At 38.0% G+C, this 72,089-nt stretch overlaps 2 protein-coding genes and 2 pseudogenes across 2 annotated transcripts; all 4 read right to left on the bottom strand.

Annotated features, from left to right (window-relative positions):
* LOC472571 (olfactory receptor 6B1 pseudogene) lies at window positions 22,513-23,448 on the bottom strand (annotated as a pseudogene).
* LOC129144507 (monocarboxylate transporter 1-like) lies at window positions 40,719-42,028 on the bottom strand (annotated as a pseudogene).
* Window positions 42,029-45,339: 3,311 nt separating this feature from the next.
* Window positions 45,340-46,356, bottom strand: LOC472570 (olfactory receptor-like protein OLF3). Its single transcript, XM_054655258.2, has one exon. It carries the CDS (start codon window positions 46,270-46,272, stop codon window positions 45,340-45,342), a length of 933 nt encoding a protein of 310 aa, XP_054511233.2. The 5' UTR covers window positions 46,273-46,356.
* Window positions 46,357-60,334: 13,978 nt separating this feature from the next.
* On the bottom strand, window positions 60,335-63,199 carry LOC472569 (olfactory receptor-like protein OLF3). The gene has a single exon (XM_063815711.1). It carries the CDS (start codon window positions 62,816-62,818, stop codon window positions 61,883-61,885), a length of 936 nt encoding a protein of 311 aa, XP_063671781.1. The 5' UTR covers window positions 62,819-63,199; the 3' UTR covers window positions 60,335-61,882.
* Between the last annotated feature and the right edge of the window lie 8,890 nt (window positions 63,200-72,089).

Genomic DNA, 72,089 nt, shown 5'->3' with positions numbered 1-72,089 from the left:
AGATGGTACTAACACCAAACAAACACTACTTGAGAAAATTGATAGTATTTTTCCCCAGGTCACTGCACTATTTTATTTGTCCTGGACTAATTATTTATCGTGTACATAAGACAAAATACACGTTTTTTTCTGATACTATACAACAGTCTACTGTTGGTATAGCTGAACATAAACTAATAGCTACAGCATGAGATGCATTCTTATGTTTCAAGAAAATTGATAATATTTTTGAGTGGCAGAGATGAATAATCAGGATGGGTAGCCTGTTATGTACAACAGTTCTAATTAGAAAAATACATTAGAGACATATACATTCAACCGTGGTACCATCGAACCAGTCAAGGAACCAAACATATCTTATTACCTCTAAAAACGTACTTGCATTCTTTTGAGTGTGTGTTTTTTTGTAAGACCACTTAACATGAGATCTGTCCTTTTAACATATTTTAAAGTGCACAATATTGTATTGTATATAGCAGATCTCTATGTCATATTCATCTTGCATAACTGAAACTTTATGCCCATGTGTTAGGGTTCTCCAAAGAGACAGAACCAATAGGATATGTGTGAGGATAGATAGATAGATGATGATAGATAGATAGATAGATAGATAGATGATAGATAGATAGATAGATAATTTGAGAGGGAATTTGTTAGGAGAATTGGCTCACACAATTATGGAGGCTGAGGAGTATGGTAACAAGCCATCAAGCTGGAGACTTGCTGGGATGCCAGCACTGTGGCTCAGTCTAAGTCCAAAAACCTCAGAATCAGGGAAGCAGAAGATTTAATCTTTAGTTCAAGTCTGAAGGCCTGAGAACCTAGGGGTCCAGGGGGCGCTGATGTAAGTGCTGCAGTCTCAGGGTCCCAGGCCAGAGTGCATGGAGTTTTGATGTGGAAGGGCAGGGTGCGGAGAGTGTCCCAGCTCTAGGAAAGAGAGAGAGAGGACAATCCTTTTCTCCCTCTTTATTCTATCAAATTGGCCCTTAGCAGATTGCATGGTGCCTACCCACATTAAAGACAGATCTTCCCCACTCAGTCCACTGACTCGCACGCTACTGTCCTCTGGAAACATCATTAGAGACACACCCAGAAACAGTGCTTTACCAGTTCTCTAGGTATTCCATAATCCTGCCAAGTCGATACCTAAAATTAACAATTTAAGCAACAACTCCCTGTTTCCCTCTTCAGCCCACCCCTAAAAACCACCACTCTCTTCTCTGTTTCTATGACTTTTACTACTTTAGATACCTCGTAAAGGATGGTATAATTGGTGTATGCATATGTCAAAGCTCAACGAAATGTGTACATTAAATTGCACATTTTATCTTTAGTTGTACATTGTGTACATTTTCTAAATTGTACATTGCAGAAAAACTCCGATTATCTAACATTTTTAGCTTTATTGAGATATAATATGTAAATTTCACATATCAATTATATCACAATAAAGCTAAATAATTATAGAGAACCACAGAGTTTTTCAATTGGGAAGTTATTTGACTCTAAATAATTTAATGTGTATCCTCAAAAAATATTATTTGGAGTAATGTTTATGAAATTAGCCCCAAATGCCTTATTTAACAAATATTTATAGATGGCTTACTCTGTATACACAAAAATAGGATAGTTGTTTGAGGATACACAATGATAAATCATGTATGGATGCTGTTAAAGAAAAAGGAAACAAAAAGGCTTAAAACCATAAAAAAACTTAAAAATAAGAACATTCAGGGGTGCCGATATGACCTTCAGTTGCAGAAATCATCACTGATATTCATGGAAATTGGGGTATTTTAGATGAATTTCGGGTTATGGGCTCAATTTTGCTTAGTCGCATAAAAAAGCAAATAGTGGAGGATAGTAGAGGACATTGAATGTCAAACTCAGGTCTTTAGATTTCATTCAGTAGGTAACGGGGAAAACACTGAAGACTTCTTCACACATAGACTCATTATCAGACCTGTGTTCTAGAAAGATATGTCTGCTGGTAGTGAGGCTATTTGATGAGAATGATAGGAAAGAAACAGGGCTGCAGGTTGAAGGGATGTGACAGCACGTTCACGTGAGATGATGGTGGCCTGAAGGTGGATGATGGACACGGTGATGGAGGACACACAGCATCAAAAAATGTAGGGAAGATAAATTGAAGTGGAGGGCAAGGAAAATGGGAACGAACAATAAACTGGATACCTTGGAGAAAACTGGAGTCTGTTTTGTTTTTGTGAGTGATGAAGGAATCAAAAAATGATGAATTTTTAACATCTTGAGTTTGAGAAGCTGACACTCTGGCTTCTCTCCCTCAATAAACCCACCTGCTGCTTTTGTGGCATGCTACATGTTTGCTGACGCCTTAAAAAGCCTCTAGATCTGTTGAGCCCATGTTATGATTGCAGTCTGTCTAAAGCAAACAACTCATAGCTGAGTCTTTGTGGAGTCAGTTAGAAACAGCTTGTGTGACCTTCTGGATGCTTCTCTTAAGGAAATTTTCAAGACATTTAGAATCGTATCAGAAAAATACCTGTACATGGCCCCAGAAAAATGTTTTGTCTTTTTCTGTCTTGTAGGAAGCACAAATCCCCCTTGATTCAGTTCAGCTTAGTTTAACAATGTTACTTGAGCATCAACTATATCCCAGGTGCTATGCTAGACTCTAGGGACACAATGATGAATGACACAAGATTCCTGCTTCTTTGAGTTCAGAGAATAGACGATAGGACAGCTGTGTGGCTCGGGTGGGACGAGGGGTTGCTAGTGAGTAAGGTTCTTGGAGGAGGTGATGCCTAAATAAACTAGAAGAATAAAAAATACGAATAGCTGAAGAGGAAATGATACTTTAGGCCCAGTGAACAGCCTGAACAAAGACAAGGAGGCCTGAAACAGCAAGTTGTGTTTTGGAAACTACAGGAAGATTGAGAACATCAAGTGCTAGTTGGGAGTATCAGGTGATGGTGCTGAGAGGTACAGGTGATGCTGAGAGGTACAGGTGATGCTGAGAGGTACAGGCAATGCTGAGAGGTACAGGCGATGATGAGAGGTACAGGCAGTACTGACAGGTACAGGCGATGATGAGAGGTTCAGGCAATAATGAGAGGTTCAGGCGATGATGAGAGGTACAGGCAATGCTGAGAGGTACAGGCAATGATGAGAGGTACAGGCGACGTTGAGAGGTACAGGTGATGCTGAGAGGTACAACGATGCTGCGAAGCACAGGACCCTGCCTCTGACTGCAGGTGGTGGAGAGAAACACTGAGGTGTTCTGAAGAGGAGGCCAACAGCATCAGATTAGCATTTTAATCTGCAGGGTGGAGGGGACAGGGAATTATTTTATCTTAAAAACAAGTGATACAGCATTTTTAAACAGGAAAAAAAGTAGAAAATACAATGTAGTGAAGAAGAAGGAAGGTCAGGGTGAAGAGGAAGAGATACAAAAACCCAGCAAGCCATCCACTCCTAGACAAACACTTTTTAAATTTTAGTATATCTAGATTTTAGGATCAAGATCGTTATTGACCACATTGTCTCAGCACACCATGTGGATCTTTCAACGTCTCAGTCAAAGCATGAGTCAAAAGGGGAAACTTCTTAAATGTTAAATATGATTTACACTGAACTATAAGGGCTGCTTTAGCCTGAGCCCTATTGTTACCATGACAACATAACAAAAGGAAAGATTGATGAAGCTGCTCTGATCCAGAAGATCTCTGATAATTTTTAATATCAAGTAAATCATGGCCAGCCTCCTCCTACAATAGCCATGTTTTACACCAGACATCTTTTTGTTTGTTTGTTTTCTTTTGGAGACAAGGTCTCACTTTGTCACCCAGGCTGGAGTGCAGTGCAATTAAATTATATTTAATTTATATTATTAAATATAAATCATTTAATTTATAATATTAAATCTAAATATGTAATTTATATTATTGCTGAGCTAACAATAATATATCATCTCTATACGCCACTTTCCATGTCATTAGCTACCTTTTCCAATATAAGAATATGCTATATTTTACTCCATTGAACTATATTTTTTGAAATGCTGTCCCATTCCCTGATTTTTCTGTTATAAACAACATTGCAATGAGCATCCCATTTTTACTTTTACATAACTTCATTTTCTTAGTATAAGTTTCTAATTGGAATTCCTATACTGCAAGTTTTACTTTAATCACATCATTATCAGCCTTATTCATGGGACATGCTACTCTAGTTCTCACTACAAACTTTTACACTCAGTATTTGCTCTGCTCATAAACATTTGCCCAAATACAAATAAAATAATATTTTATTGAGCACTGACTATATACCAAGCATGGGTCTAAGTACTTTATCTGTATTTAATGGAGTTTTCAAAACAATGCAATGGAATCGGTGTGATTATTAGCTTTGTTTCAATTATGAGGAAACTGAGGCACAGAGAGGGTAAAGTCATCCAAGTTTACACACCAGGAACTACCTTCAAATCAGAAGTCTAGCCCAGAGACAGGTTTTTGCAGCCACTGCCCTATACTTCCCACAGCTGGCTCCTGCTCATCATTTGGGCTTTGTGTACAATGCTACCTCCTCCCGTCCTTCCCTTGATCATTGTTCCTAAAGCAGTCTATGCTTACCCTGACCTGCCCTGCCCCACTACCCCAAATCTGCTCTCTGACTTTTTCTTTCCCCAAGAGACTGGGTCCTATCATTTACATCTCCCAACTTTTTTTTTGCTGCCTGGTTTCTGGATAGATTCAGCCAACAGAATAAGCGTGGGGAGAATTAGAAGGAAATCCTGCTATCTCAGTCTCCCTTTGGAGATAAAAGAACAAAAGGAGACTGAGATAGCAGGATTTCCTTCCAATTCTCCCTATGCTTTATACTATGTCTCTAGCATAACTGAATCCCTCCAGCTCTTAGAAGAGCTGCCTGTTCTGCCAGCTCTTAGAGATGTTAATGGCTTCCTAATGTTGCTGGTCTCTGGGTGCCTCAGCATCCCTTGTTTGTTCCTGTATCCCAGTTCACATCTCTGTAAGTGGTGCCTTCACTAAAATCTCTTCATTGGAATCATCTGAGATAAACTATGTTTCCTGGCAAGAACCTGACTAATAGAATCAATATATTCTCTTTATTTTCTTCATGCTACTTTTTTATAATCTGAAGTCAACATGTGTATATTGTGTTTCTCTAGCTTCAAGTTTAAAATTCATAAATGGAATTTATGAATTCCATTACTCTGTTTCCTCAGCATGCAATAAATATTTGTCATACTTACTTATCTATGTGTTTATTTATTAAAGGGTCTACATATTAAATTGCCCTCCAGAAAAAAAAAATATATATATATATGTCTGTGTTTCTGTCAAAGAGTGGCCTTAAGTCAAAATATTTTTGTTAGATGCATCCTGAAACAAACAAACAGCCTATAAAATAGACATTGAGTTCCAGGGAGACCAATTCAAAGGTGCCTCTCAAAACACTTACTAATAGCCGCTGATTAAAGGCCATGGCTGGAGCCCAACAATCAGAGTCCTGTATTTTCTCTGATTAAAGTCAACATTTTTCTTTGAAAATTGTTGTTATTTAACAGGCAATCTAGAAATGGAACAAGCAGGCTGGAGGTTAGCACTGGTAAAAAAATTGAATTTTAATTAGAGAACCCACGTTCATCCTCAGGGATTGAATGGCAGTGAATACTAAGGCTTGTCTGGCTGAAGCTTTGGGCAAGAAAAGATCTGAGGAGCAGCAAGACCTCCCGGTAGAAGAGGCTGCATTTTCACCAAGAGGAATTGGAAGATGGGGTGGGTGGGGGAACTGGGGTTTAGCAGAGAGTTTTGATAAGGAGGATGGCTTTGGGAAGAGAAATAAAGACAGAGGGAGAAGACTCAGCACAAGAGTGAGGAAAAGCCATGGAGTCCCCTCCTCGCAAGGGGCCAAGCCCTTGAGGGACTTCCTTTATATGATACACAGCACAGAAAGCCAGCTGGAATGTAACCGCTGACCTTGTACACTGAGGATCAGTGAGTTAGCCTCTTCACCTGTGGCATCAGAACTGTTTAGTTATGTGAACCAATACAGTCTATTGTTTTAGCCACTTTGAGCTGAATTTTCTGTTACTTATATTGGAAAGGTTCCTAACTGATAATTAATCTGGTACCAGAGATGCGTGAGGCAAGGAGGCCCTAAGAGGTGAGATCGGCTACAATGAGATAGGATGGAGGGTAGTGGGCATGTCTCTTTCCCATGCTGGGACGTTAGTGATCTTCATTACGTGTTTGCAAAACAGCTGGTTAAAATGCCACCTATGCTGTCTTGTGAGTCAGACTATGAAACTAGCTTGATAGATAGATAGGATAGCTAGGAAAATAGACTTGATAGGAAAATTTTAGACTATCAGAGTACATTAAGTACTTCTTGTGGTTCAGATAGAAAGAAATGACCTTCGACTGTCAGTGTCTGAAGGCAGAGGGGGATGGCACATATGTCTCCCTTGACCAAAAGAAGCTTTTTATAGATAGGAAAATAGACTTGATAGGAGAATTTTAGACTATCAGAGTACATTAAGTACTTCTTGTGGTTCAGATAGAAAGAAATGACCTTCGACTGTCAGTGTCTGAAGGCAGAGGGGGATGGCACATAGGTCTCCCTTGTCCAAATGAAGCTTTTTTTTTTTTTGCCTTTAACCAGCAATCCAAACTGTCAAAGACCCCGGTAGTCTTGAGCTGGCATGAAGAAAAAAGCTAAACTCTCTAGTTGTAGCCCAAAGTAACTCCATTCAGGGAACTTCTGAAATACATGTTATTCCTGACACAAAGTTGTTATTTCTGTTATAGAAGGTCATTTACTCACAGACATACAGCCCCGGGGCCAAGTGCAGCTTATTAGTGAGTCCTCATGGGACCATTATTTCTTCTTATTCAGGGGTAGAAGACAAAGTGTACGTCATTAAAGAGAAACAGGGGAATGAACATTGAAGGCCCATTTCTAGGCCATGCAGAAATTCCCAAACCTAATTTTAGAATCAAGTATTTCACTGTGGTCACTAGCCCAAATTGATGGGACCAAAGAGAATAAAACCCCACTATACATTTGTGGGAGTTTTGACAGAGAAATGTGTGGTAGTATTGACAGAGAAATTCCACGCCAGATTGCTAATAGCCTCTGCTTAACTCAACTTCTAAAGTGTCTGCAGAATGCTAAAAGTGAACTGAGAAGTGGGTTTCTAAAACACCATGGTCCCTTGTAGATCAGTGAGGAAGCACCTTCATTTAAGTGCTCTGGACTGTTTAGTTATGTGATTTTGACTCTGTTAACCTGGAAACTAGCTAAGATGGAATGTGTCAACTGTATGGTTGGTTCACAATGATTTTGAAAAAACAAAACAAAACAAAAAAGGACTCTTGATTGTTAAGCTACATCTGGACTTGGAGTAACAATAAAATAATTATAAATAGTTATTCTAATAGGCATGGAAATTTTTTGGTGTGTGTGGTGATTCTTATAAGGGGCACGTCCCTGTTAAGAGAATCCTGCAATCTATGTCCCTGCAGTTCTTATAGGACATACTGGTTCCTATGGATCATGCGGCTTTTAAGTTAGGAAAATCCCTGCACCCCCCAATGTGAATCTCAACCTTTGATCTAAACTGTCACCTATGAAGAGGACAGCCTGTGGGCGGCTATGTGGACCAGTACACAGATTGCTGATGCAAAAGCTTCTGCTGAGAGAAATGCCTGACATTGTCTTACTAAATAGCAGCTGTTCTTATCTGATATCCTTCTGAGTCATTGGTGGCTAATGTGGCCTTCGGGAGTCTTTTGAGTTTGAATACTTAAATAAACCAATGAAGATGCCCTTGGTGAGCAGAGCATGCTTAGAAAACAAATTTGCCTGTTGTGTAACTCACATGTAACCGTGGAAGACAATGAACAGGAGATCCTCCCAGAAACAAAAAGAGGCAATCAAAGATTATTTTGTCTGTTTCCAAGTTTAAGACATTTTAAAAGGAAAAAAAAAAAACAACAATTGTATCTGCACATATGAACAGGACTGCTTGATATATTATTTTAGACCTGGAGCTTGATGTGATCGATGGGACTCTATGTTATCTCCATTCAGCAGTAGTGTGAGAAGTTGTGAGTGTGTGTGTGTGTGTGTTTGGTTTTATTCTGTTTTGTTTCTGTTTTTTTAGCATGAGCGTTTTAGAAATTCCCCATTCATCTTGGGAAGTAAAATAAATGAGGGTTTTACACAATCAAAATGAAGTAGTATAGTGGGTATGTACTGTTTTGAGCCATTCAGCATCAACTGCTCCCTCCTTGATATGGTTTAGCTCTGTGTCCCCACCCAAATCTCATCTTGTAGCTCCCATAATTCCCATGTGTTGTGGGAGGGACCCTGTGGGAGATGATTGAATCATGGGGTTGGGTCTTTCTCATGTTGTTCTCATGATAGTGAATGGGTTTCATGAGATCTGCTGGTTTTGAAAACGAGAGTTTTTCTGCACAAGCTCTCTCTTTGCCTGCTGCCATCCATGTAAGATGTGACTTGCTCCTCCTTGCCTTCTGCCACGATTGTGAGGCCTCCCCAGCCATGTGGAACTGTGAGTCCAATAAGCCTCTTTCTTTTGTAAATTTCCCATCAGCAGCGTGAAAATGGACTAACACACTCCTGTTGGTAACAGAATCACAATTTTAATTCAGGTATGTACTCTCCTTTGTGTAGCCCATGAGCTTTGGAGGTCGATTCCATTCTGGTCCCAGGTGTAATCCCTGACTCACTTAAGCCCATTAGCATTTTTCAGTCTCTTGGGCATAGAGATGGTTTCAGGGGAAGGCATGGACATATGACTAAATTCTAACCCATAACACCTGAGGAGAAATTTTGTAAGGGTTTCTAGGAAAGAAATGTCTGTTTGTTTGAAATAAGTGCCAGGAGAGGCATTCTCTTCCTACTAGAAGAAGTCTGGGGTCCCAGAAGATGCTGACAGACATATTATGACCACAAAGAAAGTCAGTTCCAAGTGGAAGCAAACTATGTGGAAGGCAGAAAGACAGATAAAAGGAAATGGGATGTTGGAGATGCAACTGACCTGAGGATCAAGGCTCGCCTAAAATGTGTCCATCCTTTGTTAGGTTACTCAAGACAATACATTCTCTTTATTGTTTAATCCAGCTTGGGTCAAACCTCCACTGCTTGCATCTAAAACATTTCTTAATAATCTGTTTCCTGTTTATACACTAGACTCTTCATCTCATATATGTCATATTATTTTTTCCCTGACTATGTACTTTAATGATAAAAGCCATAAATCCTTCGACTCTTGGGAGAATGCAAAACAGTTTCCTTGAATTTCCTGTAGATTCTGCCATATGCCATTTTCAGAAATACACTCTTTCCCTGGGTCTTTACACGCTGTGGCTTCCTCGTGTCCATAGGTATGTGCTGTTGTCATTGTTCTAGCTCATCTTTAACTAAGGTGAAATTTGCCAAGATTCAATACAGAGGTTCAAAGCATCTTCCTATCTTTTTCCAGATCTTTTCTTTCATGAAATCAAATCAAAATAGGTTTTAACATGACCAGTTTCCTTCCTTACAATTGTTTCATTCAGCTCAGACTATGGCATTAGGCAGTGCCAGGCTTGGGCTTCGGTCTGGTGATCATTCCCAAATTAGAGGGATATGGTTAGAGAAACCCACTATATACAAGGTAGTAGATTGTTAACATAGGGATCTATTTAAGAAAAAAAAACAGTTAATTAAGTTATAGTGGACAAAATAGGAAAGCAGTCCCCAATTTCCCACTCTTGGTTCCTAGGAAGGATGCAGTCTGCTCATACTCTCAGGGTACAGGTGATTAGAGAGAATAAATAACAGCTCTCTTGGCTATGTTTTTGTTTGTTTGTTTGTTTGTTTGTTTGTTTTTTGAGACGGAGTATCACTCTGTCGCCCAGGCTGGAGTGCAATGGCGTGATTTCGGCTCACTGCAACCTCTGCCGCCCGGATTCAAGTGATTCTCCTGCCTCAGCCTCCTGAGTAGCTGGGACTATAGGCACCCACCACCACACCTGGCTAATTTTTTTGTGTTTTTAGTAGTGACGGGGTTTCACCACATTGGTCAGGCTGGTCCCAAACTCCTGACCTCAGGTGATCCGCCCGCCTTGGCCTCCCAAAGTGCTGGGATTGCAGGCGTGAGCCACCGCACCCGGTCTCTTGGCTGTGTTTTAACCATTCTTGGCCCTGACTTTAGATGTCTATTCAAGTGTTGGATCTCAAAACATTATCTGGGCAAGCAGGATAGTTCTCACAGCTTCCTTCCTGTGACCAGGGCTCAGCTTACTTATAATATACCTATAATAACCCCATTTGCCATGCTGTCACTGTCACCAGAGGTAGGAAGTTACTTTTCATTGGCCCAACTGCTTCTGATTTTCTTAGAGTGTAAAACATTATTGGAAATGCACATATCTCTACATATTTGTGGCAGCAAGGACACATGGAAAGTTCTATGTCTTTTCTTAGAGCAGCATCACAGCCATTGACCGTGTTGCTCATCTTGTTTGTTGTACTGATTGTGCTGAGGATTCTCATCAGCAATCTTTTCCTAGTTTGCGAGACAAGCACAAACTAAATGTTAAGAGCTCCTTTATATAGCTAATTATCAATATACCTGTAAATTTTTGTCTTTCTATGTGTGAGAGGCTTTTTCAGGAGTGTTAATTGGGTATTATTTGCAATCTAAATTTCCAGAGTTGTAATTTTAGATAGATTAGACTAGATATACTGTGTTTGAATATTCACAATCCTTGGATGTTACAACTTCTTCCAAGTGGTTTCCAAACTCAAGCATAAAGGTATTTATTTATATCCCCCAATTTTTCTTCCGAATGGGTACAGAGGTAACTATCCTGTAACTTCCTAAATAAACATAAAAATAAGATTATAATAATAACTCTTAGTCCCAGTTGTTTGTATTCATGTGTGAATATAAAGTATCTACATTATAATTACTTTTAAAATATTTTATTATATTATTATATTTTAATGTGATATGAATTTCTCATTATGAAAGTAAACTTTTCTTTCTTTTTTTAAATTATACTTTAAGTTCTGGGATACATGTGCAGAACATGCAGGTTTGTTACATAGGTATACATGTGCCATGGTGGTTTGCTGCACCCATCAACCCATCATCTAGGTTTTAGGCCCCACATGCATTAGATATTTGTCCTAATGCTCTCCCTCCCCTCGCACCCCCACCCCCTGGCAGGCACAGGTATGTGATGTTCCCCTCCCTGTGTCCATGTGTTCTCAATGTTCAACTTCCACTTATAAGCGAGAGTATGTGGTGTTTGGTTTTCTGTTCCTGTGTTAGTTTGCTGAGAATGATGGTTCCTAGCTTCATCCACGTCCCTGCAAAGGACAAGAACTCATTCTTTTTTATGGCTGCATAGTATTCCATGGTATATATGTGCTACATTTTCTTTATCAAGCCTATCATTGGTGGGCATTTGGGTTGGTTCCAAGGCTTTGCTATTGTAAATAGTGCTGTAATAAACATATGTGTGCATGTGTCTTTATAGTAGAATGATTTATAATCCTTTCGATATATACCCAGTAATAGGATTGCTGGGTCAATGGTATTTCTAGTTCTAGATCCTTGAGGAATTGCCACACTTTCACAAGGGTTGAACTAATTTACACTCCCACCAACAGTGTAAAAGTGTTCCTATGTCTCCACATCCTCGCCAGCATTTGTTGTTTCCTGACTTTTTAGTGATCACCATTCTAACTGGCGTGAGATGGTATCTCATTGTGGTTTTGATTTGCATTTCTCTAATGACCAGTGTTGATAAGCTTTTTTTCATATGTCTGTTGGCTCCATAAATGTCTTCTTTTGAGAAGTGTCTGTTCATATCCTTTGCCCACTTTTTGATGGGGTTGTTTTTTTTTTCTTGTAAATTTGTTTATGTTCCTTGTAGATTCTGGATATTAGCCCTTTGTCAGATGGATAGATTGCAAAAGTTTTCTTCCATTCTGTAGGTTGCCTGTTCACTCTGCTGATAGTTTCTTTTGCTGTGCAGAAGCTCTTTAGTTTAATTGAATCCCATTCGTCTGCCTTGGCTTTTGTTGCAATTGCTTTCAGTGTTTTAGTCATGAAGTCTTTGCCCATGCCTATGTCCTGAATGGTATTGCCTAGGTTTTATGCTCGGGTTTTTATGGTTTTAGGTCTTACACATAAGCCTTTAATCCATCTTGAGATAATTTTGGTATAAGGTGTAAGAAAGGCATCCAGTTTCACTTTTCTGCATATGGCTAGCCAGTTTTCCCAGCACCATTTATGAAATAGAGAGTCCTTTCCCCATTGCTTGCTTTTTTCAGGTTTGTTGAAGATCAGATGGTTGTAGATGTGTAGGTGTTATTTATTAGGTCTCTGTTCTGTTCCATTTGTCTGTGTATCTGTTTTGGTACCAGTACCATGCTGTTTTGGTTACTGTAGACTTGCAGTATAGTTTGAAGTCAGGTAGTGTGATGCCTCCAGCTTTGTTTTTTTGCTTAGGATTGTCTTGGCTATACAGGCTCTTTTTTGGTTCCATATGAAATTTAAAGCAGTTTTTTCTAATTCTGTGAAAAAGATCAATGGTAGCTTGATGAGAATAGCTTTGAATCTATAAATTACTTTGGGCAGTATGGCCATTTTCACAATATTGATTCTTCCTATCCATGAGCATGGAATTTTTTTCCATTTGGAAAAAAACTTTTCATTTGATTTTTTTAACTTTTATTTTAAGTTCAAGAATACAAATGCAGGTTTGTTACATAGGTAAACTTGTGTTATGGAGGTTTGTTGTGGAGATTATTTCATCACCCACGTATTAAGCCTGGTACCCATTAGTTGTTTTTCCTGATCCTCTTCCTTCTCCCACCCTCCACCCTCTGATAGGCCCCAGTGTGTGTTATTCCCCTCTATGCATTCATGTGTTCTCATCATTTAACTCCCACTTGTAAATGAGAACATGTGGTAGTTGGTTTTCTGTTCTTGTGTTACCTTGCTAAGGATAATGGCCTCCAGCTCCATCTATGTTCCCACAAAGGACATGATCTCATTCTTTCTATGGCTAAATAGTGTTCCATGGTGTATATATACAACATTTTCTTTATCCAGCCTATCATTGATGGGCATTTAGATTGATTGCCTGTCTTTGCTATTGCGAATAGTGCTGCAGTGAACATATGCATGCATGTCTCTTTATAATAGAATGTTTCCACTTAATTTAGAAGTTTAATCATTTAAAACTACCTTCTCAACTGCTCATACAGGGCTGATGGGAGTGTAAATTGGTACAGCCACTTTGAAAAACTATTTCACAATATGTTATCAGGCTGGGCATATTCATATCCTGTGATTTAGCAATTCCAGTCTTAGTTACATGCCCAACAGAAATACATCTATAGGTTCAGCAAAGATATGTACTAGAATATCCATGCAATGCTATTCCTGATGGTCCCAAACTGGACACTATACAGAAAGAGTGAGAAGGATAAATAAATTACAGTATTTTCTCTTTTTTAAAATTTTATTTTAAGTTTTGGGATACATGTGCAGAGCATGCAGGTTTGTTACATAGGTAGATGTGTTACATGGTGGTTTGCTGCACCTATCAACCCATCACCTAGGTATTAAGCCCCACATGCCTTAGCTATTTATCCTGATGCTCTCCCTTCCCCTCCTCATCCCCGACAGGCCCTGGTGTGTGATGTTCCCCTCCCTGTGCCCATGTATTCTCCTTGTTCAACTCCCACTTATGAGTGAGAACATGCAGTGTTTGGTTTTCTGTTCCTGTGTTAGTTTGGTAAGGATGATGGCTTCCAGCTTCATCCACGTCCCTGCAAAGGATATGATCTCACTTATTTTTATGGCTGCATAGTATTCCGTAATGCATATTTACCACATTTTCTTTATCCAGTCTATCATTGATGGACATTTGGGTTGATTCCATGTCTTTGCTATTGCGAATAGTGCTGCAATGAACGTAAGTGTGCATGCATGTATCTTTATAAAGAAATGATTTATATTCCTTTAGGTATATACCCAGTGATGGGATTGCTGGGTCAAATAGTATTTTTGGTTCTAGATCCTTGAGGAATCACCACAATATCTTCCACAATGGTTGCACTAATTTACATTCCCACCAACAATGTAAAAGCATTCCTATTTGTCCACAGCCTCACGAGCATCTGCTGTTTCTTGACTTTTCAATAATCACCATTCTGACTAATTATAGTATTTTCACACAGTGAAATACTATACTATGATAAGAATGTGTTATCTACAACTACATGGAACAACAGGAAAGATCTCAGAAACATAAAATTGAGTGAAAGAAGCTATACACAGAGGACTGCATATTGTCTAATTCATTTTTTTAACTAAAATATCTGGCAAAATCCACCTCTGCTGTTTGAAGTAGGACAAAAGTTACTCTTAGAATTATGACTGGAAATGCACATGGGGGTGTAGTTTCTGGTGATTCTTTTTCTTCTGATGCAGGTGCTGGTTTCATGGGCTGTGTTCAATTTGTGAAAATGCTTTGAGCTGTAGACTTAGGATATTAGTACTTTTACTTAAATGAAAACTTCTAAAAAAATTTAAATGATCCTATCTTTTGTGCTTCCTCAGGTTTACTGTCTCTTTCCATCAGTGTTATAGAGGTACTGTTTTTCATATTTGTAGTTGCCTCTTATAAAAATTCATAGTGACATGTATAAAATGAGTTGCATCTGTTAACAGCTATAAAAAAGCAGTGGAAAAATAATTTGGAAAAGGTTGTTTTTAAAATTTATTTTTGTTTCAGGGAAAAAGCTGTGACAGACTACAAATAGGCCACAATTCTTTTCAGGTCTTTTCATCAAAAAGTGGAGTCTATTGCTCTACCTCTTGAATATGGGCTTGCTTGGGCCAATAGAATGTGAATGCTGAGTATAGATCTTAAGAGGTTTGTCAAGCTTCTCCTCTCTTAGAGCACTTTGATCTCCATGTGACAAGGTCAGGACAGCCTGCTGGAGGATAAGAGACCAGGTGGAGGGAAGACCTCACAGGCATATTCCCAGTGACCTGCTAGTTGACTGCAGGCAGATGAGCAAGCCCAGACATAATCAGTAGACCTGCCCAGCAAATCTACAGACTTCAAACTACAGACTTAAACTTAATAATTTTAAGCTGCTAAGTTTTGGGGTGGTTTGTCTGCAGCAAAATCTAACTAATGAGAGCTCTTTGCAAAGTGTGCTCTGAATATTTTATCAAGCTGGTCCACATGGACATGAATATACATGCTGCATTGTCTCCATCTTCAAAATACATCTAAAATCAGACCATTTCACCCCATTTCCACAACTACTGTTCATCATGTCCACCGCTGTGTGTCACCATGATACCATAATGGACTCATAAATATTCTTTCTTCTCCTGCCCTTGCCTTATGCAAGCCTGTTCTTCACCAAAAGCTAGGGTGATCCTTTTAAAGCAAAAAGATCATATCACCCCACTGCTCTAAACCTACCAATGGTTTCCCATCTCATTCAGAGTAAAACCCAATATTTTCTCACAGTGGCTACAGGTTCAACAGTGTCTGGCCTATTCTTGTCTCTCTTATCTTATCTCCTACCCTACTGTATTAGTCTGTTTTTACACTGCTATAAAGAACTACCTGACACTGGGTAATTTATTTTAAAAAGGCTTAATTGACTCAGTTCCACATGCCTGGGAAGGCCTCAGGAAACTTACCATCATGGCAAAAAGGTGAAGAAGAAGCAAGGCACGTCTTACATGGCAGCAGGAGAAAGAGAAAGTGAGGAAGGAACTGCCAAACACTTTTAAAACCATCAGATCTTGTGAAAACTCTCTCACTATTATAAGAACAGCATGGAGGAAGCTGCTTCCATGATCCAATCACTTCTCACCAGGTCCCTCCCTCAACAAAATGGGGATTACAATCAAGATGAGATTTTGGTGCAGACACAGAGTGAAACCATGTTATTACACCCCTGGAGTCTCCCAAATTTCATGTCCTTTTCACATTTCAAAACACAAGTATGCCTTCCCAACAGTACCCCAAAGTCTTAACTCACTCCAGCATTAACTCAAAAGTCCAAGTCCAAAGTCTCATCTGAGACAAGGCAAGTCCCTTCTGCCAATGAGTCTGTAAAATCAACAACAAGTTAGTTATGTCCAAGATACAATGGGAGTACAGGCATTTGGCAAATGCCCCCATTCCCAATGGGAAAAATTGGCCAAAGCAAAGGGCTATAGGCCCCATGCAAGTCTGAAACCTGGCAGGCCACCCATTAAATCTTAAGGCTCCAAAATGATCTCCTTTGACTCCGTGTCTCATGTCCAGGGCATGCTTATGCAACAGGTGGTCTCCCAAGGCCTTGGGCAGCTCTACCCCAGTGGCTCTGCAGGGTACAACCCTTGTGGCTGCTTTCATGTGTTGCAGGAAGTCGGGGACCCTGAACGGAGGGACCAGCTGGAGCTGTGGCAGAGGAACATAAATTGTGAAGATTTCATGGGCATTTATCAGTTCCCAAATAACACTCCTATAATTTCTTATGCCTGTCTTACTTTAATCTCTTAATCCTATTATCTTTGTAGCTGAGGATGTACATCACCTCAGAACCACTATTGTACAAATTGATTGTAAAACATGTGTGTTTGAACAATAAGAAGTCAGTGCACCTTGGAAAAGAAGAGAATAACAGCAGTTTTCAGGGAGCAAGGGAAGACAATCATAAGGTCTGTCTGCTTGCGGGGTCAGGCAAACTAGGGCCATATTTTTCTTCTTGCAAAGAGCCAATAAACAGACGTGCAAGTAGGGAAGATATCGCTAAATTCTTTTCCTAGCAAGGAATATTAATAATTAATACCCTGGGGAAGGAATGCATTCCTGGGGGGAGGTCTACAAATGGCCCCTCTGCGAGTGTCTGTCTTATGTGGTTGAGATAAGGACTGAAATATGCCCTGATGTCCTGCAGTACCCTCAGGCTTATTAGGGTGGGGAAAAAACTCTGCCCTGGTAAATTTCTGGTCAGACCAAACTACTCTTGAAGCCTGCTTTCTGTTGTTTAAGATGTTTATCAAGACAACATGTGCACTGCTAAATATAGACCCTTATCAGGAGTTCTGCTTTTGCCCTTGTCCTGTTTCCTCAGAAGTGTGTGATCTTTGTTCTCCTTTTTGCCCTTTGAAGCATGTGATCTTTGTGACCTACTCCCTGTTCTTACACCACCTCCCCTTTTGAAATCCTTAATAAAACTTGCTGGTTTTGCAGCTCAGGTGGGCATCACAGTCCTACTGATATATGATGTCACCCCTGGAGGCCCAGCTGTAAAATTCCTCTCTTTGTACTCTTTCTCTTTATTTCTCAGATGGCTGACACTTATGGAAAATAGAAAGAACCTACGTTGAAATATTGGGGGAGGGTTCCCCCAATATTCATGGGCTGGCATTGAGTGCTGTGGCTTTTCCAGGTGCACAGTGCAAGCTGTGGAGCTACTATTCTGGGGGCTGGAGGATGATGGCCCTTTTCTTACAGCTCCACTCCACATTTTCTCTCTGCATTTGCCCTAGTAGAGGTTCTCCATGAGGGTTCCACCCTTACAGCAGACTTTTGCCTGGACATCCAGGCACTTTCATACATCCTCTTAAATCTAGACAGAGGCTCCCAAAGTTCAAATCTTGTCTTCTGCACACCCACAGGCCCAACACCATGTGGAAACCAGTAAGGCTTAGGCTTACATCCTCTGAAGCAATATCCTGAACCGTAGGTTGGCCCCATTTAGCCATGGCTGGAGTGACTGGGACACAGGGCTCCATGTCCTAAGGCTGCACAGAGTAGTTGGGCCCTGGACCCGGCCCAGGAAACCATTTATCCCTCCTAAGCCTCTGGGCCTGTGATGGGAGGGGCAACTGTGAAAATTTCTGAGATGCCCTGGAGACATTTTTCCCACTGTTTTTGTGATTAAAATTCATCTCCCTGTTACTTATGCAAATTTCTGCAGCAGGCTTATATTTCTCCCTAGAAAATGCCTGTTTCTTTCCTACCATATAGTCAGGCTGCAAATTTTCCAAACTTTTATCCTCTGCTTCTCTTTTATATGTAAGTTCAGATTTCAGATCATCACTTTATGAAAGCATATGACTATATGCTTTCAGAAAAAGCCAGGTCGCATCTTGAATGCTTTGCTGCTTAGAAATTTCTTCTGCCAGGTACCAGAAAATTATCTCTCCCAAGTTTAAAGTTCCACAGGTCTCTAGAGCAGGGGCAAAATGCTGCCAATCTCTTTGCTAAAGCATAGGAAGAGTTACCTTTGCTCTAGTTCCCAAGAAATTCCTTATCTCCACCTGAGACCACCTCAGCCTGGACTTCATTGTCTGTATCACTATCAGCATTTTGGTCAAAACCATTCAACAAGTCTCTAGAAAGTTCCAAACTTTTCCACATCTTCCTGTGTTTTTCTGAGCCCTCCAAGCTGTTCCAACCTCTGCCCATTACCCAGTTCCAAAGTTGCTTCCACATTTTTAGGTATCTTTATAGCAGTGCCCCACTCCTGGTATGAATTTTCTGTATTAGTTCATTTTCACACAACTATAAAGAACTACCCAAGACTGGGTAATTTACTTTAAAAACGTTTAATTGACTTACAGTTCCACATGGTTGGGGAGGCCTCAGGAAACTTACAATCATGGCAGGAGGCGAAGGGGAAGGAAGGCACATCTAACATGGTGGCAAGAGAGAGAGAGAGAAAGTAGGAGGGGAAGTGCCAAACACTTTTAAAACCATCGGATCTTGTGAGAACTCACTCACTATCATGAGAACGGCATGGGGGAACCACCCCCATGATGCAATCACTTCCCACCAGGTTCCCCTTTTGATATGTGGGGATTACAATCAAGATGAGATTTGGGTGGGGAAACAGAGCCAGACCATATCACCTGCTTACCCTTTTCTCACTGCTCTGGCTGCTCGGTCTCTTCAATGTCCCTCAAACATACTACTCAAGACTCCATATCCCTTGCTGTTTCTCTACCTGGAATGTTCTTTGCCAAAGTAGCCATATATCTTACTCTCACAGCTTCTCCAGGTTTTTGCTCAAACATTTCTTCCTCACTTGGTGATTCTGTGACCATCTTATTTAAAATTTCTCATCTCCAGCAGCACTTCCTATTATACTTTCATGCTTCTTCCTCCCCATCCATAGCACTTATTGCCACCCAAATTGGGATGTGTATTTATTTTCCAGGGTTTTTATAACAAATTACCACAAACTTGGTAGCTTAAAACAACAGAAATATATTGTCTTATAGTTCTGGAGGCCAGGAGTCCAAAATCAAGGTGTCATCAGGGCTCTCTTCCTTTGACAGCTCTAGGGGACAATCATTACTTATATCTTCCAGCTTCTGGTGGCCCAAGGTATTTCTTGGCTTGTGGATGCAGAACTCCAATCTCTATCTCTACCTTCACATCACCTTCTCTGTTTTCTCTTCTCTCTCATATAAGGAACTTGTCATTGGACATTGAGTCCACTCGGATAATCCAGAATGGTCTCAGTTTGAGGTCCTTAACTTTATTATATTTCAAAGACTCTTTTTTTTTTCAATTAAGTTCCCAATCACAAGTTCCAGGTTGAAAGTGTGAAAATATATTTTTGGGAGCCACCATTCAACCCATTACAATATGTATGTATGTTAGATATATATATATATACACACGCACACACACACACACACACACACACATAAAGGTATTATCTGCTATCTGTTTCTGCTCACAAAGGTAACAAGTTTTAATATTTTGCTATTGTATCCCTACAGGTACATAATAGATCCTTAATATATATTAGTTAAATGAATGAATAAATATAGTGATTTAAAATATATACTGCATGTGTAATTAATATATATTTATATTTTATTTTGTGGGATTCCTTATGAGTTTGGCTGGTGATAATCAAATCTTCAGGGCGTGTTCTCTGGATAAACTACTGAAACTGACTACCAGCCTTTTATGATGGTTACCCCAACAAGATCACCAAATGCCCTGAAACTTCCGGCTTGCTTTGTGTGTCACCTTAGAAATAGCTTGTTTCTACATGAATTTAACCAGTAATCCACTATACATTATTTTCTCTGTTGAGGCAGATTTCTACATTGATCTGTGTCCTTACTTTGCTGAGCCTGTGCACTTAGGTATTCCTTCCACAAAGGGGAAGGAGCTCAATGTTCCATCTGTTATTTGAAAAAAATTTAATAGAATTCCCCAAGAAACCCTACTTCTACATTCTCCCTTTCCAAGATATTCATGAGAAATAATAAAGAAATAAACTGCCTCTGATAGTTGCAGCCTCCCAGGTTAACTATAACTATAGTATGTGGAGTCAACTAGGTGTGGAATGGTTTTAGACAGGTCCAGAGAGCATAGCCTTCCCAAACAGTTTTCCCATGCAAACCCTAATCTAGTGGCAGCTTGCTTAGATCATGCACTGCCCAAGATATTTAACAATCAATGTCTTTTACATCATGGTAGTTGATCCTCATAACCATTGCGTAAGAAACACCAAGCAACTATTATTACTCCTGTTTTACACATAAAGACTCAGTGTTTCCAAAAGTATAGATGGTTTGGCCAAGGTCACATGGTGAATATATATCCAGGGCTAAAATTCAAGTTATTGCCAGAGTTTTTTATCTTTCATTTCCTAATCCCTACTGAACATGTCTTTTCCTTTCTTAATGCACACATTTAATATCCCTATATGACTAGGCAATTATATTTTGATTCATTTGAAGTTTTCAGAAAATAATCTCTTTTTTGTGCGTCTAGATTTTAAATAGAAATATATTCATCACAACTTACTTATTGCATCAAGGGACCAAACTACATTCCAGAAGCAAACATTAAATCCCTTCCATTTTAAGCATTGTTTTCTTTTGCACATTTATTCCCTAAAGCAAGTTGTGCTTGCATTTTATTTTTGTTTCTTTTTTCCTCTGGGACCTATAATTCACATTTTTTCATTTTTATTTTATTACCGTTCTGCAGGTATAGCAATTCATAATTCCAACTATATTCCTTTACAACTAGCTTTCATACTTGGCTTCTAAAGAAGTATGTTTTCTCTCTAGGGAGAGCCCATTCACTAGAGAAAGACCCAGGGTTTGGATTCAGGGAACTGGGACTTTGACCTCTGCTCTCCCACTGTCTGTGGTTGTATGTTATTTACTTCCTTGAACATCTGTTCTGGAAGTTTATAAAATGGAACAAATAATTCTGCCTAACGTTTCTTAATTAAGAAGAAAGAGAAAGCATTCTTGAAAGTGTGGTTTGTTCTTAGCTAAAAGATGTTATTAATGCAAGAAACTCTCCTGTTTAAAACTGTTACAATAAAAGAATTAAATTCCCACTGATGTTGGCCCACTATGTTGAATACAGCTTAAAAATATATCTCCCTTTGCCATTGGCAAAACTATGAACCAAGAGCAAGCATACCTATGTACCTTCTATGGGTGTAAAGCACATTTGATCAATGAGGTTCTAGCGTGTGTGTAGAGGGTGTTAGATATATAGGTAAGGAAAGTTGAAAATCACTATGGCATGGAATGAAAATCTCTGTCAATTCCTGAAACCTGTTACTTATCTCTGAGTTGAGTGTGGAGAAAGTGGAAAACCAAGAGAAGATAAAAGAGACGGCAGGAAGGGGGGTGCGGGGCGGGAACAAGAGGATATCAAGATCAAAAGAAAAGAGAAGTAATGAGGGCAATTATTGTTTGGCAATTCATATATTTGATGATATTTATTTATCATCTATTTTATGTTCATCCACTAAAGGATACATTGTGGCACCTAGAAGGGAAATATAAAATTCAATAAAAGGCAACTGTGTGAGTTATATCAGAAGACAAAACACAATTGTGTAAGGTACAATTCACTTACAGATAAAAGAAAGCACTCTAACTAGTTTAAGCAGAAAGGGATTTAATACAGGTTAGTAAGTGCTTGCAAAAAGTGTTGCAAAAACTCAGGAAGCAGTCTCTGCCACCAAAATTCACTCCCAGCACATCAAGAATGAGACTGTTGAGGGAGTTGCTACCTCTGTCTTAGAAAGATGGGAAATCAGGAAGCTACCACCTATTTTGTTGGCCCCAGAGCTATTAGTGTATGGCAGATCCAAAAACAGCTAACTCACCCATCACCATCTCTCTTCCTACTTAACTCAGTTATAAATTTACTCACAGTCTTAGAAACCCCATTTGGGGTCACAACCATTGAGAACTGTTTTCTCTAGCTCTCTAGAAGGTGTATGGCCTTAGAGCACTGACCATATGCACAGATGCAGATACCCAAGCGCCTGAGATTGAAGTAGACATGGTGATGTCATATTAACATGGGCAGTGTCCTAACTGAGTCATTAAAGGAGAAAGGATGGAGGAAGACATACAGGCACCCACTGAGACCTTTCTTTCTAATCAACTGTAATTGACTAGTCAGATCTGCTGGCCTGGCAATATGCCAGTTTCTTCAGAGCTTCCTTGACCTCTCGGTTTCTTAGGCAATAAATGAAAGGGTTGAGAGAAGGAGTGACAATGGCATAGAAGATGGAAATAATTTTGTTCATGTTGAAGGCATGGATAACTCGAGGTCGAGCATACATGAAAATAATGGCTGAATAGAAAATGGTGACCACCACAAGATGGGAGGCACAAGTGGAGAACGCTTTCTGCTTTCCTGTGGGCATGCGTAATATGGTGGCCAGAATGCATCCGTAGGACAGGACAGTAATAAAGAGTGGGAATAGGAAGATGACCAGTGCCAGGATAAAGTCTACCAACTCAGTTATGGACATGTCTGTGCAGGAGAGATTAAGTACTGGAGAGATGTCACAGAAGAAGTGGTTGATGACATTGGGACCACAGAAGCTGAGGCAGGAGATGAAGTAGATCTTCGCCAGGGAGATGCCAAAGCCAATGGCCCAGGAACCAAGAGCGAGGCGGAAGCAGAGCCCATGGCTCATTATGGTTGGGTAGTGGAGTGGGCGACAGATGGCCACATACCGGTCATAGGCCATGGCGGCCAGAAGCACACATTCTGTGCACATGAGAGCAATGAAGAAGTACAGTTGTATCATACAGAGTGTGAAAGAGATGCTGTTGTTCACAGACCAAAAACTAAACAGTAACTTGGGCACAGTCACAGAGATGTACCAGGTCTCCAAGAAGGACAGGTTGGCCAGGAAGAAGTACATAGGCTTGTGCAGTTGCCGATTTTGCAGCACCAATAGGATGATGATCACGTTTTCAGCCACTGTCAGAATATAGGCCACAAGGAATATCAGAAACATGGCTGCCCGCATACTCAAGCTCCCAGGGAATCCCACCAGAATGAACTTGGTGACTCGTGTCTGGTTCTCCAACTCCATATTGGAGACACAGGGCTTAGCTCTCCTGGGGAGGAAAAATCATTTGATCAGACTCCATGGCCCAGCTATATTTTTCCATACTTGTCTTCTCTATCAGTAACAGTTATCATTTATTAATACATATTACAGGTCAGACCATGAACTGGGTACGTGAGGCACACAACGTAATTTAATTTCCACATAGCCGTGTGTGTGTATGTGTGTGTGTGTGTGTGTGTGTGATTGTATCTGTTTTAAAGATGAAGAAATCATGTCTTGGAGAGGAATTAAGTAACTGACCACATTGTCACTGGTAGCAGGGCAGGAATCACATTCAAGTCTCAGTCTAAAGCCCACGTTCCTTCTAATATCTTGCACCGTCTGACACCTAACAATTGCCAATTCCAAAAGATACACCTGACCTTCCTGTCTCTCCACCTACCCAGAGCTCTGGAAGTTCTTCCTTACAACTCCTTTATCCTTCACATGCTATTATTTTCATCCACCATCCCTGGAGATAGAGAGTAGCTGTCATCACCTATGAGGTACATGAGAAAGTGAGTAGCGGAGATTTGGGCTTTTCAGTATTAAAGACCTCCTGGACCTCATTCAAGTCTAAGGTCTGCCACCGATTTGCTATGACCTTGAAATCTTACCCTCTCTGAGATTCAGTTTTCTCTTCTGTCAATGTGAATATTAATATTTATTCAGCTTATTCATTGAGGATCAAAATCCAAATGAGTTAATGTAAATGAAATTTTATATAAACTAATGGCAATAATCGTGAAAGGGGATTTCCCCCCATATTAGAGCAGTGATGAAGGTAGGAATACACTAACTGGAGGGAGGGGAGGATCTGCTGTGATCCAAGGCAAAGCCATGAGCAAAGTAAACATGGGCTCATTCAGGGAATTTGACATTCTTGAGAGTGAAAATGGAGATCACTGAGTGGAGATTTTTAAAGATAAGCAAACAAAGATAGAGATGCATTATAAAATTTGAAATATTTTCTATGAAGGTTAACAGACACAACATAATACTAAAGTAATCAGGAAAGGTCCCTCTGACCTTTGAGGAGGTGATATTAAGGCTGGGAAGGATTCTAGGACCCCAGCTCTTTGAAGGGCTGAGGTTGTAGGGAGCTGTGCTGAAGGAGGTATGATTGCCATGCTGTGATGGATGGGAAAGGAGCCAAGGAAGAAGGCAGGAAGCCAGGGCCAGAAGGTACAGGACCCCAGAGGTTATAACAATCAGGGATCTGAACAGTGGTCTAAAAGCAGTCGGAAACAAGCAAAAGATTAAAGGTGAATGGGACATGATATGATTTATGCAATGGAAAGATAACTCTGTCATTGCAAAACGGACTCCTTGGAGGCAAGAGCGTGAGCTGTGAGCTATGAAACTAGTTGGAGGCTACTCAGAATAGGTGACAGTGAACTTAAATACTGTGGTTCCAGAGAAGCAGATTTAAGATACACGTTAGAAGCAGAATCTTTAACAGTAATTGGTGACTTGGATATGGAAGGTGAGAGAAAGAAAGAAATCAGGGAGGAACCCCAAATGTAGAGCTTATTACCTAGAGGTGATGCCATTTACTAAGGTAGTTAGATGGCATCATTTACTAACTATCTTACTATCTTTACTAACTGTCTTACTATCAGTTCAGAAAATCTTCTAATAATAATTTATTGAGTGTTTAATAGGTGCTGGGAAGTTCTTTTCATGCAATATCCCATTTAATCCACAAAATAATGTTAATTAGACATTGCTATTCTAATTTCAAAGAAGACACTGTGGTTTAGATAGATTAAATAATATTTCCAAGTTAGACAGTGATAAAATCAGAATCATAAAGCCCAGGTCCAACTACAAAGGCATGTCCTTAACCACTAGAGTGAAACACACTGATGAAGAATATCACATTTTGGACTTACCAATGTATTTTACATTTAAAATTTCTGACTATTTTAGGAAGTGTTCTTTAATCCTGCTGAAATTTTATTATAAGCTGAGACTATTAGAGATGAACCCAAATGTTAAAAAGAAAGCAATATGATACAAGTACATATTCAATCAGACACACATAACAGAAATGAATGTATAGAAATGCTTGGTAAATGTATCTGAGAATAGATAATGATTGGATATGTTTTGAAATATAAATTAGGAGGAGGAAAAGGCATTTTTGGCAGATGAATCAGAGTGAACAAAGGCACGGAGATCTGAAACAGCTTGAAATTTTCAGGAACTCAACTCATAATTGCTGCGTGAGTGGGCAAATTGTGAGTGAGTGAATGAGCAGAAAAGAGATGGATGGAAAGAGAAAGAGAGAGACTCTGTTGTCACGGACCAGATCATGGAATAGTGAGGCATTTAAGAATTATCCTGAAGTATAGACAATAAGTAATCACTGTTTGTCAGCAGGATGACAACATCCTCTTATTATATTCTTGTTTTTGATGTGGGAGGATGGGTTAGGATGAGACAAGGTTACCAAACCAGAGATTCATAGACCCGTTAGAAAGCACCCTCATAGCAGACACTTAAAGATACACACGAAGAAGAGAAAAATCATTCTAGCTTATAACATTTGTCAAAGAAACAAAGATGGACATATTTAGCTATACTTGTTCACATGTTACATAAATTTTCACTTCTAGAGGAAGCTCTACAAGAAAAACAAAGAATTCCTTATTTCTCATTAACTAAATGAAGGTGCACTGGCACTAATTATTGCATACTGGTATTTCTATGTATCACCTTACTGCAAAATATGTACAGCCTTTTTACTTATAATAGTTTTTACTCCATTAAGCATACTCAAACATGTTACCCCTCATAGCAGATTTACCACTGGTCTAGAATCAAACATCTTTGTTTCTTATGTCTGCTGCTATGCACTTTTCCCCAATTTTGTCAGGGTTCTATACATACGTAGGTTCCAAGCAATTTGAATTTGATGGACATTTAACCTCCGCCCCTGCCAAGATAGCAGCAGTTTTTGTAGCCACCACCAGAAACAAGTTGCCAGGAAGATAAAGTGGTTGCAGCACAGGGATATCAGGTCATCGGGTCAATGGTAGGGATCTAAAGTTTGGGATCATAATCTGGGGCACTAATTTTTGATCCCACACAGAGAGATGTCTCCAAAGTGGCAAGAGGAGCCTGCTCCCTCAGCTCACTGCATAACTGGCTGCACTTAGATTTCAGGAGACAAGAATATTATCCGGACCGATTGCTAGGAATTGAGAGTAGATAGAACAGAGAGGCATTAAACATTTTAGAGTTTAAATGTTGCTGCGCTGTAGGAGCCTGAAACAGGGCTGCCTGCATAGTGAGAAAGTAATGCTCTGAGAGGGAGCACTTACCTTGGCACAGCAGCCTCTGATAGGATGAAATGTGAAAACAAAGCCTTCACCGATTCTAAAATAGGAAGAAGCAGAAGAAAAAGATTCAGGTATTGAATAGATGTGAGGAACCCACTTTCTAAACCTAGAAAGAGTGACCGGGTACAGATTGCCCCACTGCTTTCAAGCTGAAAGCCAGGATAAGATGACAGGAGAGCCCTAGGCACTAGGACCACATCTGCATCTGATGTGGCACGAGGCTGCTTCATCCAGCACCCTGGGACTAGGGTGCCCATCACCTTCCTGGTGAACACAGCAGTGATTTTGGGCACACTGAGCTGTGAAGACCTTTGGATTCTGAGGGCTTTATAGAGTACCAAGACTTTCCCTACATATCTGCCAAGACCCAAGAGAAAAGAACCTTGACAATGGCAGTTCAGTTCTCTTGTGGGATCCAAGAGAAATTTCCATTTGCCCATTGTGGTGATCTTAATTGTTTTATATGTTATTAGTTCCATAGGACAAAAAGTCCACTTATGACCACACACTTTGGAAAGAATCATATTTTTTGACAGATGAAGAGAAAAATGTACTGCAGTGAAATCTCTATATATAGACTTTCGAATATTCTTCCATCTTTGGCTTACTTGAAACAGGATGATCATGCAAGTGCTCCAAATGTGATATTGATGCCCAAAGGAGACTGATATTAGTACATTTTAGTACAAGTTTAAATGACAGTTTTTGTTTTAGATACTTATGTCAACTTGTTCACTAAGTAAATTTATCCTGATGGAATTATTGTCACTTTGTCAGCTGCCCATGGGTACCATTTGACCAATAGTTCACATTCTGGTACAAAGCTCTAGTGTACTAAAAATCACTTCTTCTGTAGCCGGCAGAACTCTTAAGTTGCCCTATCACAAAGAAAAGCTATCAGATTCACTGTGATTTGATGCAATGGTAGATGAATATATTAAAAGTTATAAACAGTTCAGTGTGGAGAGCCACACATGTTTATGGTAATTAAGCAAGCAGCCTTCAATACAATTTCTCTTACAGGACTGAAGTATGAAAACCAAGTAGTAGCAAATAAAAGTAAGGCATCTCTTTCAAGTCTCTGGCCTTGATTTATCTCCAAGTCTCAGAAAAACTGACTTCTCTAAAATGTATTATTTGATATTAACCACAATTTTTCAACATGGTTTTAAGCTGCTGTGATATGGTTGTCACTGAGGGGGACCACATTTCTCCTCCAAAGATAGAAAATGTCCATCTACTGTGAGAAGATTCTGTGAGTTACTGTGACAATCATTTTTGACTCCTGGAGTCAACATTTTATACAAGCAATTCTAGAATGGAGATATTTAGCAGATAAACATTGGCTGTATTCTGGGACATGTTGACACGATCTTATCCTAGAATTCAGCTGTACAGGCTTTCCTTGGAGTTTTTTTTTTCCTATACCAATTGGTTTCAGGTTGAAGTCTTCTGCAGATTCCTGTTCAATGTATATGGGAGGCAATAGGGAAACTCCAAGAACCTGTGTGTTGTGCCTGAGGTCCCTTGGCTATCTGCCTTCTTCTTTCGGAGTCCACGTATATTTGTTGTTATGTCCACTTTTTTTTGTTGTTGTTTGTTTTTATTGTAAGGAGCATTTTATTCTTTATTATTTTTCTCTGTTGGGGTTGACACTAGTTCTGTTTGGGGCACACCTCCACACTTTGGCCATTACAACTCGGTTTTAGCTGTCAATTGTTATTGAGCAGACCCTGAAGGTCATTCAGAGGTGAAATCTTAGGGCCTTCTCAGGCCTTTTCTGAGCATGCATTCTGCTCTGGATATACACCTGGCTTTCTTTGTTTTCTGGCATACACCTGAGTTATAAAAAAATCCCTTATTTTCCAATGTACCTTCTTCCCCAACCTATTTTCTTCCCAATCTTTTCTGTCTGTTGCTTGTTACCACTTTTATCCCTAGACCAAGACTGCTGCAACCAATGCTTTTGCTTTTAACTGCATTCAGCAAATGGTACCTAGGAAGCTACCCCAGCCCTGGGAAAACTTCCATTCAAGAAACACAAAGGTAAGCCCTTCCACCAGCCCTTTAGTTGGCTTCCAAACGGTTAGAAAATTGTAACCAGTTTTCTTTGAGAATAAGGTTCATATTGCTCTTTCTCACGCACATTGTTAAATCTGTGCCAGAAGTGTGGGTTGTTATCTTCACAGCTGACACCAATCTGGGAAGTGAGCGAGGATAGGTGGGTAGTTTAAATGCCCCAAACTCTGTTACTGCAATGTGGCAGCTTCTGTTTTCATTAATCTTCCATTGTTTGTTTTAAACTTTTGGCTAGAATCCATAGTTAAACAAAAGCTAATTCTGACAGTTTTTGCCATCCTATTAGTTGTTTTTTGTTTTTTGTTTTGTTTTGTTTAAGACAGAGTCTTGTTCTGTTGCCCAGGCTGGAGTGCAGTGGTGCAATCTCCACTCACTGCAAACTCCGCCTCCCAGGTTCAAGTGATTCTCCTGCCTCAGCCTCCTGAGTAGCTGGGATTACAGGCACTGCACCACCATGGTGGCTACTTTTTGTATTTTTAGTAGAGACAGAGTTTCACCATGTTGGTCAGGCTGGACTCTAACTCCTGACCTCATGATCCACCTGCCTCGGCCTCGCAAAGTCCTGGGATTACAGGCATGAGCCACCATGCCCGGCCTTGTTAGTTGTTTTTATGGAGCTATGAAGAAATGGAATTCCTTACTTCATTTTTTTAATGGTGTGTTTTTTATACTTATATGTATATGTGTGTGTGTGTATATATTTACTTTATATATTGTCTTTGCCACTTGCAACCTTGCCAAACTCCTTTATGTCTACAAGCTTTATCGTAGAGTCTTTATGTTTTATGTATATAATAACATTGCCTAAAGTTTAAAATTGTTTTATCTTGTTTCTTTCTCATTTGTATCCCTATTATTTATTTTTTCCTGACCTTATGATTTTGGCTAGGACTCTCAGTTGAAGAGAAATGATGAGTATAAACATACAGGTCATTTTTTCAATGTTAGAGGAAAATTAATCTTTCATAATGTTAGCTGTTGTTAGCTGCAAGTTATTCATTAGACACCATCCTTGGTTAAGAAGTATCTTCTATAACTAGTCTTTTAGAGTCCTTGTCATTAATGAGTATTGAATTATATTTACTGTCTTTTCTGCATCTATTAAGATGATCAATTGGTTTTTCCTTTTAGTCTGTTGATAAATGAAATACATTGATTTGAATTAGTTTTGGATGTTGAATCAACATTGCATTTCCTGCATAAACTCCCCATGGTCACAATCTATTATATTTTTGTAACTTGATGGACTTGATTGGCTAATATTTTATTAAGAATGGTTGTGTGTCCATGAAGGTTATTGGACTCTTTTGTTTTTGTTTGTTTGTTTGACCTGTTTGAGACAGGGTCTTGCTCTGTTCCCAGGCTGAAGTGCAGTGACACAATCATGGCTCACTGCAGCCTCAAACTCCCAGGCTCAAGTGATCCGCCCTGTAGGGAAAAGAAAGAGAGATCAGACTGTTACTGTGTCTATGTAGAAAGGGAAGACATAAGAAATTCCATTTTGACCTGTACCCTGAACAATTGCTTTGCCCTGAGATGCTGTTAATCTGTAACTTTGCCCTAACCTCTTTACCCTAGCCTCTTTGCCCCAACCTTGAGCTCACGAAAACATGTGTTGTACGGAATAAAGGTTTAAGGGATCTAGGGCTGTGCAGGATGTGCCTTGTTAACAAAATGTTTGCAAGCAGTATGCTTGGTAAAAGTCATCGCCATTCTCTAGTCTCGATAAACCAGGGGCACAATGCACTGCGGAAAGCCACAGGGACCTCTGCCCTGGAAAGCCAAGTATTGTCCAAAGTTTCTCCCCATGTGATAGTCTGAAATATGGCCTCGTGGGATGAGAAAGACCTGACCGTCCCCCAGCTCGACACCCATGAAGGGTCTGTGCTGAGGAGGATTAGTGAAAGAGGAAAGCCTCTTGTAGTTGAGATAGAGGAAGGCCACTGTCTCCTGCCTGCCCCTGGGAACTGAATGTCTCAGTATAAAACCCGATTGTACATTTGTTCATTTCTGATATAGGAGAAAATCCGCCCTATGGCAGGAGACGAGACATGTTGGCAGCAATGCTGCTGTGTTATTCTTTACTCCACTGAGATGTTTGGACGGAGAGAAACATAAATCTGGCCAACGTGTACATTCAGGCATAGTACCTCCCCTTGAACTTAATTGTGAAGCAGATTCCTTTGCTTACATGTTTTCTTGCTGACCTTCTCCCTATTATCACCCTGCTCTCCTACTGCATTCCTCCTGCTGAGATAGTGAAAATAATAATCAATAAAAACTGAGGGAACTCAGAGACCGGTGCGGGTGCAGGTCGTTGGTATGCTGAGGGCCGGTCTCCTGGGCCCACTGTTGTTTCTCTATAGTTTGTCTCTGTGTCTTATCTCTTTTCTCAGTCTCTCATCCCACCTGCTGAGATATACCCACAGGTGTGGAGGGGCAGGCCACCCCTTCACCCCCCATCTCAGCCTCCTGAGTAGCTGAAACTACAGGTGCACCCCACCACACTTGGCTAATTTTTTTGTATTTTTGTGGAGATGGGGTTTGCCATGTTGCCCAGGCTGGTCTTCAACTCCTGGGCTCAAGCATCTGCCTACTTTGGTCTCACAAAATGTTGGGATTACAGGTGTGAGCCGCTGTGGCCAGCCTCTTTTCTTATATATTTGGTTTTGTTATCAGGTAAATCTGGGTTCATAAAATAATAGTCAGTATTCTTTTCTATTTTCTGAAAGACTTGTGTAGAAGTAGCACTATATTATCTTTTTATATGTGGTAGAATTCATTAGTGGAGCCATCTGGACCTGGATTTTTCCGCAAGGAAGGTTTTTAACCATAAAATCAATTGCCTTCATAGATAGGGAGTCAGGCTACCTATTTTCTCTTATGTGGGCTTTGGCAGCTTTTGATTTTTCAGGAATTTAACTATTTCACTCAAGTTCTTTGAATTTTTGGTATAAAGCTATTAAACTATTACCTTAGTATTGTTTCTAATGTCTGCAGGATCTGTAGAGATGTGTTCTCTTTAATTGTATGTGTCTTTATTTGTGTTTTCTCTCTTTGTTTTGATCAGTCTGACTAGGGATTTTTCAACGTTATTGATCTTTTCAAAGCTTGCTTTTGATTTCATTGAACTTCTCTACTATTTTTCTGTTTTTCCCCATCATTTTATATTTTATTTTGTTTCTTCTGCATCTTCTGTCTTTAGTTTTATCTTTTCAGTCTAGTTTCATAAGGTAAAACTCTGAGTCATTGATTTGAGACACTTCTAACAAAAGCGTTTAGTGCTTCACATTTTTCTCTAGGCTCTGTTTTTTGTTCAATTTGAAATATGTTTTCTAATTTTCTTTGTGATTTCCTTGACTTATTGATTAGTTAGAAGTATAGAGTTTAATTTTCATACATTTGGGGATTTTTCCAGAGGTTTTGGTTTATTCCTTATTTCTTATTTAATATCACTTCCTTATTTCTCATTTAATATCATTATGTTAAAAGAAAATATTTGTATAATTTCAATTTCAAATATGTTGACATTTGTAGTCTTCTATTGCTGAGTAGAATTTTATAAAAATGTCAATTAGGTTAATCTGGTTGATGGTGTTGTTTAGGTCGTCCATATTTGCTGACTTTCTTATTGTTTACTTGATCTATCAAATACTGAGAAAATTATGTTAACATCTTCACTAATAATGATGGGTTTGTCTATTCTTTCTGTATTTTTAGTGCTATTATTAGATTGTTAAAATTATTATATTGTCTTGAAAAATCAACTCCCTTATTTTACAATATCCTACGTTAATTCTGGTAATATACCTTCTTATGGGAATTTATTAGAAATTATTATAGTCACTCCAGCTTTCTGACATAGTGTTGCATGGTACATCTTCACTATCTTTTTACATTTAATCAATTTATTCTTTTATATTAAAAATGAGTTCATTGATTGTAGAGAGCACACAGTTGGGTCTTTCTATTCCATTATATATGTTGTTCTCTGCTTTTTAATCATTGTGTTTTAGATTATTTACCTTTACTGCTATTAGAGGATGAAGGTGTATTTAAGTGTACCATTTTGCTATTTATTTTGTTGTTGTTGCTTTTGCTTTTGTTTTCTTTTTCTACACTTTTGCCTTTTTATTAATTTTAATAATTTCATCTTACACCTAATATTGGCTTATTAGTTATACCTTTGTTTAAATGTGTTTACTAGTTGCTCTAAATTTTAAAACATAATTTATTTTTATTTTTATTTATTTTTTTTGAGACAGAGTTTTGGTCTTGTCGCCCAGGCAGGAGTGCAATGGCGTGATCTCAGCTCACTGCAACCTCCGCCTCCCAAGTTCAAGCAGTTCTTCTGCCTCAGCCTCCTGATTAGCTGAGATTACAGGTGCCCACCACCATGCCAAGCTAATTTTTATATTTTTAGTGGAGACAGGGTTTCGCCATGTTGGCCAGGCTGGTCTCGAACTCCTGACTGCAGGTGATCCACCCACCTCAGACTCCCAAAGTTCTGGGATTACAGGCGCGGGCCACCGTGCCCAGCCTAAAACATAAATATTTAGTCTATCATAGTCCAATTTTAAATAATATTATAGTCCTTTACAAAACATGTAAAAATATTACAACGGTTCACTTCCATTTTTTTCCCTCTCATCTTTGTGCTATTGTTGTTGGTATTTATTTCTAAGTGTGTTATAAACTTCACAATACATTTACTTTTACTCCACAATACAGTTGCTACTTTTACTTTATTCAGTCAGTTCTTATTTACAATTAATAAAAATAAATATTTTTTGCCTTCATTATTTTTGCCATCTCTGGCACTCTTGATTTCTTTTGTAGGTTCAAATTTCCATTTGGTATCACATTTCTTCTTCCTGAAGAACTTTATTTAATATTTCTTGCAGTGCACTCACATGTGATAAAGTACATCAGTTTTGTTTATCTGAAAAAGTATTCCATGCTTATATTTGAAAGAAATTCTCACTGTGTATAGATTTCTAGATGAGAGTTTTTTTCTTGTCAGCATTTTAAAGGTGCCCTCCTTTGTCTTATGCTGTGCCTCATTTCTGATGATAAATGGGTTGTAATTTTATCTTTGTATGTGTGTATAATATTTCTTTTTCTATACACATCTTCAAGATTTTATTTTGGTATCTGAGTTTTGGCAATTTGGATATGATTTTTTTCTCTATCCTGCTTATGATTCTCTGAGCTTCTTGAATCTGGGATTTATTTCATTGATTTTGCAAAACTTTTAGCCATGATATCTGAAAATATTTCATTTGCCTTGTTACTCTGTCTTCTTCTTAGACTCAAATTAAACATCTGTTAGATTGTTTTATGTTGTCGTACAGCTTGTTCTATTTTTATCCACTCACTCTTCTCTTTTTATTCCAGTTGGGATAATTTCTGTTTCCATAACCTCATGTTCACTGACTCTTCCCTGTGTGATAGTCAGTCTTAACTCCATCAAAGAAATAACCTATTTTTATGTTGTTTTTTTTTGTTTCTAGCATTTCTATTTTACTTTAAGAAACAGTTTTATTGCTCTACTAAAATTTCTCATGCTCTCATGCACATTGCTTATGTTTTCTGCTATATCCTAATTATAGTTAGGGTAAAATTCCTGTTTGATAGATAGATCCAGTCTAGATCATTCCTGGTTCTGATTCTTTTGAATGCTTTCACTTAACAATGAGTAAGTATTTTCTTGCTGCTTTTGAAACATAATTTTTATTAAATGCTGGAAATTGTTGGTAAAAGAACAGTAGAGACTAGGCTATAGAGTATTTATACTTAAAAATGGGGTGCTGGTCTTTCTGTCGGACTATGTGTGTAAGTGGTTGAGGCGTTTTGGGTATTGTTACTATAATTACTTTCAGTGCTCCACAGATTTCAAATTCTTCTGACCATGAAGAATGATGCTTTGTTGAACCTAAATAGGAGATTTTAATCAGTGTTCGTGCTCTACCCAAATTTTACCAAGCGTAGCATTGCCTTTGTAATACAAGGTATCTCCATACTTTGGCTTCTTTCCCGGAAATAGGTGCTGTTGATTTTTTCTTGGTGCAAGGCTTGTGACAGGGGCAAAGATATCCTTGTTTTCCCTGATCCAGCCTCCATCCTAGTCAGCCCCTATAAACCTGAGACTTGGGAAGTGGTGTTCCTACCTCATCTCACCAGTCATGGCAGCCAGACTCTACTTTTTATTTGTGACTGGTCATGGGTGGGAGTTTCTGCCCTTATCCTAGTGGACTCCTAGTAGCAGGGCAGGATCCTAGCTTGAATGGATTTCTACCTCTTCCCTAAGAGCAAACTGCTTTTACTTCTACTTTTCCCTCAGTAGCAACTCACTTTTGTCTGGACAAGTGGCATGAAGGCTTTCTGACCTTTCTCCAGAGGTAAACAAATGTTGATTTTGTTTGCAAGGCTTATGGTAGGAGCTGAGAGATTTCCCATCCTCCTTCAGGGAAGAAAACATTTTGCTTCTATCTTGGTTCTTTAAAGATAATTTTATTTCTTTCTCTGAATACTTTAAAAAGAAAAATTGTGGTTGAGCGCGGCAGCTCACCCCTGTAATCCCAGCACTTTGGGAGGCTGAGGTGGGTGGATTGCCTGAGGTCAGGAGTTCGAGACCAGTCTGGCCAACATGGTGAAATCCCATCTCTACTAAAAATACAAAAAAGTTAGCCAGGTGTGGTGGCATGCGCCTGTAATCCCAGCTACTTGGGAGGCTGAGGCAGGGGAATTACTTGAACCAGGGAGATGGAGGTTACAGTTAGCTGAGACTGCGCCACTGTACTCTAGCCTGGGTGGCAGAGTGAGACTCTGTCGCACCACCCCCACAAAAAAATTAAAAAATAAATTATAAATAAATAAAAGAAAAAGAAAAATTGTGTTACCTTTGGTTTGCAGCAGTTTTACCCTGATATACCTAGGTATGTTTCTATTGTATTTTCCCGTTTGAGATTTGTAACACTTTATGCATCTGTGTTTTGAAGACTGTATTAAATTTTTGAAAATGTTTTGCCATTATGTCTTACAAATTTCTTTTTCCCATTATCCTTCTTCTTTCAGTTAGAGTCTGCAATTACAAGTAGGTTAGACCTTTTCATTATGATCCAAATGTTAAACCTTTTTAGCGTATCCCATAAATCACTAATGCTGTTTTAAATTTTTCTTCTTTTTTTATTTCTCCCCTGAATCAGGTTATTTTCTACTGACTTATCTTCTACTTCACAAATCCCCTGCAGTTCTCTCTAGTCTGCTATTGAGACTGTTAATTTTATTTTAAAAAAATAAATTTAAAAACACCATTTGATTCCTTTTAGTAGACTCCAGATTTTTGATAATATTCTCCAACATGGTTTCTCTTTTCTTAAACATGTTAATATGTTAATCAGTTATTTTATAGTTATGTCTGATTGTGTCAATGTCTATATTTCTTTGGAATTGTTTTTACCATGAATCATAAAACTGAAAAATGCCTTAAAACCAATGTTACTGAGTCTAACAGTGGTCAAGAGACTAAGAAAATGGGCAGAACTTATGGTAGACTCAAAGAACTGAGAAAGCAACAGCTACCTTTCTGGGCTCATTAAGGAACAGATCTTTTCTAAACATCTATATGGTCAGCTGGGATTTCTGAAGTATTCTTCTCTGGGAGTAAGAAGAAATTACAAAAATAAAAACGCTTCATAAAGCAGCTCGTAGATAATTGCCTGATAGAAGTCAAATAAATCCTCTCTTGAGGAGGATAACATTATGTAGAGCCTCAAATTACTCCTTCAGTTTTCCAAACGCAGTGTCCAACACTCAATCAAAAATTACCTGTCATGAAAGATGAGATTCAAACACTGAAAAAGAGATTTTATTTATGTTTTTTTTTTTTTGCTTAGGAAGCTCTTTAATTTTTCATGGCAGGTAATCTTTGCATAATTCTACATGGCTTCTAAAATCAATATTTTGAATGTGGAGACAATAGGATTTGCTTATTATGGATTGAATATGTAATGAGGAAAATGGAGGAAACAAGAGTATAAAAATTATGATGCCATATATTAAGATAAGAAAGAGGAATATTTTGGCGAGGGGAGTAAAAGTAGAGACTTGCTTGGATATGTGAAAATCTAAATAGAGTTACCAAGTAGGCAGTTGGATACTGGAGCAGCGCTGGGTGTGTATAATTTGGGAGTCCTTAGTGTTTACTGATATTATAAAATTAGATGAGATCAACTTGGGTATTAGTGTACTTGGATTTGAGATTGTATTTGAATCCTTAATCATCTAATATATAGACATCTGGAAGAGAATGTGGCTTCTGCACAGGAGTCTGAGAACTTTCTGATGAGGTAACAGGAATGCAAGGAGAATGTGGGATCCACTGTGTCATATGCTGCTAGAGAGGCCGAGTGAGATGAGGACTGAAATTGACCATTGGTTTTAGCAACATGAAAAATTCTAGTGATTTATACACTAGTGATTTTGGACGAACAGTGGGATCAAAATCTTAGTTTAGACTGAGTGTTGCAGGAATCAGGAGGACCAGAGAGACCACGGGGTGAATACCAGAGGATCCTTATTGAGTGCACGCAGACCCAGCAGACTTAACATCCAAAAACTGGGCCAAGAACAAAGACAGCACTTGACTTACATACACACCTTTGAAAGGGAGTAGGCTAGCTTGAAACAAGTGTACAGTGGCATGAAGCGTAAAGGCATGAAAGCAAGGATACAGAGGCAGAACAAAGGCAGTTAATCAAATTGTGACAGGTGCATAACCCAGAATTACACATGACCCTTGATACACAGCCCAGATGGCTGTTATCTAGGCTTTGCTCTAGCACCTTGCATGGGCTTATCTCATAACCTTCGCTATGACACCCAGGTGGCTGTTGCTCAGGCCTGCTCAAACAGCTCATGACCTTCACTGTGCTGCTTAGATAAAACAGAAAATTTGAAGTTACTAGTTGCAGAGAACAGAAATCTATAAACTCATACCATAAGAGAAAAGAAAATTTGTTTTTCTCCTTCCTATGTTGAGGGAGTGCTGGGAGAGTCTCCAGAGCACATTCCTTTGTGTCCTAGTTTCTCAGATAGTGTTTATTGAGGCTTTTCCTGGGTCTGGGCCATGTCTGTTGCTGCCTCTGGGATAAGTCAGCTGAATACAGGAAAGTTTGTTTCTTTTTCTTTTTAATTTTATTTTTTCTTTCTTTAATTTCCACTTCATGGGCAGTGATTGAAGGGGAGAACATGGGAATGAAAGGTGCAGTTAGTTCCTTCAGGGAATCTCTATGTAAAGGAGCATAGTGAAATGGGACCATGTCTGTAAGGTGATACATAATGTGATCTATTTTTTTAAATCTAAAAATGATTTATTCTCAAGTGGTAGGTGTGATGTGGTCTTAAGGAGGTTCATTTTTCCTTCAGATGGCAAAGGCATATGAAATTTGTGCTTATGGAAATGATGCAGGAGAAAATGAAAAATTTATGATTTAAATAATTCAGGTAAAAATACATTCAGGTTTTGTGGGATATGAAACAGATAATTTACGAGGTACCCTTTAGGGAAAAGAACATGAAATAAAAAACAAAGATTGTATGAAAATAAACATTTATTTAGAGTGTAAAATGATGGATAACTAAGTTTTATAAGGTAGAAAATATCTTAAACATCAAAAGTTTATAAAAATAAAAATATTTTTATCTATTAGATGTCTGACACAACTCTCTAAATCTCTGCTCCCTATGTTTTGGCTACATATTATTTGATCACATTTTCATGACAATAACTTTGTAATATCACTTTCGGGTTGATTTTGGAATCACAGGAGGTGAGTAATTTGCTCAGATGTGTAAGCCAAATGGAGATAAAAACCAAGACGAAGAAAGACCACCTGTAAAGTATGAACTTCCTGCTGAGTTCAAATAAACAGGGTTGTGATGCAGGAAGAAATTGTTTAGGATGGCCTCCTAGAGGGAAGTGCTTAATCAGACCTAATTAAAACTTACTTGTTGATGCTGGGCTCCATCCAAGTCCTCATCCCCTGTGGGTGGCAGCTTCATTTTTAAGTTATCACTTTGGCTTTTATTTCTTTCCTTTCAACAGAGAGAAATGTACAGCTTTTTTTTTTCCATAAAAGAAGTTTATTTGGAAAAGTCAGCCTCTTACACAAGGTTTTGTATCTAATATGTTCATTCTGTCAATTAAATGCATTGAATATAAGAAATATTTAGTTTTCGTTTTGGTCCACCCCCTCTTTTATCCTGATGTAGAATCTACTTCTACTTCTCTACTTTTCGGGTCAGTGAAATGGGTCACATAATTTTTAGCTTTGTGTGGAGAGTAAGTATGTGTCCAATAATTCTAAGTATACCATAATTTTCTTTAAGGCCTTCTCAGAAAAAAGAAAAAAAATAGTCATTAAAACTAGGCACACTTAGCAATTTCTCTCATAACCTTATCCTTATCTGCTTGCTCGGTGCCACATTTTTCTGGCCCTCTTTAATTTGCAAAGATTCAAACTAAAAGTGAAAGTAAGCAAAACAAAACAAAAAAAACCCCACCAAACACACAAAGAGTATATCTCACACACAGCACTAAGCTAGAATCAGATATAAATGAGATCTCTGTGAATCAAAGGAGAAAACTTTCACAAAAAAGATCCAATAGTCTCATGATTTAACCAAGGCTTTGGGAAAACCTAAACTGAATTCAACTGATGTTTGAAATATGTCTACATTTAATTGGATGTGCTGTATTTACTAAGAAGTCACAAATACATAGTTTTGAAATTTTTAATACTAACCTTTACAGTGAGAAAAATAATACCAAGTGATTTGAGCAGGGGCAATAATTTATAACCATTCAAAATCTGTCTTTAAACAGGGGAGCAAAGTAGTATTTTAATAAAAACAACCCTTAAGTATTTACTTGACTTCTAATAAGTATCCCAAGAAATGGTACCCAAGAAGTGTCGACAAGTACAATCTGGCTAGAACAGCCAAGATGCTTCCAAAGTTTTATGCTTCAAATTTCCTAAATATATAGATAGCAGAACCATATGCCAGAAAAACTACTGATGCTGGAAAAACATATTCATCAGCAATTTATAAAATCTCCAACTTTCAACCAACGTTTCTATTCATAAATCTTCCAGTGACCATATCTGACAATACATTACAAATGCCAAAGAAGCAAGATTACTTTTAAATTTTAAATTCGTCTCAAGTTAGTTATGGTTTTTCTTTGTAACACAACACTCAAAATACATGAATTCAGCAGAATTATTTTAAAAGTTAAGTTCTCTGAAGATTTCTAAAGACTAAAATGTAAGGCACATGTTAAAATCTTCATGTCACTGTTAAAAGCTAAGATTAAAACAAAACCTACTTCCTTCCCTCATCCTTTACCATCAACCACCCCCTCCCCAAAGCATATGGCATTTTAAATTTAAGCTATTGGTAAGGAGTGAAACAAAAATTCCATCAATGAACACCTGGTATGGTTTCCACACAAATGTCTGTTATCTGCATTGAGCACCACTGGTAGATCCCAGGCCAGTAGAATATTTTCAGATATCTTGGGTCATGAACTGCTCCATTTACCCTTTAGCTGAATGGGTACAGTCTGGACTCTCCTCTTCACTGGGGCCATCTTCTGTGCCTTTCTAGTTAGGGGAGTACTCTTCTTTAGTAACTTCTTTGGGCTTCTCAGTAACATCTGTGCTGTTCTTCTCTTTTTACTTTCCTTTTCCTGTTTCTCTTCTGCTTTCTATTCTTTTACCAAAAGTTGATAATTGATACCTATCACCTAGCAATGAAGAGCTAGACACCTGCAATAATTAAGATTATGCCATATGCCCATATGTCTATTTGTAATTTCAATAAATCATTGAGATTACCTAAAAATGGTGGCCCCAGGGGGACACAGCAGCATCCCACACAGCAGCATCCCACAATGGTAAACCAAACCCACAGTGCTGGAGGACCTCTGGGTCCAATGAGGTCCATCAGTATTTCAAACAATATGGAACTGAGCCACTAAGGTAAATCCAAAGAATCCCACAGAGACACAGAACTCAATATAGCTGGTGGATAAAGGTGCTAGCAAATGGCACATTCCGTTCACGATAATGGAAGCAGCAAAGAAATACTGAACTTGAGAACTTGAGGCCTTATCTGCTTTGTGTTGGCTGCAAGTCCCATAGAAGGCCTTACTGTGTGTCAACAAAAGCCAGAAGGGAAAGAAGGAAGGCAGACTTCTCCTGGAGTGATACTGACTCTTGCCATCATTACTGAGAAAGGCCAAAGGTGTAAAGAGTCCAGAAAAATGTGAGCACATTTCCAGAGAGGTACAGCAAAACAATCTCTCTGAGTAAACAGGGATGAGTACAAGAATGTATTAATTGTTTGGAAGATTAATCATTTCCCTTCTTTTGGGTGTCCTCCAATAAGATCTGTATTGTATCACCTGCACCTTTTTTGCATCTGATTTTTCAGCTTCCTGAAGGAATTCTTTAGACCTCTTTCCCTGCCTTTGTTGGCTTGGACCTTATTGGTCACATCGGGTCTCCAGCTACGCAGCAGTTTAGTAGGGAAGCCCCCAAGAATTAGGAAGCTTCCTCTCCATCCATAGATACCAAAGAAAGCCTTACTGAGGAGTCCAGCATAGAGAGGCTGCCTGCCATGGCCAGTCTGTTGGCCAATGGTCACTTCCTATAGAAATGCTTGCCAATCATGGTCAGAGCTAGGTTCAAGTTAAAGGAAAGCCCAAGACCTCCAATGATTCCTATACACAAGTAAAGTTCCTGTATAATGTTACAGAAAGAAGCCACAATCAAGCTACAGCCTGACAAGCAACACCAACAATCATGACTGAACAACTGCCAAATTATTCACCAGGATACTGCTGATGAGACCTCCACCATACATGACAGGCAGCATGATGGAGCATATCTGTGACACTTTGCTGGTGGTGGCATGGAGTATACCTTCCATCTCTTTGAAGAAGACAGTAATATATTTGAGAAATGCTAAGAGAAGTTGATGGAAATGAAAGCTTCCACTACGACTGCCCACCCCCAACATCTGTCTGAAGGGGTGTATCCAACTGAACTTCCAACTGCTGGTGGCATTTTAAGTGTAGAAAAATTCCAGCTTGCAGCACCGAGCATAGGAGTGAGGCAGTGGCAGGGGCTGGAGTTCTGCAGAGCCCAGAGTGACGCTCACATCCTTCTCTTGCTGCCTCATTGGCTGATTCAAGCACCCACGTGGCCAGTTAGTCAAGTCGCAGCTTGCCACTTTTTCTGGTTGAGCTGGAGTGGCTGCCTTGTCAATTTGCAGTCTTTTTAAAAACTCAATTATCTACTCAAAAGGCTTTAGTTTGCTACCTATCCTATCACAACTTAACTTTCATGCCTCCCAGCATTTTATTTTAAGCCATCCTAAGTTGTTCCTACCATTTTTTTTTTTTTTTTGGAGACGGATTATTGCTCTGTCTCCCAAGCTGGAGTGCAATGGCGTAATCTCGTCTTGCTGCAATCTCTGCCTCCAGGGTTCAAGTGATTCTCCTGCCTCAGCCTCCCAAGTAGCTGGAATTACAGGCACCTGCCACCGCACCCAGCTAATTTTTAGTGGAGACGGGGTTTCACCATGTTTGCCAGGCTCATCTCAAACTCCTGATCTCAGTTTATCCACCCACCTCGGCCTCCCAAAGTGCTGGGATTATAGGTGTGAGCCACCGCATCTGGCCTACATTTTTGTTAGAGTTTTTACAGTCATCATGAAGGGTATATGGGTAATAATTTTATTGAACTTTTGCATATGGAATTGTATATATCTATCGCCTTTAAAAATGAATGACGGCTTAACTAGGTATGCAATTTTTATTTAACAATATGTTCACTCAGGATTCTATAGAAAGATGTTATTGTCCCTGTCATCTAATATTTCGAAGACTGATTCTAGCTGTCATAGGCTGAATTCCAACCTGGCCCCCAAGAGTCTCACTTCTTGGTGTACATGTCCTGTACAATACTCTCCCCTTCAATATGAGCAGGACTTGTGACATATGATGGGATTTCACCCCTGTGATAATGTTACACTACATGGAAAAACAGAATTCGAAGATGTAATTAATCCGCTGAATTGGATTTACACAAAAGGGAGATTTTCCTGAGTGAGCCTGACCTAATCAGGTGAGAACTTCAAAAGTGTCCAGACTTTCTTAGCCATCAGAGAGATTTGACACAATAGAGATTCTCCTGTCATTCTTGACGAAGCAAGCTGCCATGTCGTGAGAGGAGTGGGCCATGGGTTAAGGACTTGAGGGTGGCCTCCAGGAGCTTAGAGGAGCCACCAGCCAGCAACAAACAAGATAATGGGTACCTCAGTCACACACATGCAAGAAAATGAATTCTTCCAATGACTGGTGAGTTTGAGAGAGGACTCTGAGTCCCAGATGAGATCACAACCCCAGCTGCTACCTTGATTTGAGCCTTGTGAGACCCCGAGTTCAGAACTCGGCTATGCTTCTCACCAGCAGGAATGTTAAGATAAAAAATTTGTGTTCTTTTAAACTTATGAATTTATTACAATTTGTTACACAGCACTAGAAAATTAATGCACTTGCTTAACATTTTTCTAAGTGACTTTTCTGTTTTGTTTGTTTTCTGAATCTTTATTATCCTTTCATTATACTTGAAATTCAGTCATTTTTACCAATATATCCATAAATACTTTTCTTTAATTTTCAGGTACATGGCAAGGCTCTTTCATCTAAATAACAAATTCTTCCTTTCTTTAAATGACATTTTTATAAATTATAGTTAAAAGTAAAAAATATTTTTATTCAGTCTTTTCATCAGAAATACTAATTATCCATATGTTGTTTCTTTTTTGTCTGTATCAGTTATCTTCTTTTGGATTCCAAACAACAGATTAACTTTTCTATATTATTAATTTTTGCTGTTTACTGCTTTAATGTCCTTTTAAAATCTGAAACAGTTTGTGTGTGTGTGTGTGTGTGTGTGTCCCTACTTTACCTGTAATCCTTAGCTCCTTTTGTATCTCATTCTGCTGTCCTATCACCTCGTCTTTCATTGACCTGATGTGTTTAATTTTCTTGCAAATACTATGGTCACAAATTATTAGATCTATCAACATTTATTCTCCTCTTCCTTCTTAATATCAGAAGCTCTGATTGTGTTTTAGGCACATGATTACTAACAGTAACACTTATCACCTTTGAGTATGTATGTGGCCAAGTAACTAAGTTTAACTTTGCCAGCAGAATTTGTGCAACAATTTTTTGTGTGTGAGTTTTTTAAAAGGTCTCTAAAGGAAGTGGGTGTGCTCCTTCCTCTCTTCTTTATTTTTATGTATTTATTTATTTTTAGAGACAGGGTCTCACTCTGTCACCCAGGCTGGAGTACAGTGGCATGATCTCAGCTGACTGCAACCTCTGCCTCCCGGGTTCAAGCAATTCTCCCACCTCAACCTCCCAAGTAGCTGGGACTACAGGCATGCACCACCATGCCCGGCTAATTTTTGTATTTTAGTAGAGACAGGGTTTCACCATGTTGGCCAGGTTGGTCTCAAACTCCTCACCTCAAGTGATTTCCCCCACCTTGGCCTTCCAAAATGCTGGGATTACAGGCATGAGCCACCCCACCTGGCCTCTTCTTTATTTTTGATGGACAGCATGTGAATGTGTTGGCTGAAATTCAAGCCATTTCTTGAACTATGAGGTAGAAGTTATATGCCTAGAATACTGCATTAGAAACAGAAGAAGCCTCAATTCCTATAACTTTAAGTTAGGCAGGCTTACCTTGCCTAAATCTAAATTAATGTCTATTTTATTTAAACCATGATTTCTCAATATTTTCTGCCTCTCACAATCTGACTGTACTGAAATAAATGCATTAATAAGTGTTTATTAATAAGTGTGGCATATCCTTATGTTTGTTTCATGAGGAAATTATTTCCATTAAAAGTGGCTTCCATTCAGGAAGCTAGGTACAATTTTCTTATCTAACAAAAAAGAAAACTAAGGCATATATTATTGAAATAACTTGCCAGAGAGCACAGGTAGTGAGAGACAGAACAAGGATCAGGAGTCAGGTCTGCTTGATGAAGCTGGGGACCATTCCTTTATGCCCTGACAAACTGATAAAACCAAAAGTGGGCAGGTGAAGCCCCCAAGTCACTGGATATCTGAGAGAAGATGTCTACAAAGAAGCCATATTATTGATCCCTAACATGTATATCTTCAGATATTGGCCTATATAAAACAAATTAAGCATTTGGAGGAACACTTGGTTCAAATGCAAGGATTTGACCGTAATAGTCTTCTTTTAGTGTAAGTGTGGGAGTCCTGTCTACAATTATCTTATCTCCTTTTTGGTTTTGATGATAGATAACAAGAGGTTCTTAGAGTCTTGACCCTTTATCTGCATCTTTCTAAAACTTTCCGGACAGCAGCCATAACTTCCTTATTCCTCAAGCTGTAGATCAAGGGGTTCAACATGGGTGACACCACTCCATAGAAGAGAGCAATCATCTTCTCTTCCTCTGCTGAGGAGGCCGACTGTGGCCCCAGGTAGGTGAAGATGGTAGCCCCAAAGCACATGCAAACCACAGTGAGGTGAGAGGCACAGGTCCCAAAGGCTTTGCGGCGTTCCTGGGTAGAACGAATGCGCAAAATGGTGGCAACTATGCAAGCATAGGAGAATAGAACCAGGGAACAGGGAAGCAAGATCACCAGAAACCCTGAGATGGCCACCATGACCTTGTTGAAGGGGACGTCCACACAGGCTAGCTGTAGCACTGCTAAGGTCTCACAGACAAAGTGATTGATAACACTGTGACACAGGGGAAGCTGGAAGGTGATAATTGTTTCCATCAGTGAATTTGAGAAGCCAGCCACCAGGCGGCCAGCCGCCAGCCCCAGGCACAGCCCTCCATGCATGATGACCGTGTAGTGCAGTGGGTGGCACGCGGCCACGTAGCGATCATAGGCCATGGCCCCCAGCAGGAAGAACTCAGACCCACACAATGCCAGAGAAACATAGAGCTGGAGCACACAACTGTAGAATGGGATGGACTTTCGGGCTGAGAGCAAGTGGGACAGCATTTGTGGGACAATACTCTTTGTATAACAAAAGTCCACAAATGACAGAACACTAAGGGAGAAGTACATGGGGGTATGAAGCCCGTTGTCCAGTCTGATCAAAAGAAGAATGAGGGTGTTTCCTACAATAGTCACCAAATACATGGCCAGGATCAGGGCGAAGAGGGATACCTGAATGCCCCAATCACTGGAAATCCCCAGCAGAATGAACTCACTCACCCATGTCTGGTTTTTATTTTCCTGACCCATGAGCTTCCAAGGACCACACTAAAGATGTAGAAATAACCAGTCATGGAAATGAAGGATTAGAAGATGATTCGTAGGGCATATGGAGAACCCACCCATCTGAACATAAAGTCCACCTAGAATGTCTCAGCCAAATCACCATCCAAACTCTGCTTGAACAATGCATCCAGGCATGAGGACCACAGTGGGACCAAGCTGTGCAGGGAAATCAAGGAAAAAAGAAGTTACATTCTTAAAATTCAGTTTATTGGAATATAATTTCTTTTCCCAAACATCTGCTCTTAAATAGGGGAAGGAAATTAATGCAGTATTTAGACTTAAAGTCTTATTCAGTTTAGTAGTTTTTACAGAAGAAATGAGAAAGTTTTTTTATCCATATGAAATATATGTCTGAGTTCTGACTGCTGTTCACCACCATCTAACTTCTTTTTGTTTATTGGGTTTTTCCTCTGGACATCTCAGACACAACTCTACTCACCTCTCCTCAGTGGAATGCATCCATGAGATCTTGAACATTTTGAGTAGTCTTCATAGACATTTTATAACTGAACAATTTTGAGTTTGTTTTCTGTAATTTGCCCTTTTGCCTTTAGAGTGTCAAGTGGAAATGCTTCCCCCCTGCCAACTCATGCAAGGGGCCCAGTAAGCCAAGACCAACGCAACGTGGCCAACTTCCAGGGATCAGGTGTTGCACGAAGATAAGATATACAAAATTGCTAAAATTAATCTCTTATCCCCCACAAGGTGAACTTAATGAAGTGGTTAGTGACGTCAGATTATTACTCAATATTGATGTTTTCTCAGGGATAGGATAGTTTATTCATTTCTTGTAGAAAATGGATCAGTTCTCACCAGTGAAGATAGAAAGATAGAAGATAAGGCTTTAATTCTAGAACATAGTGACATGGGTAGTAGTGGTTTTTTTTTGTTTTTTTTTTTTTAAAAACTACTTTTTTGAGCTTCTGCACAGCAAAGGAAACAATCAATGAAATGAAAAGGCAACCTACAGAATGGGATAAAGTATTTTCAGACCATGTATCTGGTAAGGGATTAATATCCAAAATATACAGGAAATTCCCACAGCTCAGCCCAAAAAAGGTTAAAAATGGGCAAAGGAACTAAATAGATATTTTTCCAAGGAAGACATACAAATGGCCAACAGGTATATGAAAAAGTGTTCAGCATCACTAATTACCAGAGAAATGCTAAGAAAAATCACAAGAAGATATCACCTCACATTAGTAGTAGTTCTTTGAACACCAAATAAAAACTTTTAAAATATTTGCTTAGTTACTGAAGGAAGTGATTCGTAACCAAAGAATTTAGACAGGGTATGAGGTCTTGGAGAGAATCTTGCAAAAGTACATAAAGGATTTACACCAAAATTTGGTTGGCATTCCAATGGCTCTACCCTAGTCATGATGTAACCATAAGGGACAGCATACTACAGTTGAATTTATTGAAAGGTTCTAGTCTCAGCCTAAAAACTATTGAAATGACTGTCAGAGATCACATGACTTATAACTCAGGGGATAGGGGTACTTTAAAGTTCATTATTATACAGACAGCAATATTCAGATGGTTGCTCATAAAATATTCAGGATTTAGTATTGTTTTTTTAATAGGGTCCGAGACACCAAGGAATTTATTAAAAACATAGAGCTTTCAGAAACTGGGTGTCAAATAAAAATTCGTGAAAATGATCACATAACATGAGGCACCACATTCAATACCTTGCACTGAGAGTTTTCAGTCATCCATCCCAAAATCATCAGACAATTAATGCTCAGCTATAAGACTGGGGAAAAAAATGCACAATGCTTAAAGGTGTAAGGTTGTTCATGGTGTGAAAAGATAAAAGGATTCAAAATCTTTATCACAAATAGGTAATTTATAATTAAGAGCAATATTTTGCTCGAATGTTCAGAGTTAACAGATTTTAATCCCCATAACTAAAAATAATAACATTGTTAATTATTTTGTTTCCTTTCTTGTAATTTTCTGTTGTGCTATATCTATTTGTACATCAATTTCTTTTTGTTCTGCCCCATTTTATACTAGCATAAAAAGTATTTGTTCTAGAGACATATGAGTCAGGAAATTTCCTAGTCATGAAAGGCCTGATACAAATATGCACTGGTGATGTTTACAATGTCCATCTATCCTGGTGTAAATGTACTTGTGGTACCCGAATGCTTTTTAGAGATTTACCAACAGCTGAAGAGACTATATTACATAATACCACTGAGTGTAAGACCCATCCGTTCTTCCTCTTCCTACTACTTTGTTCCCAACCTAGGGCTTCCTACACTGTAGTTCTCAGAATACAGTTCAGATTGAAGGGGGTTGCTAGGTTCATTTTGACAGGCAACGGAGTTTTCTAAAAAATTCATTATAAGTATCTTCTCTGGGGGTGTTATTTTAAATCTGAAGATTTGAACTATATTTCCTCCATATGGGAGCGTTTGCTTTTTTCCTTCATTTTCTCCTTCCCACCTAACATCATGATGGCTGCAGATATCTCTAAATCTTCAGGTTTAGAAGGGAATTATAACTCTCTATCATCTATCTATCTATCTATCTACACACACACTTATATATATTACACACACATACACACTCTCTCTTCAAGAATTGCTTATTGCTGACAGTATGAATACTGAAGGAAGTACTAGTTGTTTATGTTTACTATTTTGTTATAGGATTTAAACAAATGAACTAAACAACTATGTATATCACAACTAAAACTTAAAACATACCAAAATGGGATGAAGAATTTCTCGGAAATGTTTCTATGGTGACCTGCTCTTTAAAGGAATACCAGTGATTTGTCCTACATCGTATGCAAGTCTTACTTCAAATACCCTTTCTTTAGTGCTGCCTACCAAGAGCTCAAACGCAACTGTGATGCAGCAAGTTTTCCAGATACTATCATTGAGGACGACGTGCACACAGGTGGCATCCATGTGGAAATTATGGTTAAGGTTGAATTCATTTATACTTGACACTTCTATAACAAAGGCTTAAAGAAAAAAAGTGAACAAACATTGAACAAACGAAATGTGGTATTTTTCTACCTTTCTCCAAAAACCTATGCAAAAGGAGAGTATTTATACTTCAAGCCATGTTGTTTTTGCTCGGAAACAATGTAGTCGATTTGGGTTTTTTCCCCACAAAAAATATATTTGATATTTTTTAAGGTGACAGGCATTAAAGTCAAAGCAAAACCAGTTTCTTCGTAAAATCGTTTCAAATAACTTACCCGACTCAATTGCCCAGTAAATCATTGAATGATTGGATTTGGTTTCAGAAAATTTTCTTCAATTTGTCTACTATTTTTGTGGAAAGTGGTGGGAAGAAAACAAGCAAGCTCCTGAAGCACTCTTGGCTAGGCAAAGTCCAAAGTTCATGGGGTGGAAAGAATATTAGGAGAATAATTAAGTTGTGAGTGCATTGATCTCTATATGACATTGGGATAACCTTATACTTACTGTTTTCTGAGAACATACTCTGTGCCAGTCATTACGCTAAATATACATCTATTCACATAATATAATACAGTGTAATCACAACATCATTTCAAACTTTTGCTTGTTGTCTATATTTTACAGGTGAGAAAAGGAGGCGATATGCCTAGAAAGTGGGAGTCAGTAGGAAACCAAGGATTATCTGTGAATCTGGTGTGCATCCATTGTGCCACTCCTATCTATAGCATGGCCTTGTGTCATGCACAATGATAGTCACTGTTTAGAGCAGGGTGTCCAATCTTTTTGCTTCCCTGGGCCTCAGAGGAAGAAGAATTGTCTTGGGCCACACATAAAATACACTAACAATGATGATAGCTGATGAGCTAAAAAGAAAATTGCAAAGATGATCTCATAATATTTTACGAAAGTTTATGAATTTGTGTTGGGCCACATTCAAAGCCATCCATGCAGCCCATGGACCATGGGTTGGATAAGCCTGGTTTAAAGGCCGAGGAGTAAATGAATGTAAAAATCAGATGAATCAAGAGGACTAACTGAGTTTCTACTTTTGATCTCATTCAGTTCAGAGACTGACTATTCCAAGAGTCACAGTGCACCAGAGTACGCTTATCCCCACTTGCCCATGAAGGTGACATTTGGCTTTCAAGCCTCATGGGCAACAGGTCAAAGAGGAGAAACACCAGCATCTTCCTCATTTAGAGATTCTTTTTGTTGTATATGATTAACTAGCCTCTTTCACACATTTGAAAATGTAATCATGCTTTATGTCTGATACAGTAATGAGCACAACAGCTTACAGTGGGTACATGTTGGAGAGACTGTTTTTCCCCTCTAATAAAAATTAAAGAGCTCTGATTATGGAAAATAATGGGAATACGATGGAGCTGTTTGTCAAATAATACAAAATTTCAATTAGGCAGGAGGAATTCATTCAAGAGCTCTATTATACGTCATGGTGACTATAATTAATAACAATACATGATATAATTGAAAATTGCTAACAGAGTAGATTTTAAGTATTCTCACCCCAAAAGAATAATAAGCACATGAGGCAATTCATATGTTAATTAGCTTGGCTTATCCATTCCACAATGTATACAGGTATCAAAACATGTACACCATAAATACATCATGTTGTACACATAAATGTATACAATTTTAACTTGTTAATTACAAATGAGCTAATATCAGAAGTAGATAAAAGTGAGTACTTATATTTAAAAATTAGCCTTCAGAAGAAAATTTGAACTTCAGCGTAGTTTTGTGTAGGTAAAACAAGAAAAAGTTGAAGACTGATACGAGATCCTGTACTGAAGAGATGAGTCTTACCCAGTTGGAAAGATTTGTTCCTTCTTAGCTGTTTCCCGTCGGGAACTTAGAATCTATTCTTTGTAGTGGTGAGAGCCTATAGATCATGCCAACATATCTCCCACTATTTGTGTAGTTACAGTCACACTAGAATAAAAAGGGGGCTGTGTTTCCAGGTTACTTGCTAATCATGCCAAAGGCAGAGGTATAATGCTGAGTGGCCACGTGGTTACCTCAAAATCCCTGTAGAGGGAGGAAAGAACCAGGGGTTCTTTGCATAATCACAAGAATGCTCTCCATGTCACCCCCTTTGGATTCCACATACAGACACACTCACATGCTCAAGCTTTCCACACACTACTTTTCATGCCTCCTTGCCTGTACACATACAAACATGGAACCTCAATACTGTGAATGCACTAAATGTCTCTGAATTGTACACTTTAATGTTGTTAATTTTATGTTGTGTAAATTTCATCTCAATTTAAAAAAATCTTCATGTACTGTGATATATATATATATATATATTAAAAGCCTTTCTCAAAAAAATTATCCCAAATTTAAATAAATAAATAGATGGATAAATACCTGAGAGAGAAAATTATACAAAATGAGAAAATGGGGAAAGGGAAGTGGATACTGAAATGTAAATAAGAATCAACAAATGAAGAAACTTATTGTAAGCTATCTATGGGAGAAAGTGAAAAGTCTAACTCTTCTCTAAGAAAGAATTAATGGTCATAAAGGAAAAAGGACCTGGTGCTCACTCCTTAGGAAGCTTAGCCCCATCCTAAAGGTTGAGAACCCTTAAATCACTTGAAAAGTTCTGGCTTCCTAATTTGAATACCCAGAACACATTTTCTTAGGACAGATTTCCACTGGTTGACAACTTTATCAAGCCACCATACCCTCAGGCCTGAAGACTATGGGAGAAGGCCAGGGATTACAGAAACCTGGTTTCATCATTCGTGTTGATAATTAAATGTTGAAGAATCAAGGAAAATTCCTGACTCACCTGTGGAGAGTGAAGAACGCCATCCTGTACCTTGGAAGGATGGCAGGGCTGGGAAAGTCGTGGAATTTGAAGAAAGTGCAGTTGGAACAGATAACTTTCTCTAACTTTAGGGATGAAATCTCAGGCGGCCAATTATATTTTGTTTATTGGATTTCTTTTATTTTCCCTCCCCCTCTGTATGGTCATGTATGCACCTAATATCCTAACCTACATTCAACTTTGCAAATAAAAGTTTTATCTCCTTGTCCCTGGAGCATGGGAAGGGGCTCACCAAACTTTAATTTCCCAACAGGGTTACATTTGAGTCTTCAGTGATGCCACCTTTGGATGGAGAGAACTTTGATCCCACTTTATGGGCTTGTAAATGTGATTAAATCTCTACTTACTCATTCCAATTTGCCCATTTCAACTTCTGTTTGAGCAATAGCTCCTGGTCCAGGCAACTTAGGAGACCATTGGAATGTTCTGTGTGCATAATCTGGTCTGAGCATGGGCAGTGAGACTTTTTTATACCAGTCCCCAGTGAGATGTTGCTTTATAGTGGGCTGCTTGCTCTCCGGGTTTGGAATTCTACCACAACCTTCGGTAACCTTCTTAGAACTTTTGTCTTGTCTTTAGTTGGAGGAAGACAGACCTTATCCTGGTTTTTAACTTAGAAATTTTACTTCCCAGAAGCATTAATAATAGATCTTTAGTGAGGATACTAAGCATTGTGCAGCAAAACCTGTAGAATTGCAATGCATTTCTCTATCTCCCCTTACCCAAGGGTGAGAGTGGAGATTTCCGTGTGTGCATTGTTAATATGAAAGCCGCAAGCTGTTCTTACTGTCTGCTCAGCTACCTGGCATAGCCCTGGGAAAGACAGCTTATAATTTCTTCTCCCTGGCTTGTTCTGAAGCTGACACAATGGTATCTTTTTCTGGCCAGTGGTCTGAGAACCACTTTCTAAGCACAATGAACAATCTGCCTAAAGAGAGCTCCCCACCCCTGTGAGTGCTGGAGTTGGAGAGAGAAATTCATTAGAGCCCGAGGTAGCTCTGGACCTTAAAAAGAAAAGAGATAAGGAGTGCAGGGCCAGGGAAAAGAAGAAATTTGCTTTCTAGCTCCTGAAATGTTGCTGATATCTCTCATTAATTTTTTTTTCTTATTTAGTGTCTTCTTTACTTTGTGGATTTCTTATCTAATTTCTTATTCTTTTTACCATTATTTATACAGTTCTAGGAGGAAACAAATAGAAACTCATTTGCAAAATACACTTCCTCACCTTCAGGTCTTACGAATTAATTTTTTCCTATGGTGTATAAGCAAAGAAATGACATTTCTTTGGCCTTTTAGTATAGACACTTGTGACAACATCATTTTTTGTAGTATATATTTTCCTAAATTTATTTGAAATTATGAATATATGATATATTAGATTCCCACATGTGAAAGTTTCTTTTTGGACTGCATCTTGATTCACTAACGCATTTGTCTTTCTCTACACCAATACCATAGTTTTAATTGTAGTTACTTCATGATATGCTTTGATAGGGCATAACAGAGGTACTTTCTCACTTTATTTCACTTCTTTCTCAAAAATCTTTTAATTACTCTTGCTTGATGGCTTTTCTTTCATGTGAGGTTTTAAATCAATCTGTCAAGTACCATTTTTAACAGTGCCTTCTAGATTTGGATTGCTATTTCCTTGAATTTACATACTCTTTGAGAAAATTTGACTTTTGTGATATTAATTGCTTTTTTGCCAGAAGTAGCTGTCACTTCATTTATTTTAGGACTTTTAAAAATATCTTTTAAAAAATCATTAGAGCTTTCTCACTAAATGTCCTACATGTGTATCATTAGATTTATTTCATATTTATTCTTTCATGGTTTATGTTGTTATTGTACACAGGAGAGTTTCTATTATTTTTATAGTTGTGGCTTGAGTATAGAAATGCTAACCTCCTTGCTGAGCTCTCATGATTTCTATTAATTTGGTAATTGAATATCTTGGATCTTTTAAAGATATACAAATCATATCAACTGTCTTCTGTCCATCAATATCCAATTTCCACTTTTTTCTTCCAAGTTTTAATGCAATACATGGCATTTCACAACCTTCTTTATAGCCTAGGTGAGACTACTTGACTGTTTGGACAGCTAACATGCAGAAGATCCTTGAGAAGGAAAATAAATATTTATTGTTGTAAGTTCTGTGCTTTACGGGTTGGTCTTTACTTGGGATTATCTCTGCCCTATCTGATTCATATGTCTGCTAATCTCGTTCTATGAGATTATGTATAGTATTATGTATAGTATTTATTCTATAAAGCAATAAGAACGTGGCTAGGCAAGGGGATTATAAGCCCACTAGGGCTTATACACAATATAAATATAATAAATATTATATAATATAAATATAATAAATATTATATAATGATATAATATAATATTATAAAATATTAGCTAAAGCAATCCAATAATTTTTTAAAAATAATGTATCATAATAAAATATGGGTTTTCCCAAGGGATGCAGGGATAGCTCACCATAAAATAATTGACTAATGTGATGAACTACTTAATAGACTGAAACTGGAAAATGTATATGATTATTTCAATAAATGGATTAAAAACCATTTGATGAAGTATTTATCCATCTATTTAAAAAATCATTTAAAAATAGAACTAGAAGGGAACTTCCTTAACTTGGTAAAGGTTAAATATTCCAAATCCACAGCAGTGTACTGGATGGAGACTCTCTGGATGCATTTCTTTAAATCAGAAATAAGAAAAGATACCTATTCTCACTGCTTACAATTAGACAGGATACTAGAGGTCCTGGCCTATGCTATAGGAAAAGAAAATAATTAAGATTTACAAAGACTATAAGCAAAACCATCATTATTTACAGATGATAAGATTATATATCTAGGAAAATTTTTGTAACAATCTATTAGCCTTAATAAGAGAACTAGACACAAGACCACCTCACAGATATCAATGACTACAACTGTAATTTCAGCACTTTGGGAGGCCAAGGCAGGAGGATTGCTTGAGACTAAGAGTTCAAGACCAACCTGGACAACCTAGCAAGACCCTATTTCTACAAAAAATAAAAAATTTAGCAATGATTGGTGATGCACACGTGTAGTCCCAGCTACTTGGAAGGCTGAGCAAGGAGTATGGTTTGAGCCCAGGAGTTTGAGGCTATAGTGAGCTATGATTTCACCACTGCACTCTAGCCTGGGAGAGAAGGTCAGACTTCGTCTCTTTAAAAAAAGAAAGAAAGAAATCAATGGAATTTCTGTACACCAACAATAACCAACTAGAAAAATAAAATAAAATGTCACTTATAACAGCAACACAAATTATAAAGTTGGAATTGTATAAAGTAGGAATTGTTTAACAGAGAATATACATGATTTCTATGGCACTCTTTGCCAGAACTTTCAGTCCTCCCAATATTTATTTATTTATTTATTTATTTCCTTCTTTCTTTCTCTCTTTCTCCCTCCCTCCCTCCCTCCCTCTCTCCCTCCCTCCCTCCCTCCCTCTCTCTGTCTCTCTCTCTCTTTCTTTCTTTCTTTTTCTTTCTTTCTTTCGGAATCTCACTCCAGTTGTGCAGGCTGGAGTGCAGTGGCATGATCTTGGCTCACTGCAACCTCTACCTCCCAGGTTCAAGCTATTCTCCTCCCTGAGCCTCCTGAGTAGCTGGGATTACAGGAGTGCACCACCACGCCTGCCTAATTTTTGTAGTTTTATTGGAGATGGGGTTTCATCATGTTGGTCAGGCTGGTCTTGAACCCCTGACCTCAGGGGATCCACCCGCCTCGGCCTCCCAAAGTGCTGGGATTACAGGCGTGAGCCACCACTCCCGGCCAGTATTTTTAATCTACCTTCCTTATTATTTTTCTTCCTAGCAATTAACACCATCCAACATAACATGTATCTTATTTCTTATTTTTGTTGTCTGTTTCCCTTAAGTTGAATGTAAACTCCATGAGGACAGATATTTTCGTTTGCCTAGAAAAGTGTCCAGCATGTAAAAAATATTTAACAAATATTTGTTGAACAAATATTGAGAAAGTATTAAAACTATAAATAGGACATTAAAGAGTCTCTGAATAACTGTAATGACATTTCATGCTTTGTCTTGGACAATTTAACATTAAAAGATTAGTTCTCCAAAAGTAATCTATAAACAATTAAAATTTCAGGTGAAATTTTTGGGAAACTTCAGACTAAAATTAGTCAAAATTTTATATGAAATAAATCTCTCTATAAATAGCAGAATTAACTTTGAAAAAAAGACCAAATAAAATGGATATGCTCATGTTATTTGATATCTTACATACCCTGTAGGAAGACTTATTAAATTTAAAAAATAGAATGCTAGAATTGCATGGTGTAAGAACAGATGAAATAACAAACAGGAATGAATAGAGAGTTCAAAGACAGACCCAGACATAGGTAAACTTAATACACACTAAAATTACTACAAATGAATGAGTAAAGAATTGATTGTCTAATAAATGGAACACTGGAAAACATAACACTGGATCTATATTTAACAAATATTTAAAAGTGAATGTCGGATATACTAAAGAAATATTGTAATAGGTAAAACTAAAAACCTAATTAAATAAAAAATATAGTATTTTGTGACCTACATGCAGGATTTTATTTTTTTAGAAAAACAAACTTCCAAAGCACAAATCACAGAATAAAAAAGTGATGCATTTGATTGCCTCAAAATGAAGACCTTCTGTTCAACAAAGGACTCTATGGATAAAGTGAACAGAGGGATGGCAGATTAGAAGTATGTATTTGCAGTAGGTATGACAGAACAGGGCTAACATCTATAATATATCCATCAATAAAGAAATGGCAAAAAACCCAAAGGAAAAATGGGCAAAGAAAATGAACATGCAGTGTACAACAATAAAAACCCAAATAGCTAACAGTTTGCTTCACTCGCTCAGAAAATATTTATTTTGTGCCTTCTATGAGACAGGCACTATTTTAGATATTTGGCATATACTAGTTTAAAAAACAAAGAGCCCTGCCTTCAAGGGGCTTATATATGGGGCAGTGAAGGGAAACCTATATTTAAAAATGCATAAATTGCAAAGAACGCTAGAAAAGATAAGTTCTTTGGAAAATAAATCAAGGGGAAAAGGAGTGGGAGTATGGGTCAGGAAGGAAGTTTGTTGTAACAAATAGGTCAGTCATGTAAATCTCCTTGAAGAGATGATGGTTGAATGAAAAATTGACAGAGGTGAGGAAGTGGCTATCTAAGGAAAGAGCATCCCAGGAAAAGAGTCTAGATAGAAAACAGGCCCATCTCCACAGAAAGACTTTGGATTTTATTTTTAGTAAATGCAGGGTGTGAGCAGGGTAATGACATGGCCTGAGTTTTTTATATATATATATATATACATATATATATATGTATATATATATATACACATATATATGTATATATATATACACATATATATATGTGTGTGTATGTATGTATATACATATACATATATATACATATATATACATATATATGTATATATATGTATATATATGTATATGTATATACATACATACACACACACATATATACATACTCATATACATATATACACATATATACGTATATATATGTGTATATATATACATGTATATATATACACATATATATGTGTGTATATACACACACACATATATATGTATATATATACACACACACATATATATATATATATATGTTTTTTTTTTTTTTGAGATGGAGCATCACTCTGTTGCCCAGGCTGGAGTGCAGTGCCGGGATCTTTGCTCACTGCAAGCTCTGCCTCCCAGGTTCACGCCATTCTCCTGCCTCAGCCTCCCAAGTAGCTGGGACTACAGGCACCGCCACCACGCCCAGCTAATTTTTTGTATTTTTTAGTGGAGACGGGGTTTCACCATGTTAGCCAGAATGGTCTCGATCTCCTGACCTCGTGATCCACCCGCCTCGGCCTCCCAAAGCTGAGTTATATTTTAAAGGGTTCCCTCTGACTGCTGGGACTCAAGAGTGAAGCAGAGAAGTTTGTTCTACTGCAGTAACCCAAGTGGGAGATGGTGGTGTTTCACACCAGGGAGTGACTGCAGAGGTGAGAAGTGATCATATTCCGCACATATTTTGAAGGTAGGGGCAACAGGATATTTTTGCAGATTTGAGTCAGGTATGAGAAAAAGGAGTGGTGAATGGACTCATCACTGCAATGACGAAGTTACCATGAACTGAGACAAGGAAGGCATGAACAGAATGATACAGAGTGAGAATGGGTGCGAATTAGGAACTCAGCATGAGAAAAACATGAGAAAAAAACTCCGTGTCTGATTACTTTTCAGAGTAATGGAACATAAAACAATTTTATCTTTTAGCTAAAAAAAAAAATCAAAACATGCCAAGTGTTGTTGAAGTTGTACATAAGGAAAGATTGTGCACTGAAGTAGGAGTATAGAGTTATAAAGCCATTCTGGGGATCACTATGACCTAGCAAGTCGGTTCCTCTGTAAATACACCAAAGAAATTTTCACACAGGTCTTTAAGTGAGCCTGTGTCATGATATGAATCCCAAGGTGCTGGGGAATTGGATATTTAGCTACCGGGAATGAAAGCTAGAATATTGTGAACACCATGGATTCATAATTGCTCACTGTGAACAATTAGAAATTGTAGACTAGCAATATGTATGAATCTTTATAGTGTTGAGGCTGGGCGCAGTGGCTCACACCTGTAATCCCAGCACTTTGGGAGGCTGAGGCGGGAGGATTGTCTGAGCTCAGGAGTTCACAACCAGCCTGGGCAACACGGTGAAACCCCGTCTCTAGTAAAATACAAAAAATTAGCCGGGCATGGCAGCATGCGCCTGTAGTCCCAGCTACTCAGGAGGTTGAGGGGGAGAATTGCTTGAACCCGGGAGGCAGAGGTTGCAGTGAGCTGAGATCATGCCACTGCACTCCAGCCTGGGCAATAGAGTGAGACTCCATCTCAAACAAACAAACAACAACAACAAAAACCCAAAAAATATAGTGTTGAATGGAGAAAATGAATACATAGAATCAAACAGATAACAACATAATGCATTTTTTAAAAAATGCATAAATGCACTCTCAAACATATTTTGTTGCATTAAACAAATTAGAATAGTTGGCCAAAAGACCAGGAAGAAATGGACATTACGAATAAGATAAAAGAGAATTAATGCAATATGCAGCATAACAATGTTTTGCTCAATGACTGACCTCATATACTATGGTGGTCCCATAAAATTATAATGGAGCTGAAAAGTTCTTATTGCCTAGTGACTTCACAGCTATTGGAACATTGTAGCAACACATTGTCTTTTCTATGTTTAGATATATTTGGAAACACAAATATTTACCACTGTGTTAAAATTGCCTACGGTATTCAGTACACTATCATGCTGTACAGGTTTGTAAACTAGGAGAACAGGCTATACCATCTAGCCTAGGTGTGCAGTAGACTACACCATCTAGGTTTGTGTACCTACACTCTATGGTGTTTGCATAATGACAAAATCGCCTAATGACACATTTCTCATAGCATGTCTCTGTTGTTAAGCAATATATGACTGTAATAAATTTTCAAAAATTAGTAAGAGGGCCCTCGTGTTATTCCATATACTGAGGAGTATTATTAACCAATTATCTCTGCACTTGAGATTTTAAAAAGCCTTATTTTCTAATATCCTAAATTCTAACATATATGATCTTTATATACTTCATAAAAGGCAACTCTTAAAATAGCAAAGAACATGTCCATCAATAAATTATACAATGAGCATGAATTTAACAGCATTGTTAGGCACTGTGACGACAAGGAGCATCCTCCTTGCTCTCAAGAAGCTTACAGTCTAACTTCCCAAGACAGCACTGCCCTTTTTGACTGCTGTGAAAGCAGGTTTTCTTCTTTTGAAAAGTAGGGGATCAAAACAGCTTTATTTTTGAAAATTTACACAATTTTTAGCAGAGTTATTGATGAGAGTAATCTATAGAATTCAAAATTTCCATTGAAAAGCAATATGTGTAAATAAATTAGGTTAAGTCCAAGATTTCACACACAAATATCTTGTAGGTCTAGAATCATTTTCTCCATCAATACATATGACTTGTAGAAAAATACATTCTCTTTTTATAGAGATTTATCTGTTTTCTCCCAACCCTTGATGGATGAACACATGCAGTGAAAGAAGGGAGACAGGATGCAGGTGCAAATGGGGAGGGAACAGCAGCTGGACCATAACAGGCTCCGCACAGGAAGACTTTGGATTTTGTTCGAAGAAGGAGATGTAGCCTAATTTATTTTCTAAGATAAAGATGTCCTCGCCAGGTCAAAGGGCCCAGGTTACCCGACAAATAAATTGCAGGAAAAAGAAAGAGTTGGAGGGGAACAACAGGTTGAAGAGACTTTGAAGACACACCAAGTGGAAATGTGCAGAACTAAACTAGAATGACCAGGGATGTTTGTTCGGGCATTAAAGCCATAAAGAAATGCAAGAAAGTGATTACTACAAAGATCAGGATAGTAGTTACTATTGGGATTGGGTGATTAGGATGGGGCACATGGAGAGGCTTCTGCAGTAGCTGGTAGTTCTGTTTTTGACCTGAGCAGTGCTTACAAGGAGCTTGGCTAATAGTAATTCGCTAAGTTACACAAGTGTTTAGTGTGGCTTTCTGCTTCTGTATTTTATTTTACATAAAAAACAAATAGTAATTTAAAAAATAAAGCTATTGTGTAAAGAATAAAATGTAGAAAGTAGAGATGGAAACAGAGAAAGCAGATCGGTCATATATTTTGTTGATAAAGTTAACAGAATCCATTGACAATTGGATATAAAGGGAAGGAATCCAGAATTATTCTGAGCATGTTCCTTTTACTAATATAGTGACGGTATACTGGGGCAAGAGACAAGCGGTTTGCCCTAGAGGATGCAAGCACAATAATACCAGTTTAGCTATGTTAAGAATGTGATTCATTTTCCATAGCTGTTATTAAGCAAGTGATTGGACACATGTGTTTGGAGCCCATCAGAAACATTTTCTCTATCCTGGAACTAAGAAAATTAAGAACTTCAGCATAGATGTATGGATAGATAGATGATAGATGCCACGAGTCTGGGTAAGATCACTTAGAACATACAGAGAACAGCAAGCCACTATATCCACAGTAATTTTTTTAAGTCCATTTTGAATAACTATATGGGAGAGAGAAGATTACATAATACTTAGCCCTGTAATTACACCCTAAAATCTTTTTTAAGTAGTTGAATATCTACTCTATGCCAACCACTCTGCCAGGTGTTTTAAAAAGATTATCTATAATCTTCAAAATAATCACACGTTAGATATTATGATTTCTTTTAATAGCTGAGGGAACTAGAGGTCAGAGATTGTTGAAAGCCACATTGTTGGTGAGAGGTAGGGTGAAGATACAAAGTGTGGCTGGTCTCACTCAGAAACTCTTCACCCTGCCCGCATTACATTTCCTGAAATAAAGGAAGTGTGTGAAGTCTAGGAGGATAGATTCCCAAGCAGACCCCAGTTTAACAATTGGAATTTTTTGTTTTTGTTTTCTTGCCACATATTTAACAGGGCTGTGATTCTTAGTCAGAACTATAGTGCCAGAGCCAGTCTACAAAAACATGCTCACCATGGTCTACCTTATCAGAAAATCTTAGGAGAAAGGGCATAGCAATCATTTCTTCTTTGTAATGTCTTTCTTTGGACTGTTGGAGGGGAGGAGAAATTCATTGAATCTTTATCCTTTTCCACTAAGTTTTTCCAACACTCTTTGTAAGGCACTCCGCACATCATTGTTCCTCAGGCTGTAGATTAAGGGATTAAGGATTGGAGTCACAATGGCATAAAAAAGGGCAACCATCTTCTCCTGTTCCAGGGAGGAGCCACCCGCAGGTCTCATGTAGGTGAATATTGTAGCCCCAAAGCACATGCCAACCACAGTGAGGTGAGATGTGCAGGTCCCAAAGGCTTTGCGGCGTCCCTGGGCAGAAGGAATATGAAGAATGGCAGCAACTATGTGAGCATAGGAGAATAGGACCAGTGAACAGGGAAGCAGGATCACCAGAAACCCTGAGATGGCCACCATGGCCTTGTTGAAGGAGACGTCCACACAGGCTAGTCGTAGCACTGCTAAGGTCTCACAGGCAAAGTGATTAATAACATTGTGACACAGGGGAAGCTGGAAGGTGATAATTGTTTGCATCAGGGAATTCATGAAACCAGCCACCAGGCAGCCGGCCACCAGCCCCAGGCACAGCCCTCCATGCATGATGACCGTGTAGTGCAGTGGGTGGCACACGGCCACGTAGCGGTCATAGGCCATGGCCCCCAGCAGGAAGAACTCCATGCTGCCCATTGCCAGGGAGACACACAGCTGGAGCATACAACCGTGGAATGGGATGGACTTCTGGGCTGACAGAAAGTGAACAAGCATCTGTGGGACAGTGCTATTGGTATAACAGATGTCCACAAATGACAGGATACCAAGGAAGAAGTACATGGGTGTATTGAGCCTGCTGTCCAGCCTGATAAGGAGGAGGATGAGCAAGTTCCCCAGCACAGTTACCAGATACATGGCCAGGAACAGGACAAAGAGGAAGACCTGAGTCTCCCAGGCACTGGACAATCCAAGCAGAATGAATTCACACATCCATGTCTGGTTTTCTCTACCCATGAGCCTCTGAGGACCAAACCCAAGTCATAAATCAGTACGTCCCAGAACTTCAGGGTGGCGGAGGCTTTATGAGGTCATTTACACCAGGTAGCCCATCTAATATTAAGTGATGTGGTTTTCCAGATAATATACATCTCCTTGAAGGTTTTGGCCACAATAGAAACTATAGATGTTCACATTCTTTGAGGACAAAAACCTCTTCTTCCTTAAGTGGGGAAGATTTTATTAAAATGCATAGACACTTGAGTTAAAAAGATTAACTGTGAAATTTGAATCTCTTCTTTAACATCCAATTTCTAATTATAAAGTTTGCTTACTTCTTTGTTGGATACCCATTTTTCCCTTCTTACTATCTCAGAATCCATAATAAAGTAATTTAACAGTTATGAACACATTTTAAATTTTTTAATCTCTGAATTCTCTGACTACAAAACTATGGTGCTGCATTGTTATCCATTTATAATTAGAAATTTGGGGCTTCATCTTAGAAAGCAAACATAAAATAGATTTTTCAGTGACAAAAACTGTCAAAAATTATATTTCAAGGTTAGTAAAGAAACAAATGAAGACCTGGCTGCTCAGTTTTGAGAAATTTTCACATGCTTGTCTTATCTGGATGATAAGGTAAGAGGAAAGAATGCCCAATGTCATTTTCATCCTCCCGCAGAAAAGTAGCAGAGCATGTGTTAACAGCAGGCTATGACTGTCCAGAAACTATATGTCAGTGATGCATCTACTATCTTCCCTAATAAATGATAAGAACTTACATATTTGCTAGAAGTATTAGCCTATTAACTAAGAGATAATGGTCATCTAGTTGCATATTCCCACCGGTTCTATTTGTATTGTGTCCTGAATAGTGACAGTTATGGTTTGGAGACCACAGTGTGATGGAAAATAATTAACTGGAATTAACTTATTGAAATGACTATTGATTATCTCTCGCTCTCTCTCTTAATTCCCTTTATTCTTGTCCTCATCTCAAATACTTTGCTGTTCCACTCCCTTGGAAAACTTTGTCTTCTCTTATCTTTGTAATGTTCTCCTTCTACTGTGGCTCACAGAACCAAAAGGCAACACTCTAGCCTGCTCAATACCATCTCCAAACTTTCTAATACTGATGATAAACAGTATTTTGGAAAGTTCAAGGGCTCTAGTATTCAAAAATGCTCTTTGAAACTCTTAGTAATCTTGTGTTTGCACGTTATTCAAATCACAAATGATTTGGAAACATTTTATGGTCTTACCAAAGCCTACTCTCAATTTCCCACATATTCTATTTTTTAATTACTCTGACTTGTGACAAAAGAAAATGAAACTTAAACCCAGATGTTCCAACCAAATATGACCTATTTTCCATCTGTGGTCAGGTAGTGCCATTAACTGCAGATAAATAGGGTGTCCAGAGCACTTGGATAAGCTAGTGGACAAGAAGTCAATGGGCATTTGGATATGATAATCCTTTATTCACCTTTGAATAAATTAAGCTTAATAAATCATTCCTATCCCAAGAGATAATTTATATAAGTTACAATGAGAGGAGGCAATAAAAGTACTAAATGTTTTTTAATTCTTTAAAATTTACTCCAGAGCTTCAAAAGATGAATAAATCACTTTGTAATATTTCTATCAAAGAAAGAGGAAACCTACCGTTTTTTTAATCCCTAATGAGTAAAATAGTCAAATTATGAAAGCATAACTGGCAGGCACTGCAGGTACAAAAGAGAGAGACACATCATCTCAAAGAGGAAAATCAATGCCTGGGACCTGTCAATGTTACTTGGCCATAAACAGACAATATTTTATAAACTAGTTCTGAAAATTCAGTGGAGTAGTCGTCAGTTCTACTATGATCTATGAAACAATTCATATAAAGGAATTTCATCAGCAAAGGGTTGGAACTAACAGAGAAGGGCATATCTGATGATGCCTTAATGGATCTCAGGTACCAAATAAGGAAACCTGGTTGAAAAAACCAACTGACATTAATCTCTTGGAGTTTTAAACCTTTTACTTCTTAAAAAAAATAAAAATTAGTTAAAGGTTTCACAGAATGTAGTAATCCCTGATTTTTCACCAGTAATCCCCTTAAAGGCCCAAGAAGGTATTGATTAAAAATAAAATAAAAATACCTGTAGTTAGCATGTCATATTTCTGCATCATCCTCATGTTTTTTTTTTTTAACTGCCTCTTTCTGGGAGTGAATGAACTGCTTTGCCAATGAATTTGCGTTTACCAGTTCATCTCTCATTAACTCATTTCTTGATCTGCCTAAAGGGAGCATAAGTTCAAATCTTTCCTAATTCATTGGAGGGAGGCAATGTACATATCCTTAATAGAATAAGAATATAATGCTAATGGTAAAAATAATGATTTCTTAAGAAAAAAAGCAAAAAATAAAATAATAAAGCTTAAAACATTTTTGAAAATTTGTTATGTTAGTAAAAGTTAAACCGATTTTCTAAAGTAAGGTGGCAATGTTATAATTGACAATAATAGTGAAGGTGAAGGACATTCCTGAATCACCTTTTCTTCCTGAGTTTATGATTCAAGCTTCCTATGGTGATGAATTACAAGAGTTCTTTCAAAAAACAAAGCCACATGGAAAGCTTGAGTTTTCCCCAAAATGTCGATCGGCTGAGTTGCTCTCCCAATCCCTACTTCCTTAGCCATAGCCACAATGCTGGCAGCAACATACACTTTAAAGCTGGTTATTCTAATGAAGTTACCTTCCAACCATCATCATTTATGAGCCAGTCAACACAAACCTGTCCTTTGGTCCTTATTTCCAGGAGTTAGTGCTGCTATGTGCTGCAGCGGGATGCAGGAAACATGACCAGCTAAGCCTGGTGATTCCTGTGAAAGCTGTCAAAGCCTTATGCTGGGTGCTTCTCTTCTCAGAGGTATCTGAAAATAACTTCCTCCTCAATTTGGCTGTTCAAACTATGGTTTCTTAGAACCAATTGCCAAAATGAGACTTTTATCGTTCCACCAACCAAATTCATTCCTATTGTCACTTAAGGCTTAAAAGTCTAGGAAGCAGCTGTGTGTGTTAAGGAGGAAACCCTGGGTTCGTGGCTCAAGGTTCTAAGACAGCACTGGAGATGACTTATTGCTATGACAGGAGGCCAGCACTACCCCAGGAAGAGAGGGCTGGGCAAGAGGTAGGATTTAGAAGTTATTTTCTTTCCCCTCAGAGAGAAAATCTCTGCAGGCCAATTATGCTGTGTTTATTAGTCTTCTCTTACTTTTTCTTTTTTTTTTTCTTTCATTTTTTCCCCTTCATTTGTTTTTCCTTCATTCAGGAATTTCACTATGGTGATTCCCTCACCTTAAACTCTTACATATACATTTAAGAGAATTTACAAATGAGAATTTAGTGTTTCCTGACCCAGAAACATGAGAAGAGAATCCAAAGTCCCAGTTCCCCAGGGGATAGTCTTCTAAGCCTTTGTCGAAGTTTCACTTTGAGGAAGCTGTAACTTGCCCACGATGTTCTGTCCACGCACTCATGATTTGGAATATTTGACCCAAGTGTCCAGTTATTCATGGATCATCTGTGCGACCTGTGAACATTATCTTCCTTAATATGACCCTTAAGTTGTGCGTGATTTGTGATCAAATATCTTTTCACAACGGATGCAACTGTTTTGTGAAACCTTTCCCATTCTGTCTGACTACTTAAAGAGTACTTCAATCTATCAAATTATTTAACTATGTATCTAGTGCTTTACCCTTATATTCTGCAAATACCACAGAAATTTACTACATACTTTAAGCATCTCAATTTATATATCCATTCTGTTAGACATTTGGGTTGTTTCTAGTTTGTAGCTATTAAAAACAATACTGCTATGAACATTCAAAGACACATACAACACACTCATCTTTCATCCCACATATGTACCCTTTTCCGTTGCCTGGTAGTGTAATTGCTACATCACAAGTTAAATGCATGCCCAACATTAGCTAACATTGTCAGTTTGCCAAAACAGTTGTATAAATTAAATTTCCATCAACTATATATTAGGATTTTTTTTTTGCTCCATCCTTTCTCTACCCTTGTTATTGTCATTTTTTTTTCATTTTTAGCCATTCTCATAGGTACATAGTAGTATCTCACTGTGATTATATTTTACATTTCCCTAATGACTAACAGGGTTCCACGTATTTTCAAATATTTATTGGCCATTTGGATATTCCATTTTGTGAAATGTATATGCAATGTTTTGCCCAGTTTTCTACTGGGTTATCTCTCTTTTTCTTATTGATTTTGGCTCTTTACATATTTTGAATGTAAGTCATCTGTCATTAAATATTTTCTTCCACACTGTGGCTTGCCTTTTTTGCTCTCTTCATTGTGCTTCTGATGAACTGATTCTCTTAATTTTAATGTAGTTCTATATATCTATTGTTTTTTATATAGTTCTAACTTTCTATGTCCTGAATGAGAAATCTTTGTCTACCACAAATCCTGAAATTATTCTTTATTTTTATCTTGGAGTTTTCATGTTTTACTTTTCACAGACCAACAATGTATCTGGAACTTATTTATGTGCATGATGTGAGATAACAGCTCAGATTCACTTTTTTCTACGTGGATATCAAATTGACTGAGCATGTTGAGAGATCGTTGCCTCTTCACTACTCCCATGTGTTGCCATAAACCAAATTTCAATTTATTGTGTAGGTTTTTATTTCTATGCTCTATGCTCTTTTTTTCTGTCCCATTGGTCTATTTGTTTATTGCTATACCAATATTATATTTTCTTAATTACCATAGTTTTATAATAAATCTTGTTTTATCATAGTGTAAATCCTCTGACTAGATTCTAAATTTTTAAATCGTCTTGACTCTTCATGGCCATATGAATTTTTAATATGATTCTAAAATATTCTCGAAAATTTCAAGGAAAATAACTTGCCAAGATTTTAATTTGATTTTCATTGAATCTAAAAATCCATTTGGGGGGAAGTGACATTTTTATGGTATTGTGTCTTCCAATCCATGTAAAAGTCATATTCTTCCATGTATTTAGTATCTGTATTTTTAATCTATATATACGTATTGTAGATCTCTCATTAGATTTGTTCCCAGATTTGAAGCTTTGAAATGTTGTTTTAAACAGTGTCTTTAAAATTATGTGAAAACATAATTAGCCTTTCTATATTGAATACACAAAATGGCTTTTGTGGATGACTGGTGTCATTTCTATCTTATATATTTGGTAGAATTCCTTAAAGAAACACTTGATCTAAAATAATTCTTTGAAGGAAAATTCTTAAACACAGATTCGAATTTCTTAAAATATAAGACACACGATTTCTTCATGTGTCCATCTTGGTAAGTTTTTTTTTTTTTTGGAACTTCTCTGTCCCATCATTAACATTCAAATTTATGGGCCTAAATTTATTAATATTTCTTATATTTTCTAATTTATATAGAATCTGTGATAATGTGTCTTTTTCTTTTGCTGACATTGTTTATTTCTTCCACTTCTCTCCATCCCCTCTATTTTGATCAGTCTGGGCAATAGATTATAAGTTTCACTAGAAAATATTTTAAAATCATTTGATGCAAGGAGGACAACAAAGAATCCAAATAGATTATGACACCAAAACACAGGCAACAAAAGCAAACAGGGAAGTGGGATTTCTTCAAACTAAAATGTTTTCACACAGCAGATGGGACAATCAACAAAATGAAAAAGCAATCTATGGAATGGGAGAAAATAGTTGCAAATCAAGTATCTGATAAGGAATTTGTACCCAAAACATATTAAAAACGTAGACATCTTAATAGCAAAAAAAAAAAAAAAACCCCACAAATAACCCAATTCAAAAATTGGCAAAGAACTTGAATAGCTGTTTTTCCAAAGAAGACATAAAAATGACAAACAAGTATATGAAAAGCTGTTCAGTGACATCAATCATCAGAGAAATGCAAATCAAAAAACACAAGAAGATATTACCTCACACCTGTTGGGATGACGATTATTAAAAAGATAACAGATAATAAGTGTTGATGAAGGTGTGGAGAAAAGGAAATCTTTGTATATTTGTGGGAATGTGTGTGGGAATTTGTGTGGAGAAAAGGAAATCTTTGTATATTTGTGGGAATGTAAATTGGTTTTATATATATATATATATATACACCAATATATGATGATATTATATATTGGAATATATATTATATATAGGAATATTATTCAGCCATAAAAAAGGAAATCCTGTCATTTGTTACAACATAGATAAACCTGGAGGACATTATGCTAAGTGCAAAAATCCAGGCACAGTGTAAGATCTCACTTATATGTGGAATCTTAAAAAGTTAAACTCATAGAAGTAGAGAATAGAACCATAGTTTCTAAGGGATAGGATATGGGGAAATAGGGAGATGTTGGTAAAACTTTCCATTATCAGATAAACAAGTTCTGAATATCTAAGGTACAGCATGGTGGTGATGGGTGTGTCAATTGATTTGATGTGGTAATCATTATGTAATGTATAAATATATGAAATCATGTCATACTTCTTGAATATATACAATTTATCAATTAAATATGGGAAAAGAATACAAATAAGGGGTAGTCTCATCCTTGGAAAACACCATTTAATTTAGCAAGTAACATAAAGAAGACAATTATTTCCTCCTTTAAGAAGAAAATTCTTAATACTATAAAAGAAGGCAAACATCATTTTAAAATTATCTTCAAATATATATGGAGAGAACTTTTAAAATATGTAGCTCTTCTGAGCTTCTCTAGTCCAGTGTGGGACAAGGTGATAAATGCTAGGACCCTGAAAAATCCATATCTATTACATCAGAGCCACTTTGAAAAAAAAAATACATGTGCTAGGAAAATAAATAAAATTTACCCCATCTTCTCTTTGAGAAGGAATGCTGATCTATTAAAAAGATTTGATTTCAACAATGTAGCAATGTATTTCACAGATCTATTTTGGAGTTCTATCAAATATTAAAAGAACACATACCTTCAAATTTACACAAGGATTTCAAAAGAAAACAGTGAGGGATCATGGCATAACTAATTGTATAAGATTATCATAACCATGATCCCAAAACTAGGTAAGGAATCTGAAAGAAAGAAAAATTCAGTCTGAATGAGGAAAATGGATAGAAAACTTTACAAAATATACAGCAACCCCCATACATTCATATATAAAAATATTTAATGCATCATACAAACCTGGTTTAACTCAAGACAAAAAAGTTTAATATTAGAAAATACTCGATTATTTGCCACATTATTAGTAAAAGAATAAAAGCCATATGATTGTATTAATAGACACAAAAATATTTTAAAATTAATAATATTCATGATTTAAAAAATATAGACCTTACTAATCTGATGAAATGCGCATAAAGTAGATAAGCTTAGAAACAAAATAAAAATGTCATACCCCTGTATATTAGTTTGTTCTCACACTGCTATAAAGAACTATCTGACACTGGGTAATTTATAAATAGAAGAGGTTAAATTGGCTAACGATTCCATAGGCTATACAAGAGGCATTGCTAGAGAGGCCTTAGGAAACTTACAATCATGGTGGAAGGATGAAGGGGAAGCAAGCACACATTCATATGGTAGCAGGATAGAGAGAGTGAAGGGGGAAGTGCTACATACTTTTAGACAGCCAGATCTCATGAGAATTCACTCACTATCATGAGAACAGCATGGGGAAAATTTACCCCCGTGATCCAATCACCTCCCACTAGATTCCCCCCACAACATTGGTGATTATGATTCAACATGAGATTTGGGTGGAGACACAGAGCCAACCTATATCAACCCATCTTTATTTAACATTATACTGATAGGACTAACCAGTAGAAGAACACAGGGAAAAAATATAATAATATCAGGATTGGGGGAAAAAAAGCAATATTGTTATTTTATTTTCAGATTATATAATTTTCTATATAAATAACATAAAAAATCTACAGATAAATTATTATAATTATTAAAACAATTAAGCATGATCGTTGCATTAAATAAAACAATATCAGAAGTGATTGTGAATTCACCTTCTGGCCATGATAGAATAGCTGGGATGGTATTCATTTGACTTACACAGCTAGAAAACTGACCAGACTATACGAAGCAAAGGTTTTCAGACATTGGACAAAAGGCAGGGCAAAACAGTACTGTCTGAGAGAAGGAAAATAAATGAGGTGAGCCATAAGTACCGTTGCTTATTTCCCAGAGAGAGTTACCAGGCCACAGCAAAGAGAGAGGGAACTCAAATGGAGCCCATGGTAATCCCGAGTTGAGAAGACAAAATTTATAGTTTGGAGAAGAGTGACAAAGAGGAGAGCTAAAATGAGAGAAAACTTTCAATATCTGAAGATGGATATCCTTCAATCTTTTGCTGACCTGATCTTTGCATAAATATGAGGAACCTTCCTAGGCCAAGGAAATAACCAGCAGACAGAAGTAAACAGAATAATCTTTAAAGCTAACACAAGCCTCAGAATATCTCATGTGCTCTCCAGTGAGGATGGAAAGACCTCAAACACATGAGACATTGAGTAGAATCCTTAGAAAGGTATAGCCTCAGGAGCAGCGCAAATTGACCCTACACTTGGCTGGACCTAACCTAACACCCAGCAAGACTTGATATATAAGCTAATTCCAAGCAGTTTAACTGCTTCCCAGAGAAAAGAGAAAAATATTTAAAGGAAAACAAAAGTACTCAGCACCCAAAAACATGAAACTCACAATATTTACAATCCAATAAAAAAATGTCCAGGCATGCAAAGAAGCAGAAAAAGTTCCCAGGACACAACATAAGGAGAGGGGCCAAAACAAGCCACAATAAAGAGAAAAATCAATCAATAAAAACATATACAGAAATAATGGATGACATAATTAGAAGACAAGTACATTAAAATATCCATTATAAATAAATTTCACATTTAAGTTGGTAGAGAAAGCCTACACATAATGAGGAGAAAAAAACCCAAGATATTAATGTCACAGGATCCTTGGGGTGTCACTTTGCCAGCTGTGGCCGGTGGCACCTTTGCTCAAGTTTTGCCCAGGCTCGCTGGTCTTGGTCCACCCGCTCAGACTGGCAGGTTGAGTTCAGCTTGCATTACCGGCCTGGATCCCATGCCTGCCAAGGGTGAGCCAGGCATGGAGCAGTGAGGGGTGTGTGAGCGAGCAAGTGTGGGGTCTGGCCTCTATGCACATCCAGGCATGCCAGCTATGGCTGGGTGGGCAGTTCCAGATGCCGGCATTGGTGC

Source organism: Pan troglodytes, chromosome 6, assembly GCF_028858775.2.
Source record: "Pan troglodytes isolate AG18354 chromosome 6, NHGRI_mPanTro3-v2.0_pri, whole genome shotgun sequence".
In the NCBI taxonomy this organism is placed as follows: domain Eukaryota; kingdom Metazoa; phylum Chordata; class Mammalia; order Primates; family Hominidae; genus Pan; species Pan troglodytes.
Note: the sequence above shows the minus strand (reverse complement) of the source record. Positions and strands in the feature narration are given on the sequence as shown.

Excerpts from the sequence above, each read along its gene's own strand:
- LOC472569 (XM_063815711.1), bottom strand. The coding sequence starts at position 62,818 with ATGGGTAGAGAAAACCAGACATGGATGTGTGAATTCATTCTGCTTGGA.
- LOC472570 (XM_054655258.2), bottom strand. The coding sequence starts at position 46,272 with ATGGGTCAGGAAAATAAAAACCAGACATGGGTGAGTGAGTTCATTCTG.